The 68708-nt window shown below is 37.8% G+C and overlaps 9 protein-coding genes and 1 long non-coding RNA gene across 13 annotated transcripts in view; 4 read left to right on the top strand and 6 right to left on the bottom strand.

Moving 5' to 3' along the window:
• Positions 1–1182, bottom strand: part of LOC137715683 (heptahelical transmembrane protein 1-like) — a 2484-nt gene extending 1302 nt beyond the window's left edge. For all 3 annotated transcript variants that reach the window (XM_068455016.1, XM_068455022.1, XM_068455028.1), the window contains exons 1-2: positions 620–1182; positions 320–412 (exon numbers count right to left, since the gene is read on the bottom strand). In XM_068455016.1, the coding sequence (XP_068311117.1) occupies positions 320–412; positions 620–954 (428 nt within the window). In that variant the 5' untranslated portion in view covers positions 955–1182. The remainder of the gene's footprint in view (positions 1–319; positions 413–619) is intronic.
• Positions 1183–3280: 2098 nt separating this feature from the next.
• Positions 3281–9743, bottom strand: LOC137733256 (probable sucrose-phosphate synthase 1). The gene is made up of 13 exons (XM_068472407.1): positions 9390–9743; positions 9198–9287; positions 8330–8571; positions 8091–8154; positions 7259–7957; positions 6936–7052; positions 6652–6783; positions 6339–6515; positions 5640–5693; positions 5467–5529; positions 4421–5356; positions 4083–4210; positions 3281–3795 (listed from the first exon to the last, which is right to left on the bottom strand). The coding sequence occupies exons 1-13, from the start codon at positions 9573–9575 to the stop codon at positions 3516–3518; spliced, it is 3168 nt and encodes a 1055-aa protein (XP_068328508.1). The 5' UTR covers positions 9576–9743; the 3' UTR covers positions 3281–3515.
• A 6562-nt stretch (positions 9744–16305) lies between these two features.
• On the top strand, positions 16306–20186 carry LOC137739970 (calmodulin-binding receptor-like cytoplasmic kinase 3). The gene is made up of 7 exons (XM_068479739.1): positions 16306–17700; positions 17802–18029; positions 18172–18488; positions 18852–19017; positions 19107–19196; positions 19327–19625; positions 19787–20186. Exons 1-7 carry the CDS (start codon positions 17388–17390, stop codon positions 19997–19999), a joined length of 1626 nt encoding a protein of 541 aa, XP_068335840.1. The 5' UTR covers positions 16306–17387; the 3' UTR covers positions 20000–20186.
• A 137-nt stretch (positions 20187–20323) lies between these two features.
• On the bottom strand, positions 20324–24105 carry LOC137739964 (putative chloride channel-like protein CLC-g). The gene is made up of 6 exons (XM_068479725.1): positions 23532–24105; positions 23262–23439; positions 22732–22994; positions 22159–22428; positions 20925–22053; positions 20324–20797 (listed from the first exon to the last, which is right to left on the bottom strand). Exons 1-6 carry the CDS (start codon positions 23891–23893, stop codon positions 20663–20665), a joined length of 2337 nt encoding a protein of 778 aa, XP_068335826.1. The 5' UTR covers positions 23894–24105; the 3' UTR covers positions 20324–20662.
• Positions 24106–33450: 9345 nt separating this feature from the next.
• On the top strand, positions 33451–37666 carry LOC137736192 (synaptotagmin-5-like). The gene is made up of 12 exons (XM_068475517.1): positions 33451–33767; positions 33847–33894; positions 33996–34116; positions 34520–34641; positions 34745–34846; positions 35079–35153; positions 35686–35765; positions 35890–36040; positions 36139–36369; positions 36520–36816; positions 36965–37078; positions 37206–37666. Exons 1-12 carry the CDS (start codon positions 33555–33557, stop codon positions 37350–37352), a joined length of 1701 nt encoding a protein of 566 aa, XP_068331618.1. The 5' UTR covers positions 33451–33554; the 3' UTR covers positions 37353–37666.
• A 554-nt stretch (positions 37667–38220) lies between these two features.
• Positions 38221–42283, bottom strand: LOC137742470 (bifunctional purple acid phosphatase 26-like). Its single transcript, XM_068482350.1, has 10 exons — positions 42173–42283; positions 41448–41681; positions 41031–41231; positions 40646–40757; positions 40260–40486; positions 39789–39927; positions 39481–39701; positions 39068–39189; positions 38711–38872; positions 38221–38596 (listed from the first exon to the last, which is right to left on the bottom strand). The coding sequence occupies exons 2-10, from the start codon at positions 41643–41645 to the stop codon at positions 38521–38523; spliced, it is 1458 nt and encodes a 485-aa protein (XP_068338451.1). The 5' UTR covers positions 41646–41681; positions 42173–42283; the 3' UTR covers positions 38221–38520.
• Positions 42284–49773: 7490 nt separating this feature from the next.
• Positions 49774–53336, bottom strand: LOC137742216 (translocase of chloroplast 90, chloroplastic-like). 2 transcript variants are annotated; one of them, XR_011069367.1, is made up of 4 exons: positions 53095–53336; positions 52688–52819; positions 50172–52475; positions 49774–50064 (listed from the first exon to the last, which is right to left on the bottom strand). XR_011069367.1 is itself a non-coding variant. In XM_068482015.1 (3 exons), the coding sequence occupies exons 2-3, from the start codon at positions 52812–52814 to the stop codon at positions 50224–50226; spliced, it is 2379 nt and encodes a 792-aa protein (XP_068338116.1). In that variant the 5' UTR covers positions 52815–52819; positions 53095–53336; the 3' UTR covers positions 49774–50223. The 2 variants fall into 2 exon arrangements, 1 of the variants encoding a protein (XP_068338116.1); XM_068482015.1 differs by having other exon boundaries at positions 49774–52475.
• Positions 53337–54623: 1287 nt separating this feature from the next.
• On the top strand, positions 54624–55241 carry LOC137740781 (late embryogenesis abundant protein At1g64065-like). The gene has a single exon (XM_068480615.1). It carries the CDS (start codon positions 54624–54626, stop codon positions 55239–55241), a length of 618 nt encoding a protein of 205 aa, XP_068336716.1.
• Positions 55242–55959: 718 nt separating this feature from the next.
• Positions 55960–59907, bottom strand: LOC137735116 (pyrophosphate-energized vacuolar membrane proton pump). The gene is made up of 8 exons (XM_068474496.1): positions 59544–59907; positions 58404–58978; positions 57934–58313; positions 57719–57805; positions 57302–57632; positions 56784–57194; positions 56621–56680; positions 55960–56517 (listed from the first exon to the last, which is right to left on the bottom strand). The coding sequence occupies exons 1-8, from the start codon at positions 59797–59799 to the stop codon at positions 56314–56316; spliced, it is 2304 nt and encodes a 767-aa protein (XP_068330597.1). The 5' UTR covers positions 59800–59907; the 3' UTR covers positions 55960–56313.
• A 6693-nt stretch (positions 59908–66600) lies between these two features.
• On the top strand, positions 66601–67893 carry LOC137718725 (uncharacterized). Its single transcript, XR_011065921.1, has 2 exons — positions 66601–66802; positions 67346–67893. It is a non-coding gene; the product is annotated as an uncharacterized lncRNA (long non-coding RNA).
• The last annotated feature ends 815 nt before the right edge of the window (positions 67894–68708 follow it).

The raw sequence follows: 68708 nt of genomic DNA, 5'->3' as shown, positions 1-68708 counted from the left end.
TTAGCTGTTATTAAATTCCCTGAAATTTTTTAGAGCACACCCAACAATTAGATTAGCAATTTATATTAATGAATTGATGTACTCTAAAATCATAGGGTTTTGCAGTTTTGAGACTAATGTATGGAATAATGTTCAATCCTTATTTTCCCACTATTGCTTGTCTAAAAATAAATTTATCCACAAAAGATAGAAAATCCAAAAGCTAAGTTTCTAATTTTATGATCAGTCATTATCCATTCTAATTTTAAAATTAGTTTTAAAAATTCCAAGTTGCCAAAAACAGAATTAGAAAGATAAAGAAAAAAAATCCTCAACAAACCTGGAAAAAAAGGCAAGGAGATCCGCTACCTGAGGCACTTCCAACAGATTCGCCATAGTCAAACCCAGAAACAGAACAAACCCAATGAAATGCCTGCAAATAATTCCAAAACAAATGTCCAAAATTTTTATAAGAAAAAAAACATAATTTAAGTAACAATCAAATTCAACGAAATTGAACAAGAAAACCCATCAAACAAAATAAAATAAATCAAAGAATATGAAAATTAGCTTGATTAATGAACAGATGAATAAATTAACTTAGATTTTGAATTGATCATAACAAAATTAAAAAACATACGTCCAAACGTTGAGGGTTTCGTTATGCCACCGGAACACGCTGAAGAAGGCTTCCGCCAGAGGCCAATCAGCGCGGTAATAATTGAGTATGAACTCATTGTCCTTCATGTACTCCGGCAACTCCCAATACGACATCAACCCGTACCGTTTCGGTTTCGCCTTGTTTTGCTTCTTCTTCTTCCTCTTGTTCTTAATATTGTCTGCAGAAGAGATGTTACGGACTAGGTTTTGATGGTTCTTCATTTCTTCTTCTTGTTTGGCAGACGTGGGAGAAGAAGCTGTTTGTTTTGATGAATATCTCTTCCTGGCAAGAGCTCCTCCTTCCTTGGGACTCATTGTCGCCGGACAAAATAATCACAAGGAGGTTGTGGAGGGAGGAGGCTTTCGCTTCAGAGAGAGAACGATGGAGAGAGAGAAATTGGGCTTGTAGGGTGACAAAATTTATATGAAGAGGGACGGGGTTATGGTTTTGAAGAAGGGGAGATGATTGGATGGGATATCGGGGCTGCCTATTTAGTGCAGTTGGAGGTTGCACAACTGCACCTACCAACCGCCAAACATTCAATTAAATTTTTAGGGTTTCGATTACAAGAAATGAAAAAAAAAAATGGTTAGACATTGACAAAGACATTTTTATGGATATCAGAAACATAAGCCACGTGTGATAGTACCTTATGTGTTATGATGTGTGAATAACATAGTAAAATAAATTTACGTGTTATAATTTGAGTCGAATAACGTGTGTAGTATTATTAGTAGATGGAAGAATTTTTTGCATGGGGTGAGCAGCTAGCTAGGCATGGTTAGTTGGTTCAGCAATCCATACCTAAACCATTAAGAATGCATGACGTCTTTGCCTGGTCTTTCTAGGAAGAATCTTACAAATTGGTTAACCATATTTTCATTACGTTCACACCAAGCCTAACTGATCAACCAATTTACATAAAAATCCCCTTTTAATTTGGTTTAATTCTCAATTTCACATTACTCATCAGTATATTAATTAAAAAGACATTTTAGTCATCAAAATAGTGTCTAAAATTGGCATTAACTCTTGACTTTAGTATTTGATATTCGAAATCGATATAAGTGGTCCATGAGTTTTTCCACTGTCAATCATTTTAGTCTTCCATGAAAATTATCTATTAAATAAGGACCAAAATAATAAAAATACCTTACATTTTATAAACAATGGGTTAAAATGTTTTGACAAAAATTAAAGGTATAGTTGTTACTTTATTGCATCTCAGGGACTAAAGTAAAAGATATGTTAATCTCATTTATCATTTTAGCTTAAAAATGCCTTAAAAATAATAAATGTATATACGTAAATCTTATGGCTCGTGGATCGATCGATGCATGGTTTCAGTAACACATTTGTATGAAAAATAACCTCGTTGCTTCTAAAATTGTGGATGGTCAATGATAAGTTATTTCACCTTAAATTGACCTAACTACTTTTTTGTCCTTTTTTTTCATGTACAAACCTAACTACTTGTTTTTTAGTGAAAAAAATAAGAGTTTCGAACCTCGAATTTTTGTTTTATAATTCCTACGGTCCTACTCGTTATCTTACACACCATTGATACTGTCATTCTTACCAACCTAACTATTAACTTACAAGCATACTTTTATTTGTCTTTATTTCCTTACATCGAAAAGCACTTATGTTTTTTTGGTCAAGATAAAAAATGATATATTGGTTTTGATTTATGAAGTATTTTAAGTTTAGGCATGTCAATATTTTGAATATTTCATATTTACGAAGAAATAAAACACTTGTGAGTTAAAAATAATGCTAGGGAGACTAATTATTTAAACTAAATTTTATACGACGTAGTTTTTATGATTGGATTGTTATTTATTAGTGACACATAACATAATTTACAAATTTAATCTAAATAGTAAAAATTAAATCTACTTAGCATTATTCGTGAGATAACGTTGGTTAACAACTTCCAAGAAAATTTGGATTTTCAATTCATAATGCTTTTTGTTTAAACAAATTGGAGATGAATCTAGTACATTCAGATTCTGGTGTGGGAAGCTCAGCTGTTTCTATTATTTTTCTGTACTAATAATAAAATAAATTTGATTTTGACCAAACAAAAATAATAATTTGGTATTATTATTATTATTATTATTATTATTATTATTATTATTATTTTGCCACTCCAACACGTGTACCTACGGACGCATGCCCTTCCAGGGAAGTTTGGCAATGGCAATTCAACACGTGTACCTGTTGAGGGGGCCCACACTTTTGCAATCATCAACATGAAAGCAACTTATGCGAAATCAATTTACCAAACTACCAAGGAACGGGTTCAGCACAATTACCGTCTGGAACTAATAGTGCAATTTTCTTTCACATAGCAATGCATATTGTTGAATTGAACGCCACAAAACGATGAATTTAGTTCATGTAAATCTTCTCCACAGGACCACAAACAAATAGTGAGCCAGATCCACATATTTCATGATGTACTTTTAGAGAGAGGAATCCTATGATATGGATACACCAAAATTGTAACATCTCCTGTCTAAATATTATGTGTAACCACACGCCACTATAACGATGTACTCATCCCGTGGAAATTGCCCTCCTGGTTTTATGTCTTGACATGAACAGCTAAGTAAAAGCAAGCTCTGGATGAAAATATGAAATCGCAGGGACAGAGAGAGCATCCTCCTCGAAAACTCCACGCATGTTGCGTACTTTTATTTCTTAACTAAAATATAGCCAGAAAGTAACTAAAGGTTCAAACTTGATGAAAAGTATTGAGCCTTATGTCGAATCCCCCGGCAGACAATTTTTCGGGGGGCAGAACGCAAAGGGTTCAAGATATAGAACAAAAAACTGCTTATGGGGAAGGCTTTACAAATAATACACATTTCTAGTTCTTGAGAACTCCTAGTTTCTCCAAGGAAGCACGGATATCGTTGCTCCCGCAACCTTCACTGGTTTGAACTATGTTGGGGGTGTCAAGTGCCAGGACATCGGATAGAGGGTAGTTTCGGTTCGTGTGGAGTTGACTGATTGCATTGCTGGCAACTCCCTTCAGTACTACACTTTTGTGCAGTCCACCAAGCAACCCTTCGTAGTCTGTATCCCCGCATTCTCCAGCGACGACCACTACTTTCGATAAGTCTACCCCCCATCGGAGATATAAATACCTGAAACAAATGCTTGTTTCAGTGTTCAAAGATTCAAAAGCAATTTCAAAGCAGTTTTACAATTTTACTAAACCAATAATCATTTGGATTTGTCGACAACAGGACGTAAGCATTCACTTTATTACTTTTAAGTTATATATGTAATTAGATTCTACTAGACTTTTACCGTGGACGTGATGAGTTCATTCTTGTCAGATAAACCATAAAGCGAAAAGTCACTATAAATTAACTCAATAGTTTAGATAAGAATAGATGTGCTTGAAAGAAGTTATGCATAAATACTGTACCTGAGGGCTTGAGAACGAGATGCCAATACTGGAATAACGTTCACTCTGGTCCCGTTTTGGCAGTAAATTACATGGCACCGTAAAGCCTGAATCCTCAGCACCTTCCGGAGCTCCTTTACCGAGGGTAGCTGCAGAGATAAAATAAAAGAATTTCCAATGATATAAATCCAATGTAATACACTATAAGATATTACATGCTTCAATAAAAAATCGAGGGTCATTTTTATAATTAATTGAAGTTGCCCAGTGTACTAATGTACCAATGTACCAAGCATTTTTATCATTAATTTAAGAATTCATACCAAACTCATCCAGAATCAAAATTGATGAACACTTACCTTTCCTGGCGTCTGCACTTTGAAAGCATAACAATAGTCGGTTGAAAGTTGATCAGCTGCAGAAACAATCTCCTCACTCCCAGTCTTCTTATCATTAATTGAAGTTGCCCAGCGTACCAATGTCTTCCTCAATCCTTCTCCACCCCAACGGTATTCAATGTGTGAATGATAATAAAAGTCGACCACAAAGGGGCGCTCCTCAGAATTAATAGATGGATAGTAGAGATCACTGCCACTGTTGCAAATATATGCATCAAAATCATTAGGGTTCAAGCCCCCTGAAACCAGAAATGAACGTATCTCGATTATGGTCAAGGATGTTGACAATATGAATCCTACAGAGCCTTCAGCCTTCTCCTTTCCCATAGCCTCAAAAATATTTTTTGTAATTTCATTAAGTTCTGTGATGGTTTCACAATCCACAGAAATGACAATAAGATGTTTCCTCCTCCTCAAAACTGGGAACTTTCCAGCACTGTTATGGTCTGCTTTCTCTGAGAACCCAGCCTTCCGCGTGTCCCTCGAAATACCCTTTGACCATGCCAAAACAGCACTCTCTATTTTACTCCTTCTATCAGCAGTATTTCCTTCAGAATCTAAACTATCATTTACACTAGTTCCGCTTTTTTCTCCATCCATTGAAAACTTCAAGTTCAAAGATAAATCTTGTATATCTCTCAAGGAATCACTTGGGGAATCTGATTCTGAAGTGCCTCCTCCATCCTCACTTCTCTGCCAATGTGGTTGCCTCTGTTTGACACTGGCTATTCGGGATAGATAAGTTTTGCAGTGCTCAGGCCACGAAAATAGGTGAATGTTCTTCAACCCATTCTGCCGACATCTTGCCCAAAGCTGCTTATCAGCAACAAGCTTCAGGAGAGCATCAGCAATAGACTGCTGATCATGAGGATCAATAAGAAGACCATTGTCAAGTACCTGCAGAAACAGCTCCAATCAGTTTTTGAATTCCAATGACTAGTCTATGTAAATTGTAAAATACATGTAAAACCTTCTATTAATTCTTTACGACCAATGAGCAGGCATACCTGATGTATATCAACAGGGCCTCCATTTTTTGTGGCAACAATAGGTAAACCATGAGCAGCTGCCTGTACAATGAAAGAGCAGAAGTTAAACTCATTCGTGAAAAAAGAACAAGAAATCATAAATAGTCAAATAGCACACAACTCCTCATAAGTCATAAGTTTTAGACTCGCACCTCAATTAAAGTGAGTCCAAAGGGCTCAATGAAAGCTGGATTAATGAAAACACCCTGCAAAAAGGATTAAAATGAAATATTTAAACAACCATCAAGAACCTGGGACAGCACAACCAGCAAACCAAATGCCAAGAGCTAAGGCAATCTCCAGTCAGCAGTCAAAGCAAGTAGCATGGCAGAGGCAGGATTGAAAGAAACAGCCAAACCTACTTCTCACAGTGGTGATGATAGACTTAAGAAAAATGAGAGAAAGTTTCTACAGTACGTTTAAGTTAAAAAGCAGAAGAGCATTAATAGGACCAGTTGGTATGAAATAATAGCTAATAATATTAACCTAATTGCCACAATAAAGTAAGAATAATAGTAAAGTTTCTGTAGCTACAAATTAAAAATAATTCTACAAGAGCACTGCAGGTATACAATGTTGAACACTTGGGAAAAAATTGAATGGCAAAAGATATAAACAAGTACAGTAAAATAAACCCTTGCATGAGTTGTGTAGAAAAGAGTCAAAACAAAGGAAAAAAAAGTAAATCCAAATGCACACTGCACAAAACCATGTTAGTGGAAGATCTATAACAGTGTTTCACTTTTTCCTATATAGAGTGCACATATAATTAAGTTTCACTTTTTCCTATATAGAGTGCACATATAATTAAGTTTACTTCCCATTTCTAGATTCTAAACAACAATAGGTACCTTTGTCTTTGCTGCTAGGCGATATATCTCGGGAACATCAGACTGTTTGTGGTGTTTGGGGTATGCGACTTGCCCATACAAATCATATTTGTCAATAAGCTTGAGCACTGAGAGAAGAAGAGAAGCACTTGTGCTTGACATTTCATCAATTCCATCGCGGTTACCCATAATGAGTGTCTGCAGAGTAGAGAGTACAGAGGAAAAGAAAAAGGTTAACCAAATGTCATTGGCTCAGCAACAAAGCGAATCAGCTGGTCAGATAAAACACAAAGGTATCTACAGCAAGAAAATGCCATTAAGGATTCTAACATACAAGGTTAGCAAGCTCTCTTAGTGGACGACATTCCCCAAATGCTTTGACCAAAGTTGTGATGTTCTTTTTTGGATCTGGTCTAGCAAGGGCAAGAATCATAGGCTTGCGAGGATTGGTAAAGAAACGCATTATCTGCATCATGAAAAAATTCAGTTGGCACCAGTCAATGCATAATTCATGAAAACAAAAGGGTTGAAAATTACAAAGCAGGACACATCAAAACTGACTGATCAGCTATATCTCTGAAAAAAATCAGAGTAAAATGAATAAAGAATAACTAGCACCTCCGACCAAATAGGTGGGTCTGGAGAAGTAGGATGGTCTTCATTTGCTTCTGTTTCAGCATCCATATCACTATCATGCGGAACAATATGATGGAACTCCATTCCAGGAGGAATTATCTGCACAGAGATACTAATTTATAAGATATGTATATAAAACGAGCAAGCCACGAGTACATAGACCTTAAAACAGTGCTGCTAAGAGTAGCAAGAAAAAAAAAATGCTCAGAAGCATACCCCACTCATATTGGACCAATTTTTCAAGTGCTCCCCTAGAGTTTGGAAAAGCACTCAACAAGAATATGAAAGAAGATCTCAGTACTTACCACCATGCGGGGCATGGACCTTCCATAACAGCTCACATTGCGCCTGATCCTAGCTCGTAGTTTACGCTCCAGTATAGGATCAAAACCATCATACAACCGCCATTGCTCTTCTATCTCCTGTCTAGTGCTGGTAATAACTATTTCAGACGCATCAAGGGCTAACTCCTCAGCCTCTATCCGACGCATTATTTTATATGTTTTGTTGATCTCATCTCTTGAAAGTCGGCCTTGCTTTAAAAGTTGCTCCAACTTATCTCGGCCAAGTGAGTGGCCAGTAAAAAGCATCGGTACATTTAAAGCACCAGAGAGAAGAGCAGCTGAGTCACCAGCATCTGCATAATGCCCATGGATGGCAACAGGCCAGACTGGCTTCCCACCACCAACTTGTTCACCCAAAACTTTGGACATTTGCATTATGTGGTTCAATGCACCATCAACAAATTCAGGTATGTGTGGCCAGAGTTCTTCCTTGGGAATGTATTTATCTTTGGGACCGAATGGTATACGAATGATATAAGAACCACTGCTCTCCCCCATCTCTTCTTCAAAACCTTCTGTATTTATTGGAGTCAGCATCTCTGTGGGCTCACCATAACTCCAGTCTATATCCGGCGAAGACACTTGTCTTGTTAGTAGATCAACTCGGTACACTCCTGGTGTGGTACCCAAAGCCCTTGCAAGTTCTACTACATACTTAACCTACATGGAATATAAACCCAGCATTATGCAGGTAGCTATATAAGCTACTACAAAATGTATTTTTATATCAAACAACAAATGCACAGTGCAAACCGGGACTGGAAGTGAAACCACATTAACAACAAAATATTACCTGACCACCAGTGTCAGAGTCCCGACCGAGCTCCATTTGTTCACCTCGTATAAGACCATGAAGGCTGCACGAATACTTGTTGTCAAAAACATTATTATGAAAACAGAAAAATTCTGCAGCAGCTAGTTAAACAATCATCCCCATGCTTCCGTTAAATACTGAAAGCATGGTTGTATCAACTAATATTATCATTTAAGACGCCCCATGCAAAACTTACAAAACTAAAGTTCAGTTCATGCCTTATTAGTACAATATATAGCTTTTTCCCCTTCTGCTGACTAATCCATGTCTCCATTGCGTCAACGGAGTTAATTCTAGGCAGTTTGCTTCTGTGACTATCACCATGAGCTGATATGTCACTCACCAAATCTCCCTTCTCTCCCTCGGACAAGTCTTCAGACATATCAGCAGTAGCTTCTCTGCGACCTCTTTCACGTTCAAGGCGGCGTTTCGCCATCCGTTGAGCTTCTTCTCCCTCAAGCTGCAGAAGAATAGACAATGAGAAGGAAAAATAAATAAATATTCATAAGTTTTCTCTTCTCTTTCTTTCATTTTCCACCGAAAATTACCGTCTCATTTGTTAAATCGCATTAAACAAATTGGTCATAAGTTTTCTCTTCTCTTTCTTTCGTTTTCCACCAAAGGTTACCGTCTCATTCGTTAAATCACATTTAAACAAAATGGTCGTAAGTATTCTCTTCTCTTTCTTTTGTTTTCCACCAAAAATTACTGTCTCATTCGTTAATTAATACGTATTCATGTATCAGCAATTTCCAAATTCCAAAATTGACAAGACCCTACGAACAATTAGTACATAGTAACAATTAGAAATTAAAAGGAACAATTTTTATATCAAACATTGGATTTAGCACACTCAGAAAAATTATTATACAATAATGCAAGAACACACATCCAGCAATCTCAATTTTTATATCAAACATTGGATTTAGCACACTCAGAAAAATTATTATACACTAATGCAAGAACACACATCCAGCAATCTTAGCTTGCAAGCTATCAGCACACGAATCAAACAGGCACAAATCGCACGAAGAACAATCTATATTGAAAATTTTCAAGCCAAAACGTAAGCGAAAAGCAACAAACCTGCTTCTTCTGGCGGGCCAAGTTCCAAATCCGCCAGCACAGATTCTCCAATCTAGTGTTCCTCTCCTGTGGACTCCTCGTCGCCGCAGCCTGCCATTGATTCCCACCCATCATCATCAATCAAACAGAAAACAGAGCAGAAACAGAATTTAGAGAGAGAAATAAAGGAGAGAGAGAGAGAGTGAGACTTACGCGAACCCAGGAGCGATGGAGATCGGTCTCATCGAAGCCGGTGATGACCTCCTCGACGAAGTATCGGGTGGGACTGAAGTGTCCTCTCTCCCGGAGCAGCAGCGAGGACTTGGCGTCGTCGACTAGTCCCGGGCCCACGTCCAGAATCGCCTCCAGGTAACTGTTTATCCAATCGTTCCCCGCCATTAATCACCAAATCTGAGATTTTCAGTGCCTGCTGGTTCGGCAGCTAATTCCGATTGCAAATTCAAAGAGAGATAAAGAGAGAGGAGAGAGAGAGAGAGAGGAGAGAGCTGTGGACGGTGGAGGAGAGTGAGAAACGGAGGGAGGAGGGGGGGTGTTTATGCATGTGAATGCGGGGGAGGAGGGAGGGAGGAGGTGGTGTTGGCCTTGACAACGAGCTTCTCTCTTTTTGTTTTCGCCTTCAAATTTGGGATTCTCGCTTTTGTCTAAATAGTCCTTTGTCCACATTTGTTTGACTAATCCAGGACCTTCAATTACATAAAATTACTTTCTAGTCAAAAGGATGCCTTCAAGTTTAAAGTTTAGGACAACAAAATTTGAACCATTTTTTTTTGGTTAGATTTAAATACATTTTGTAAAATGGACACTAATGAAGGAGAAGTTAGAAGTGATCCCTTGCGGAAAAAAAAAAAAAAAAACGTTATATATATATATATATCAACTTCTCAGCGCGTTTTTGCGCGAGTAAGGATTGAATTTTTTTATGAATACAATGCTTTTTTTATTAAAGTAATTTCTTAGCGTGGGTATTAATTGAATTCTTTTATTACAAATACAATAATTTTAAATAAAAAAATTGCTTTTGTTATTGATATTTTTTTTATTCCATATATGCGTTTTCTTCTTTTTTAGGAATATTCTATATAGGAATTTATTTCCTTTTTTATCGTTTTTATCTATATGTCACTATGAAACAAAATAGTTGCGTGTTGAAACAATTTTGAATCTTTATAATTTAACCACAAGAATTTGTTTGTGTAATTTCTGTTCATTTTAGTTTTCTCTCTTTGTATTATGTTTAACAACTCTTTTCGTATCTATAATATGTACACGATTTCATTGTATTGTCGAATTTGTTTTAATAAATATCGTTGATTAGTAATACAAAAACATAATATTATATTGTATATATGAATAATTTATAATTTTGGAACATGAAAACCTTTACAAGGTAGGCTATTTAGCCAACTAATCAATTCAAATATTAAGCTTTTTTTTCTTTTCTTTTTTCGCAAATTACAATTACGTGTTAGTTGGAGATCACAAAAATTCTCTGAAAACAACAAAAGACAGTGTTTTATTTGTCGGAATAAGTAAGTTCATACTATTAAATAAATAAATAATAAACAAAGAGTAAGATATAAAGTAATTATTTTAAATAGTTAATTTATGTCCAAACTCACAATATTAATTAGTCTGGACAGGTGTCGGAGAGATGTGAAGAGTAGGAGGCCTTTACGCGTACAGTGCGAGTGTAAGAAATTCACGTCAACTTAATGATTGAGTGAGGATCATCGTCGGATTCTTAAATTATATTTGTTTATCGTACATTATACGATCAAAAATTATTGTAAATTGTTTTATTTAAAATTTAATATAATCAATATTTGAAAAAAATTAATCGTACGACACACAATAAAATGATGTAATTGGAAGATTTCCAAGATTCTCACGAAGAAAATCCATGATCCACTCTTCTCGAGTGAAAAAAGAGAAAATACTTTTAATTATTAGAATAATGGAGCTAGGAGAATCTACTGGTATATTCCCAAGGACTTGGAGACAAGTTTGATAAGTGCAAAGGAAAAAAGGGAAAAGTTCGGTAAGAAATTACGTGTGTGTGATGCGGCACGAGGTGGACGGAGGCCGGCGGGGGCGATGGAATCCTAGGTGGTGGACTAGATCTCGGCTTTACTAATTTCTTATTTTTTTTATTTTATTTTTATCTTACCCTGTTAAATGACACATTTGCCTTTAATTTTGAAGGCTATTAGGATGGAATTTGAAAAACTTAACGCTAGGGGGCAAATTGTTTGAGAAAATAGTTAAAAGGGGAAAATTGACACTTACACGATAATTCAAGGGGTTAAATGATAGTTTGCTAAAACAAAAAAACACCGACTAGTTTACTTTACGAACAATACCTAGCTTTACAAAAATAGATAGCATAAATGTTATGCAATTAGTTCCGTTTTTTAGCAGCAATGTTAGTTTTGTGTTGGATGCATTAATGGTAATAGAAACAATTGTAACCTGAAAAACAATAATACATTATACGCTTTATGCCCTTTATGGTTCGTTGTCAATGAATAAAATCATTGACAATGAATCATACAAAACTTCGTTAAGTCGACAAGTAGATTAACGTCACAAAAATATATGTAAAAGCCACTAATCAGTAGTAAAGTAAGCAATGCTTAGTGCTCATGGATAATAAATTCTTAAGATACTATATCCTTATATCTTCTATGATATTGTTGTTATTTAACATTGGCATCAATTAAAACACGTTAATTGCCAATTAGAACATATAATCTTATCATATATTTGGTACCTAATGCAGTATCATATAGCCATATATATATAGGGCTAAATACTTGAAGGTATAGAGTGGTTATGTTCCTTCACGTCCAACCGACAATACATGACTTCAGATAGGGAAAGGGATAATCCAAAAAATCAGAAAATCTGTGTCATTGAAATTTGATCAAACGGCTGAAATTATTATAACTTTTAAAGTGAACCCCAGTTTGTAGCCGTTTGATCAAATTTTAACAGCACAGATTCCCTGATTCGATGGATTAGGAGGAAGGGATTTCCTTCATATAGAACGTTGTTGCTTTTGCAAATTTGGCACACATGTAATCAAAAGGACCAGCAAGTAGGCCTTGCCTAATAACATGCTTACTTTGGTACTTTTATTTGTTTATGAATTTTTTTCACCTTCGCCCGGTGGAAGCGAATAACTGACCTAGTTTTTCTTTTAAAAATATCACTTGACGTTCCTTCACGACTTGAATTAATCAGAAAGGGTCGACCATGCAATGATCAATCGTTGTATATCATTCAAGAATTCATCACTGTTGGTATATATGATGGTGAAATTTTTGTAAAAACAAAAAACATGCTATCCACATCTCTTCTCACCTCACATCATGTGCCTTTCAACGCTTGAAATTGATGGAGGGTCACACGAATCCAAATAAGTTTAAGGGCTGCTGTCTTCTAAATTGTATCTTAGTGCTAGACTGCTAGGTTACAAAAAATTAGCCATACATCAAAGGGTTTTCTGCAATTTGATAAGAAAAGCCAATGAAAGAAACGTTCATAGGATATCGATCCTGACTTGCTACAAGAATTTCGTCTAAAATCGAAACCCCTTATTTCGAGTGGGCCAAAATCATTTTTACGGAGAAACACATTAAATCAGTTTTTCTATGAAATCACTTAACTGATATTGACCTCTTCAAAATCACTCTGAATCACCTTAATTCCTTGTGTTCACTTTTTTTTAATGACAAAACAATAGGATAATGTATATTAAATTTATCTAAAGCAAGCTCATATCTTCATATCCTTTCCTTCTATTGGGACAAATGTTTTGTAGCAATAGAGCATGGAGACTTTCCCCAATGCACAACAAAAGTGCACATTTAAATTGCACACTAGAACAAAGAGTCGTTTCATCATTTAATTTGACGAAATTAACGACTTTCATTTATTCTGTTGCGGAACTTATATATAAATTTTATTGTGCAATGGAGAAATTGTAATGGAGCAGGGCAAATCGAAAAGGCAAACCCTAAACCAATTTCAGCCCTCATTCAAATCTCAAATCCGACAAACTCATGCTTCTTGGCCATATTCCATTGTCATATATTAGGTTTGAGCCTTTAGGAGACAATTACATGTGAAACGTAGTCCTAGCAATTCAGGTTTAGCCTAGTGATGTTAGAACGTTGTTCCCATCTCCAACTTTCAGAAAATTATATATTCGTGGAATCGGATGAGATTTAAATACAGTGAAACTCGTTTCTTTACAATAACGCATGATTATCTATCCTACTAACAAGACGTGGTAGTAATATTCATCTAGATTTATAAGTGAAAAGTACTAAATTTGACTCATTTAGATAACGAGTTTAATACCTAATTATTCATTACATGTTCAATGAAGTAGTTTAAAAAAAAAAAAAAAAAAAAAAAAAAAAAAAAAAAAAAACAAAAACAGTTGAGTTGTATATGTATTGTAAGCAATAGAAGTCAGGGATGAAGCAAACCATTGTACACTAACTTTGTTACCTAATTTTAATCATCTTGTGTTGTGGGAGACTTGTGGTACTTTTCACTGGGAATATCATGGCTTAAAATTATTAATTAACCCGTGTTCGTCTAATTGTTATTCATCAACCCACTTAGAGCACCGTTCGAAAACACGAAATAAATTGAATGAAATCCAAAACTATTGCAAGTTTTGAATAGTTTTCCGTGAATTGGGTTTTAGGCTATAAACACTGGCTTGAAAACTGAAAGAAACATCATCTTTGTCAATAATCAAACCTAGTGGTGGCTTGGACTCAATCTCAACGGTTGGGAATGGAATCTTCTTGAAGTTTTGAATCGCCGGATTCCACAAAACAAATGTTCGAATGAATATCAAACCGTTTTGGAGTGGCCCCGTATGAAAGTAGAAGCCCATGCATGCTTGTTTCAAAGGCTCCTCTCCGCTGCTGCCAATGGTATCGTCGTCGTGAAAGGGCAATACCAAGAACTCATCGGGTATATTCAATGATCAATGTTCTTGACTAAAATACTGCGGAAAGATCGAGTTGTTCGGAAGGAGCGTTGTGTTCATGAACGGTAGCATTTCAAACTTTGCAAACACACGTAGAACTCCTCAGAAGGGAGCCGTACAAGGACTTCAACAAGTAAGTCCGGCGGTAAGTCTGACACTTGAGGTTTAGGGTTAGAGTTCAGTTATGCAGTTTTAGGGTTTAGGCCCTAGGACGCCTTTTCTGTTCTGGAAACAGCGAAGCACGACCTTAACGAAACACGAAGCGGACTGGCCGGGTCAAGTCCAAATGAACCCAACCATTGTCAGCCCACATTTAGCTTTCGGATCCGACGCTTCGTGTGTTTCTTTCTTGGCTGTTGTCAATTTCCGTTAGGAGACAATTACATGCGGACCCCTAGAAATTGAGGTTTAGCCTACCGACGTTAGAAAGCTGTCCCCATCATTATAACTTAAAAAAAAAATAAAAAAATATGAAGCTTGAGAAAAAATTCACTACGGAACTCTCATAAGGGGGAAGTCGTATGCATTAAAAGTCGAATTCGTATGCATTAAAAGTCGTATGCATTAAAATGGATTAAAATACTGTGGAATTCGTTCCTTTGTGAAAGTATTAACTATCTATCAAAATTCTCTTGTAATTATTAGAGTATAAAATGCAGGGCCACTAGCAATAAGTTGTAGTAGTTTATTTTTAGTTAGAACTTGTAATTGAGTGGGTTTAAGTTCAACTCGTCTCAATAGCGAGTTTGATATGGTGATTGATATGCGGCTTCGTTCACATCCCTTACTACTTAGTAGGATATCGTTGCATATAAAACCAAATATATGAAACACTTGCAGAGATTGTGTTCCCATGTTGATTTTCTTCAACTGGTTTAATATAATGGCCAGAAATTGAAATCATATGTGTGAGATAAAAACGGATATATGAATAGCATCACCCAACATCTTAATCATGGAATAACTATTGATATAAAACAAGAAAAGGATTATTTTTAAATTAAATCAATCATCACATAATAATAATAACATAGCTAGTTAGGTTGTTGTATTAGAGAAATTAAACTCAACACCACGTGAAACTAGATTTGCACTTGATTACTTAAACAAGAAGCTGATTAAAGTCTTTTTTTTCCTGTTTAGTGTAAATCAACCCGACATTACCAAAGACTGTTCAAAAGGAGGGAAGGAATTCTTGTCTGTATCCATCGAATGGGAAGGATTTCTTCTCCATATTTCAACAAACTAGAAACAGGTTCACAATTCCCAACCCACATTTTTTTTACGAGTCAATTATAATCAGATACTGAACTCACTATTTATATCAATCGAACCCCTCAATTACAAATAAAAAAAAATATCAAAAACTGTAATGCTCATGACATGATTAATTCAATTTTAAATTGTTGACTTTGGTGAAAGAGTAACAATTGACCCATAGTCTTTGACACTCCAAAACGTTTTACATTTCTACACACGCAATGGAAGGAGGTCAGATGTTAAATTAGTTGTGTGAATTATTTAGACGTTAATTATTTTATAAATGATAAATTTTTTAAAAATAAATTAAAAATGGAAAAAGGATTGTTCAATACTAGTGATATTGGTGGAGCGGGATTAAAATTTAAAACTCCAACTGCATAAGATACACGTAACTAATTGAGATACAAGCCTCTTGAGTCAAAATATGACCTTGAAAATATGATTAATTTGGAATTTTATTTGAACGCGTATGAAATAGAAAAATCATGAAGTGGACAGGATAAGAATGAGAAGGGATGGAATCTGTTCTAATTTATACAGCAGGGTAAAGATTATAGTATACATATAAAATGACCAAAAAGCCCTTATCCCGGCTGGATGGTAGATACATACAATGCAATGAGTGCATTTTTGCGCACCACTATTTAGTGTAATGTATGTTCACCATCCTATTTATCATTGTTAGATGAATTTGAATTTTGAAATTTGTGTTTATCCACTACATGAATCTCGAAATTCAAATTTACCTAACGATACGAATAGGGCGATAAATATACAATGCAGTTTCCGAGCGGTCAACAATCCACATTGTCCGCATACTGAGGTTATATTTATTAGACTAGTTTTGTATTAATGCATCGAGTGCGTACAAAGTACAATTTGTACAAGCATCACCAGACGGCCGTCGCGGATTACGTCACAGCCAGAATCCACCATCTTCTCCTCTGCAAATTCAATCAATAACAAAGCAGCAGTTTCGGTTTTTGACAATTCCAGCCTCCTCAGCCGCCTCTCACTGTAAATTCAGGTGCTTTTATTTTCTTTTTCTTTTTTTCTGTTCAGCTGAGCTGCTTATAGATTCAGAGTACTGGTTTGTGTAGAGAATTTTAGATGTTGGGTTTTGAAGTTTGACTGGATTTTTGTACAAGTTTCTGGTTTTTGTGAATTGGGTTTTAAGCAATTCGTGAAAGTTTGGAACTTTTGGTGGTTTTAGGTGTTCGGATTGGTTTTTGAGGTACTTTTTCAGCTGGGTTTTCTGTGGAGCTTCTGAATGTTGGGGTTTTGAGTTGACTGGATTTTCATATGAGTTTGTGGTTTTGTGAATTGGGTTTCAAGTAATTTAGTAAAAGATTGGAATTTTGGTGCTTTGAGGTGTTGGGATTGGTTTTTGGGATACTTTTACCAGCTGGGTTTTAGATAGTTTTCCTATTTCCAGTTGTGAATTGGCTATTGAAGGCTTCGGTTGAATTCGTGGGCACGTCAAGAAATCGAATTCTCTAGTGGGGAACTATGTGAAGATATGTAACTCAATTTTCATCCGTTTCGTTTGATGAGGATTTCAACCACTGTGTAACGAATCGCAGTTCGAATTGCTCATTTCAGTGGCTGTTACATAAGAATCTTGCTGGTTTGGAGCAATTTGAGGTCCTAATTATCGGTAACAGTACTGGCAGGAACGAAAATTGTCAGTAACTTTGATCAGCTCCTTTTTTGTTTTTGGGATTCTCTCATCTGTCAATCTGGTGACCTGGGTTTTGTATAGGCTTTGGTTGAATTCGAAAGTGATGGCCAAACACTAAATTAGTGGGCTTTGGAATTTCTATAGAGGTTGAACTACATAAGGTCTGTGTTTTTCGCATACTCTGATCTTTGGGCCTTTCTTCGAAACAACTTGACAAAGAATAGAATAAAGTGAGATGTTCCATCATTCTGTCAGTCCCAAAACGGGAGTTGAACAGATTATCCCCTTAAGAATGGCCATCGCAGTGGTAAGTCTATTGCTGTTTGTGCAGTTGCCAGCAATCTTTGCCTCTGAGTGTGTTATACAGTCAAGGGGTTGTAGCGATCACATTGCCTATTCAAGTTCTCATGGTCACAAATTGTTTTACATAAATGGGAATTCAGTGGAAAAAACTTTATTCTGCACGGCTCTTCGGACATACTATGCAAATGGTTGCATTTTGGAAGGCGACCTTGGCGTTTACCATTGTGCATTGGACCTTTCACGTGGTATGATTGAGATGATATATTACTTCGGTTGCTTGTTTTAAGTTGATTTATTACTTATGTAAAGCTTTTAGGACCTTCATTAAGTATTGCTTCTCTTGCAGTTGATTTTCCCTTGAGGACGGTGAGGAAACTTTTGCAGAAGGAGTCAAAGGATAAATCTACTTTTGACAACAAAGAAAAGAAAGATTTTGCATCTCTGTCTGCAACGACAAAAGTCGGAATAGCAGCAAGTGGAATGTTTCTTGCGTGTTGTGTTTTTCTTTGTCCTTGCTTTTTCAAAAAAAGGAGAGAAAGTGCTCACAAAGTTATTGCAAAGGAGCCAAATTCAAGTGAGTCTCTTGCATTGGCCCATCTATCTACAATTCAGAGAACAAATGCATTTTTGTTGCTTCTTATTAGTTTACCTTCTATTAGTTTCCTCACTGACTTCTTTATTTTGTTATTGATGCTAAATTGATTATCCTTTTGCAGTGGATTCAGTTTCTTCTCTTGAAGTGAGTTCTGGTAAGATCCCGGCCAGTCCGCATCGTGCGCCACCAAGTCCGCATCGTGTGCCACCAAGTCCACATCGTGTGCCACCAAGTCCACATCGTGTGCCACCTAGTCCTCGATTTTCAATGTCTCCAAAACTCAGTAGACTTGGATCAGTGCATCTCAGTTTGAATCAGATTGCAAAAGCAACTCGCAACTTCTCTCAATCACAAGAAGTTGGTGAAGGAGGTTTTGGAACTGTATACAAAGCCCGGCTAGATGATGGCCAAGTGGTTTCCATTAAACGAGCAAAGAAGGTATGGACAGTTCTATGTTAAAACTTTGTTGAGGGTTTTCAATGAAATATTGGTAATTCCCAGTTTGTTTATGAATGGATCCTTCGGGCCCTAACGGTGACTTGACTAGTTGCGTGTACTGGGTTCAGTTAGAAAACTAACATGCTGAAGTTGTATGTGTGTGACGTGGTTCAATATTTCAACATTGAAGTAGGCTTACATAGTCGGATTTCTGCATAGCATTATTTGTTGTGGAATTACTAGTGTTCATGGTGGCAATATTTCTATTGAACACTCAAGTGGATTTTTAAGGAAGTTTTTATTCTCATGTCAGTGATTCAATCAAATGATTGCTATTTTGTTAACATGGAAACTTTGTAACAGGAATACTTTGAGAATTTACAAACTGAATTCAGCAGTGAAGTTGAACTGCTTGCCAAAATTGATCATCGAAATCTGGTAAAGCTACTAGGTTATGTTGAAGAAGGAAATGAGCGCCTTATCATTACAGAGTATGTCGCAAACGGTACTCTTAGAGAACATCTGGATTGTAAGCTTACTCAAATCCTTTCATAACATTAGCTTGTTCTGATTTATAAAGTGATGAGATCGTAAATAATTATGCTGCTACACTGGCAGGTCAGCATGGGAAAATCCTAGAGTTCAACCAGCGACTTGAAATTGCTATCGATGTTGCTCATGCCCTTACCTATCTTCATTTATATGCTGGTAACAAACTCTTCATTTAATACATGCATCACAGTTTTTGCTTAAGTTTTATATTTCGGGATACAAATGAAGAATTGGTTTCAATTTGTAAACCTGATTGATGCCTAATCTGTTATCCATCTCGCAACAGAAAAGCAAATCATCCATCGAGACGTGAAGTCCTCCAACATTCTTCTGACAGAAAGCATGAGAGCCAAAGTGGCAGATTTTGGATTTGCAAGGCTTGGCCCAATGGACTCAGATCGAACACACATTTCAACCAAAGTGAAAGGAACTGTCGGTTATCTTGACCCTGAGTACATGAAAACCTATCAACTCACCCCAAAAAGTGATGTTTACTCGTTTGGGATCTTACTAATAGAAATTTTGACTGGCCGTCGTCCAGTGGAGTTGAAGAGATCTGTTGAAGAGCGGGTGACCCTCAGATGGGTAAGTTGCGCCACTAAGAAATATTGATGAAAAATAGTAGTCAACATTCAACGAGATAAAAATCACTAATTATATAGTGTGCTATTAAAATGTGATATGATTACGTGGTATTATAATGTCATGTTATTGTAACGATTATGTCTGGTTTCAACATTTCGCAGGCCTTCAAGAAGTTGAATGAAGGGCGCGTGGCGGAAATGGTTGATCCTTTGATGGAGGAAAATATAGATGCAGAGGTTCTGATGAAAATCATCGATTTGGCTATCCAATGTGCAGCCCCCGTCCGAGTTGATCGGCCAGAGATGAAATCGGTGGGAGAGCAGTTGTGGACAATAAGGGCAGACTACCTCAGAAGTGTCAAGAGAGGGCAGTAGAGAAATCTTTCTCCGTTCTTATTCCCTCACTTTTGTTTTCAACTTACCATGTAAAATTTGATTTGGTCAGACTCACAGACACAAGTTTGCTTTTCGTTTTGGCCATTTTCTCGACATCTTTTTCGCCTTGAACATACTTTGGATGTGTAATTCTTTGATTACCAAATCTAGCGTCTCTTTATAACAATCGAAGCAAGTTCCGACAGGGTTCCAAATTTTTTATTTTCGCCGAGATTTCGCATGTTTAACTTCCGGCAGCGGTTGTTTAGCTGTAATTTCTTCACTATCCTGTTTTTGATCAACCATTTAGTTGGGAAAATTAACAAGTTAAACTGTAAAGATCTATGAGACACTGGGACCGTCGTAAATAATAGAAGAAAAAAGTAACTAAATTATAGCTTTTTACAGTTGCACCCTGTCTTATTTTCCTTGTATTTGGCTGGGTACAAATAATTTCATCAGGGAGCAAAATTTCCACCTTTCCTGGTTTATCATGTTATCTAACGATATAAACTACTGCCCTTCCGGTCTTGAGCTCTCGAGGTCATGACAAACTTTGAAAAATAACGAGATACCGGACGTGTCATGATTTCATACCGTCAAATGAAGATTATTTACGAGACCGTCTTCGGGGGGAACTACAATGCTAGGCTGAAAATGCCCCTAAATGAGTTTCGGCGGAGATGGCAGCTGGAATCTTAATCTTTTCCACCTGCTACTCACCAGCATAGGGTGCAAGCTCAATATATGTTCTGGCATGAAGTCGTGCCTCGTCAATATACCCACCACGGGAGTTCTCTGCAATCAAGCAGTGTAGATATTGCAAGCAATTTGTAAGAAAACTGCTATACCTTAGAGGGATTGATAAATAATTAGCATAAGATCGTGCTGTTAGCTACAAAAGCTTCAAGGAATTTGCACTTACATTGGACAGCTTGGGTATCACAAGAAGGTGCCTTAAGCCAACTTCTCGGAAAAGTATAAGAGCCTTTGCCAGTGACATCGTTTCCACAACAGTATAAGGTGAAGTATTAGTAAAGGGATGCAAGTCGATGAACATTTCCATCTCTTCCTCGGTTAGTTCTATATCTTCTATCTTGTCCCCTTTGCCTGAACCCCTCTTGGCAAAATCCACTGATGAGAAGAGTTTAAAAGAATCGGTGCTCACGAGAACTGGGTTGGACACAAATGCTTTCTTCTTCAGCAATTCAATAAGATGGGCACGGAGGACTATACCAAACAAAACAGGCGTTTCAGAAAGCGGAGGCTCATCAATCACAGGGAACCCATTATGCCCTGTAGTACGGAGGATGTGTACTATGTTACCAACCTTCTCAATGCCTTGAAATAGTTGAAGTGGCCCTGTTACCACATCTGCTACTGTCAGCTGCCGCATATATGGTTCAACATGACTTTCCAGATAGGGAAGACCCTTTGCTTTCATAATAAGATCATATATATTGCTATTGAAAGCATCTGCCGTTGTCTTTGAAACAAGAAGAACCACCATTATTAATGGCAGCAATAACAGATTATTGGTCAATTCCAGAATAATTACACATAGAGAGACCGTCATCCTCATGGTTCCACCAAGAAGAGCAGCAGCACCCAGCACAGCATATAGACCGTGATTGAGATTCGAGTGTTTACCAACCAGCATTCCAAAAAAACGCCCATAAGATGCACCAGTCACAATAACAGGTACGAAAAGACCAGCTGGCACAACCACGCCGTAGCTAAAGATACTCAAGAAAAAACAGGTGACGAAAAATATGATCATCGAGGAATATTGAAACTCAGAATCAGTATTCTTGCTGAAAAGGTTTCTAATAGCATCATCATTCGTGTTAAATATGAGGCTGGCAAGGTCATTATAGTGACCAGCAGGACATTGAAACTTCTTGTAGTTACCAGACCGTCCAATGGTAGGGCAGGCTTCTACTGCATCACGTGGGCAAGGTCGACAAGTTGCAAGCCACGGTAATCCAAAAAGAAGACAAGATGTGAAAATGGAGACTGTACAAGCTATAAGAATTTTATAAACGACACCTCTCCTGGCCAAAGGAAAACATCAAGGGGATCTCAGTCAGCAAATATAGTGTTTTAGAACATTTTGAAAATACTAATCTGTGCATGCGTGACTAAGCTGAAGTGCTTACTCATGGATGATATTGTATATTCGGATAACTTTTGTTAATAGAGAATTGTATAGGCTGCCCAATATGCCGCCTACAAACCCAAGGAGAAGCACCGGAGGCACATCGGTAATGTGATATGATATATTTGCTGAATAGACATCAAACATTATCAGCCCCCCAGTACCAAAAAGCCCACATTTTCCGCTGTAGCAAACATCAATCAGAGCTCGAAGAACAATTGCGATTACAGCTGTTGTAAAGAAAGCTCTCCACAGAAGGGCACTTCTCCACCTACAAAACAAAAACTTGGTTGAATAAAATGTGCCAATCCGCTGGATCCCAATATGTATGGTTAAGTATTGAATATTGATACAAACGGAAACACTTAGTATATATATGCAATATATATATATATATATATATATATATATATATATATATAATTGGAAATCCATTTTACACCCGTATGTCACGAATGCAAAGTGACGACATGTAATTGTATAGGATGTTTAGTATAAGAGAATTCAACTTGTTAGTGCTATGAATGAAAAGCAACGACCAAACAAACGAGTTCAGATAGAAAGCTTGATGTACCAAGATGCCATTTCTTCAAAAACAAAGAGTACCCCACCGACAGGGGAACGAAAGGATGCACCAATTCCAGCAGCTGCTCCACACGTTACGAGATCCCTACGATCGCGATCATTCTTGAAATATCGCAGCCATTTCCATGTCAAGCCATGCTTCTTCGATCCTCCCTGACCCAACAATGATGCAACACACGCACCGGTATGCACCATGGGCCCTGCCTTTCCAATAAGAAGAGAGGACGACACTGCAGTAACACTGCCAACAATCTGAAACAAAAGAAAATTATGAAATTTTGCAATCCGAATTTCAGTTGAGATCATAAATTATCATATGCAGAATTCACATAATATTTCAATAAGTAGGTTCGGATTACATGAGTGTGTAATTGTAATACCAACTATCAAGTTGCTAACTTTCGAACATATTAAACAAAACTCAGTTCACAACGGAAATTGGCAAAAGCTGCTTTGCTGAAAAGCAATTTACACAATCCAACAGCACTTATAAAAACAAAAGCAGAGTCAATAGGTCACCTTAACAAGCAAAGTCTTTATTGAATATATTCCGGGCGCATCGACGCCGTTCAGGTACGCCTTCACCTCCGGTATACCGGACCCTGCGGCGGCGGGCGCCACGAAAGCGGTGACCACAACCGCGAATAAAGTCAAACCCAAATTTGAGAAGAAGAAGACGGCAAAAGCCAGCCAAAACCTGTAAAATCCCCAACAACAAAAAGCAAAATTGAAGACAAAAAATCCACAAAAAACAACCAAAATTCAATCCTGAAGTGAAAGTAGAGCAACCTGCGCTGCAACATCATGTTGGACGTGACAACAAACTTAATGCCGGCGATGTTTTCGACGGCGAGGTTGTTGCAGAATGCAATGAGTCCGACGACGATGCCAACAAGGAAACACGAGACCCACTTCATGAATATGTACTGTAACACGTGGGCTTTCCCGCAACTCCGCCAGTCCTGCTTGAAGAACTCGTTCTCGAGAATCTCGTAATCGAGGCTCTCGATTGGGCGGACATTGGCGCCGACCAGCGCCACCTGCGACGTGGAGTTCGGGGCGTACCGCTGGCGCGAGATTAACGGGGCGGTGATGGATTCCGGGTCCTCCGCCGCATTGAGGCTGGCGTTGGTGTTGCCGTTGATGAACATGGTTCTGTGTTTTAGGGGTCGCGGCGGCGGACGGGCGGAGCGTTTAACTATGTGTTATGAGTCAGAACTCGAACTCGGGTGGAGTGTTGAGAGTAAAGTGGCTGTTTGTGTTTGTATATGTTTTTGTGTTGGTGGGCGCTCCCTCTGTCCCTGTCGATTCTTATTTGCAGAGTTTGCTGGAATCGGTACTCTTCCGCTATTGAGCAACGATACGCTGCTCCCGCTTCCAATTTTGGTTCTATTAAATAGTTTTTTTTTTTTCCGTCTTTTATCGTGTTAAATACATGTAAGCATTTTAATTAAATTCGTGTTTAAAAACGAAATAATTTTTTAATTACAATTATTTCTTTAATTATTCAAGTTCTCGCATCCTAATTCGGATTACTTTATGGGTTGCGGTACTCTTGTTTTGTCGTTTTGAAAGTGTAATATGATGTACGTTTATTGTTTTGAAAGCTCTTAACTGTTTTTTAAACTAACAACGCTTCCTATTTTTGTCCGAAAATCGGTTCGATAAGCACGAATCAAAGGAAAAACCCAAAGGGAGAAACATTCTAATTCATATAAACAGAGGAGTATCAATCCATACGCGTAAGGAAGACCATCGTGAATAAACATAAGCTAAAAACTAACATGCAAGCAGACGATGATAACAAAGTTAAATTGTCATATCATACATATCAATAAGAGAATCGGATTCTTTTCGCACCCAAAGGAATTGACTCCAATGATCAAATGATCCGGACCATTGAAATTTGATCTAACGGTTACAATTATTATAATTTTCATAAGCTAAAAACTAACATGCAAGCAGACGATGATAACAAAGTTAAATTGTCATATCATACATATCAATAAGAGAATCGGATTCTTTTCGCACCCAAAGGAACTGACTCCAATGATCAAATGATCCGGACCATTGAAATTTGATCCGACGGTTACAATTATTATAATTTTTAAAGGATACCCTGTTTGTAGCTGTTGGATCAAATTTCAATTGCCCAGATCATTTGATAAGTGGGCTCAGTTTCTTTGAATCCGAAGAGAATCCAATTCCATCAATAATGTAAACCATTACAGAAGTATCAAGAAAAAGAATAAAGATTGGCACAACATAAACACTTTCCAAAATTAAAAACTTTAAATACTAAATTGCTTTATTGTATAACTGATTATTCTCGTGACACGATAAAAATGCATTTCATGGTCAACAATTAGTAATGAGTATTGTCACAGGTCAATTCTTAGTAAAGATTGGATACTCCGACCACTTTCCATCTTTTTCTTTTTGAAAGTATGAGTCGAAATCAAAGTGGGATTTTTTGAAAAAAAAAAAGTAATTGCTCAGGGAAAAAGGACATACCCAAAAATGAACAATAGCTAAAGTCTAAATTTGATGCAAAAAACTAAAACTGAAATATGTCTTTCCTAATTGTCACAAACCCAGGGTGTCCGTGAATAACGAATATTACTAAGTTAGTGACATCGCATCGTACATGACAAATTCTGCTATAATACTTTTTAATTTAATACAACGTTATATTTATATTAAGAGTATAGATCGACTAAAGCACACAAGTTATAATAATTTAGTATCGAATTCGTTATGTACAAGAGTCGAATATAAAATCTCTCACTTACACATAAAATATATATATTCGAATAGTAGTACTAAATGAATGTTCCTTTTCTCCTCGTTAATTAAACATCGATTGTCTTTCAAAAAAATCATTTTGTAACTGTCACATCTCAGACCGGCTCCGTCGTAGCACGATATTATCTACTTGGGGCCCCAGCCACGCCCTCGTGGTTTTGTTTCTGAGAACTCACACGAGAACTTCCCAGTGAGTCACCCATCCTGGGATTGCTCTCGCTCAAATTCACTTAACTTCGGAGTTCCGATGGAATCCGAAGCCAGTGAGTTCCCAAAATGCCTTGTGTTATATGGAGGTGGGCATGTACATATAAGGCATATCACCCCCTCTTCAGAGCCAGTAACTTTGGAGTGTCGATGTGGGATCTTACAATCCACCCCCCTTAGGGACCCGACGTCTTGATCAGCAAACTCGCACCACACGGCAGAGTGGCTTTGACACTATTCTGTCACATCCCAAACCGATTCCACCGTAGCACGATATGATCCGCCTTGGGGCCCAGCTACGCCTTTATGGTTTTGTTTCTGGGAACTCACACGAGAACTTCCCGGTGGGTCACCTATCATGGGATTGCTCTCGTCCAAACTCTCTTAACTTCGAAGTTCTGATGGAATCCGAAGTCAATGAGTTCCCAAAAGGGCTCGTGCTATATGAAGGTGGACATGTACATATAAGGCACATCAACCCATCTCCGTTGGTCGATGTGGGATCTTACCGTAACACAACTTGTTCCTTGTTTTTATTTAGCACCTAATATAAATTATAATCGTTCGAGGATTTAAAAAAAAAAAAAAAAAAACTATTTTATAACTAAATTGTTATTTTGCTACTTTAAGAATGTTAAGGAGACACTCTCAAAAGTGAGACTACTCATGTATTAAAAAAACTAAAACTGAAATATGTCTTTCCTAAATTAAAAAAAAAACTATTCATGTATTTTATAAGTGGTTGTCTAACAATAGCTAAAGTCTAAATTGAATGCAAAAAACTAAAACTGAAATATGTCTTTTCTATTTGTCACAAACCCAGGCCGTCCGTGAATAAGGAATATTACTAAGTTAGTGACATCGCATCATTCATGGCAAATTTTGCTATAATACTTTTTAATTTGCAAATTGTTATTTGCACTCCACAATTTTTATTTTGCACTTCAAAATGTCTATAATTAGAAAGAAAAATACACTTGTGAGGAATGTAAAATGAAATTTTTGAAGTGCTAATAACACTTCCCTTTAATTTAATACAACGTTATAATTATATTAAGAGTATAGATAGACTAAAGCACACAAGTTTTAATAATTTAATATCAAATTCATCATATACAAAAGTCAAAATTAAAATCTATCACTTACAATAAAATAAAATAAATAAAACTATTTTCAAATAGTAGTACTAAATGAATTTTCCTTTTCTCCTCATTAATTAAATATCGATTGTCTTTCGAAAAAATCATTTTGTAACACAACTTGTTCCTTGTTTTTATTGAGCACCTCATATAAATTATAATCATTCGAGGATTTAAAAAAATACTATTTTATAACTAAATTGTTATTTTTCTACTTTAGGAATGTTAAGGAGACTCTTTCAAAAGTAAGACTATTCATGTATTATATGTTACATCGTTGTTTAACATCAAATTTCACATGCCAACATTATAAACATTGTGCCAAAAACATGAAATGACATAGAGTCAATAAAGAGTCTCACTTTTGAAAGAGCCTCATTAATATTTCTTTGCTTATCACATAAATGTATTATATACAATCAATCATCATCTCAACAGTTGCATGATAATTGTATTAAATATATGTAATTATTACAATTAAATTCATAATTTCTAACTAAAAGTACAAATAAAATATTAGAAAATTAGTAATTTCTAACTAAAATAGATAAAAATAAAAAAAATAAAAAAGATGATAATAAACAAAACAAAAAAACATTTGACCCCTGAATTTTTTTTTTAAATGTCACGTGCACAACACGTGGTGTGGTTGAGTGTGCGAAGTGTTTATGTGATGAGAGGCCGCATGCGGTTGTCCTCATGCAGAAAACGTAGGCGCGAGCGTAGGACGTGGAAACTTCGCACGTGTGGGCCCCGTGGTGGTACGTGTGGCGGAGCGCCGAGGTGTTGGTTCATTTACGCGGCTGGCACATGTCTCGACGTGACCCCCGTACGGCGTCGTCTCTTCATTCGTTCTTCAGCCAAATCCCAACTTAACGAAAAGAAAGGAACATGTAGGGCCCCTCTAAGATCGCGTGCCCAAGGCAAAATATAAGTGGTTATCATTACCTAGTACTTGCCAAATTATTAGGCTAAACCTTAAGGACAAGGATTGTTTGCCCTCCGTGCTCTTTTATTTGTGTGGTCACAGTTAAATACGTCAACATTTTATATTACTATTTATTTTTGTCTTATTATTTTTATAAAAAAAATATATAAAATGTTAACGTGGTTTAACCGTGACCACACAAAACAAGAAAGCACGGGAGGGCAGACAATCCTTATCCCTTCAACCTTGACACCAGTTGGTTGCTGAATTTTAGGAATTTAGAGTCTTTTATTTATTTATTTTTTTTAAATTTTTTTGTCGAAAGACATAATTTAATAAAGATGAATAAAAATACTCACATCTTCTGCAGAGGTGTTAAACAAGAAATCTAACCAAGAACGTTCCAAATAGAAAAACCCCATGCAAAGCAGTAAATGCAGCAACCTTATAAGCTGTCATGTTTCCATAACATTTGACAAAAAGAAAGTTCACCACACCAATTTGAGCAACTAACAACCTGATATCATGAAGATAGCACTCAAGAGTCACATCTTCAGATTTCAGCCCGTGAAGCATTTGCACCAAGAAAAATAGTCAATAAAAAAGACCTCAAATTTCATTTACCGTATTTCCTTTTCAATCGTTAGAATGCGTAATGCGATTAAACATGTATTAATTGTTCATAAACGACGACATGTATATAGGATTTTAAACTCGACCAGAAGAACTAATGACGACAAAATAGCTCTCCATTGACTGAAAAGCAATTTGCTTAGTTTTGGGCCGTTTATTTAACACGAATTGGAAGAGTTGATATCCACGTAAAGTTACCGCTCCAATCTGCACTGTGTCAAGAAATGGCCCAATATAGATGGGACTTAATGGAACATAAAAAAATGGATCTAATGTATCCAACTGGATTCTCTCTGGATTCTTTTGGTGCGGATCCTAGAGAATAATAAATCATGTTTGTTCGTCGTATATCGTATTGTTAGTTTTTGTCAAGTACTTTTTGTATTTAATTTTAAATAAAAATTTCAGAATGAGGATCCGATGTAAGTTTTAATTTTACAAGTATACAATATTCTAAATTACTTTTATTTGCATAAAACAAAAATTAACCTTGAGTACAATATTATATGTACAGTACCTTGGCCAGGGGATTACAATATTTTGATTTTGATGTATTCGTGTTTTGTTGAAGTTATTGAGAGCAATCTCTTGTGTAGTATGATTTGGGAAAACTTGGTGGGGTTTTTTATTTTTTATTTTTTTATTTTTATGAAACTGATTTCATAAGTGGCCCAAAACATCTTTAGAGCCCATAAGGTACAAAAATGGGCTTCTAATTCAAATTGGGCTAAAAAGGAAAATGTGTTTGAGTTTTAGCATAATCAATTCCAAAAGATAGGTCTTTTTTCAACGTTTCTTTTAAGAGAAATGCTAAGGAAACTCTCTTAAAGTGAGAATTTTTATTGCTTTCTGCCACCTTACACTTTAACATTAATTTTTCTGTCAATATTAGTGCAAGTGGTGAAAGAGAGTCCATGTAGTGTTCCATTTTAGAGAAAATCTCCTTAGCATTTCTCTTCTTTTAAATTCCACTCAATAATGTCATGTCTTTTCCCAATTTCTTCTTTTTTCTTTACATTTAGTATTCTTTCCCTAAAATAGGCTTCATTAAGACTTAACCTCAAACAAATATACATAAGAGGTTTTTTTTTTTTTTCAACATAAAATGATATAAGATGGATTACTCAACCAAAAGTCCAAAACAATCTAAAAAATACAAAAATACAGATAAAAAGTTTCAAACGTTCAATGAAAGCATCAAATTTCAGTTTGGCCAACTATGGACTCGTTTAAGGATGATTTTAAAATGGGGTGTGCTATCTACACACCCCTTTTTACTTCTCACACACCCTTGTTAATTTCTATCCGTTGATCTTCTTCAATTCATCCGATCTAACGGTTAAAAACCAAAAAGATGTGGGAGAAGTAAAAAAGGGTGTGCGGATATCACACCCATTTTAAAATAACTGAAAGTCTTTCGATGAAAATGTATTTAAAACCAATCCTTAATAAAAAAATCCAAATAGATTATGAAAAAGCACTTTAAATGCTTCCGGCAATAAGCACATATATAGTGTTTCTTCCAAAATCAATTTCACCAAAAATAGCATTTAGTCACTTTAAAAACATTTTCAAACGAGCTTCAATGCAAGATTTTGTTTTTCTTTTCATTTGAAATTAAAGATTGAGTAAAATACAAACAAAAGGATCGATGTCATAAGATTGGGAAAAGGATTCTCTCCGGATCCTTTTCATCAAATTCACCCATCAATCAATCTGGGTCCTTGAAATTTGATCAAACGGCTAAAGTTATTATAAATTTTAAAAAGGGTCTCTATTTTTAACCGTTTGATCAAATTTAAAAAATCCGGATTAATTCATACGGTGGATTTAGTTTTTTTTTTTTTTTTGGAGGAAACCAGAAACTAGCATTCAAGGGCATAAAAGGCAGAGGGATACAAAGAGAGCCTAACGCGAGGCCAACAACTGAAGCAACACAAACAAAGCAGCAAAGGGGCTAAACAAGGACACTGGAACCAAATTCAAGTGTTACCCCAAGAACTGCTCATAAAGATGAAAGGGGACAAGGCAAACCATTTCTACTCAAAACATGAACCAACAAAGATGGAGGTCTGAGGACCTAAACATAATTGCATATCTTCGTAATATGACGCGACACCAAGAAATTCGCCGCATGGTTGGCTTACCTGGGAATCCAAAACCAACGACAGTCATGGAAAGCTTCCCCATACTGTTTAACTCGAGATAAGGTGGGAAAAACCTCCTATCTGCCAGCATCCGATGAATGGGATAAAAATGAAATCGTGTCCTTCGAGTCAAATTCAAGAATTACCTGTCGAAGCCCTAACACAATAGCAAGCTCACAACCATGCAGCGTAGCCACAACTTATGTGGTAGCACCATTAGGAGCAAAGAGACCGTGCTGCAACAACAAAGAGACCTCAGGGTCCATGAATCACAACTCCAACAAAACCCTTCAGCGTTAATGAAGACCAGCTGGCATCCACATTTACCTTGAGGAAGAGAGATGTGGGAGGTGACCAAACAACCGTTGGGGCCGCCACCCTAGAAAGAGCTGGGCTGGAAATAGACGGAGGAGCATTCACATGCAAAAAATGCAGAAGTCGAGGTATAAATGGTAAAAAGGACCTAAGAATGGTTGATTGAAGATTGATTATATAGAAATTGGCATCTAGCTTTCCAAATATGACAACAAGTAAAAGCCACATGGGAAAGAAAAAAGTAGTGCTCCTCATTCGATCCCAATCTTGTCGTCGCAATGGTTGAGAACTACTTAAGCCAAGAAGAAATGTGAGTGCGATTAATTCGATAGTTAAGAACATCACCAAACCAAATAAGCTCCACCCAAGGACATATAAAAAGGAGATGTTCCACAAATTCTGGTTAAGAATTACAGATTGGACATCGTGGTGATGGAGCACATTTCCTTCTAAATAAGTTATCCATTGTAGCCAGAGCTCAATGAGCTAGTCTCCACATAAAATGTCGAAGTTTTGGAGGGGTACACAATTTCCAAATAATGTGCCAAACCTGTCGTGAAGGGGTATGAGAAGAAGAGGGTCGAGGATCAAGCTGAGGGCCATGTAAAGACTATGCAAAGTAGTACTGTTGACCTTAAAAATTACAAAGCCTATGTGGCACGCAGGCCGAGTAACTAATAAGCTAACTACGTCATTCGGTTGAATGCGGGGTGTGCCAATTCGTCGGCCGAGCTCGACCGAGGAGTAAAATTTATTGATGTTGCGTTGAGCATGTTGCTGACTTCTTTATCCTACGACTGCGGCCGAGGAATGAACAAATCTCGGCCTTCTGGTTCTCGAGCCTGAAGACAAGACTACTAGTTCTGCGAAGTTCACGAATTGTCGGCGTCAGATTCGGTCATAGTGATTATATTCATGAGAGTATAAGCACGTCGAATCGACACCAGATTATATGGACACAAGTATTCAAAGGTAATGTGTGTCTTGATGGTTAATGTGGTTCGGCCCTCAGAATGCCGAACTCTAAAACTTACTTGGGAGTATCCAATCATAAAACCACTCGGCGTTTAATGCACCGAATGTTGTAACTCGTAACACCTTACTTCGCCAAAAAGGCTAATAAGATGACCTTTGCCAATAAGGATTCAGAAACCCTTCTTGATCGAGACTTGGATAGGTAACCAGTCGGCCTCGACGCAGTGCTGTTTATCCAAATTGAAGGTTCTCCTCGGTCGGCTGATTCTACGGCAACAATGCTGTTTATCCAAACTGAAGGTGTTCGCCGGTTGCCTTCACAGTGCTATTTATCCAGACTGAAGATGTGTCGGCGGGAAAAAGGAAATAAAAAATCTCAAGATGTTTGAGAGGTTTTGCGCAGGGCAGTTGTGTGTTGAATTGGAGGTCCCTGAATTGCAACCTCTTTTCTCTATTTATAGCAGCAAAACCCAATCCTAACCATACTCGAACTAGGACTCCTTACCCCAATCCAACTTATCTCGACCAATCCCACTTCTATTAGGATTTTGAATTCCACCTCTTACTAGGCCACATTCACCTCCACTTTCCGATATCCTTATCTAGCCGAGAATCTTTACTGCATCAGGACTTAACCACTTCATTCATCTGCTTCACAATAGGGCCCACCCACTTCCTATTCATTTGGAACATTCTTTTCCAAACAGGGCTTGGCTGACTTTTAGTTAGGCGGCCTATGAACCGGCTGGTTTGTAGAAATCCTCAAACAGAGCTTTTGGGCCGAGAACAATTTCATACTCGACCCAACCCAATAATTTTAGGTCCAAACAAGTACCCAGACTTTACCGCATATGACCTGTATTTGGTGGAAGGCCAAACCAGACGATCATTGCAACGAAGATCTCCAAGATGAGTAGCCAAAATAGCAGCCATTTCCTTAGACGACAAAAAAGGGTGAAGGAAGCTAAGGTCCCACGAACGGGAAGAAGGATTGATGAGAAATTGAACCCGAGTGGTCCGGGTGACCGACACATCTCCACAGGGCATAAGGTGACCCAACGGAAGAGAAGGAAGCCATTTATCCACCCATAAACGAACAGAATTCCCGTTCATGATTTGCCAATTTGCCTGTTTCATCAAGAGATCATGACCGACTAAAAGGATTTAGTTGAGTAAAATACAAACAAAAGGATCGATGTCATGGACAAATAGGTGGCGCATAGCAGCCACATGGCCAACGGTCGCTTGTCCTACGTTAACATTTTTAATCCCATCTCATGCATGAAAAATAAAAAATGAAAATAAAAAAAAGAGAGATCCGAAATTTTAAATTATTTATTTTGCTTTTTAATTGACTTGTAGTCTTGTCGGCAAGGCAAAGAATTTCGCTTTCACTTTCTCAGTCAGAGACAGCCAGTGCCCGCCCTCCACCTACCGATTCTTCCGCCCAAGTCCTCATTACACCAAAGAAAAATAAGAAAATTGAGATTAATTACCTTAATTAACACTCCATAATCTCAATTATATATATTAGCATTTACGACTCCATATCCCCGGTCCCCAGTCCCCAGTCCCTCTCTCTCTCTCTCTCTCTCTCTCTCTATCTCTGTCTCTGTGTCTGTCTTACCAACCGACTAAGCTTCCCCAAATCTCGACCAAACCGATGGCCTTCGTTTTCGGATTAGTGCTCGGAATACTTGTCGGGCTCGCAATCATCGTCCTCTTTGTTCGGTTCGAGAACCACCGGTCCAAGCTCCGGTCCGAGCTCGCCACCACTGTGGCTGCTTTTGCTCGAATGACCGTCGAGGATTCCAGAAAGCTCTTGCCTCCTCAGTATTACCCTTCCTGGGTCGTCTTCTCTCACCGCCAGAAGTTGAGCTCCCAACTCTCTCTCTCTCTCTCTCGCTCGCTAGAATCTCCCGGGACTAATGTGTTTTCTTTGAAATTTTCAGTTGGGATGGCTCAATTCTCACCTCGAAAAGATGTGGCCTTATATCAATGAGGTAAAAATCCATCTGGGTTTTCTGCATTTTTTTTCAAAATTTTGTGAGTTTGTTAAATTTTGATGATCTTTTGAGGTGGGTTTCTAAAATTGGTGGTGTAGGCAGCGTCTGAGCTGATAAAGACTTCAGCGGAGCCAATTCTGGAGCAGTATAGACCAGTCATATTGTCCTCGCTCAAATTTTCCAAGTTTACTCTTGGTACGGTGGCACCTCAGTTTACAGGTGAGTTCAATTCATTTAATGATTGAAAAAAAAAAAGTTCTCTCTTTTGAATTCTTTGTGCTTGTTTGGAAAGTGGGTTTTCCTTATTTGTCACAAAGATGTCACATTTCCTTATTTTTTACCACAACTTGATTGAGTGTGTAGGTAATCCCTAAATATATCTATAATTCATTAATCTAGACATACTGGCACAAAACCAAGCGCAATGGCGTTCTAATATTCATACAACCTGGGATAAGGCTTTGTTGTTTTTTGGTTGTATTCCATAGATGATAGCTGATTAAAATCTTCCATTTTGTTATGGCTTTAGTGTCATTAAAAACGGGAGCTTTAAATGAAGGGTTTGCAAAGCAATAAGCATTCATTAATGTTGGGGTTCTAATGAGATGGTTTCTTTCATTAGGGGTTTCTATAATTGAAGATGGAGGTGACAGTATCACTATGGAGTTGGAAATGCAGTGGGATGGAAATCCAAGTATAATACTTGCTATCAAAACTTTAGTTGGTGTAGCACTACCGGTGCAGGTAATCTGCAACTTAATGCCTACTTGCTTCAGTCAGTGTAGGTTTTTTCCAAAGCTCATGATGATAATACATACAATTTTGTGTCTGCATATGTCGATTTCAGGTGAAAGATATTGGATTCACGGGGGTATTCAGGCTGATTTTTAAGCCTCTGGTTGACGAGTTTCCGTGTTTTGGAGCTGTTTGCTATTCATTGAGAGAAAAGGTAGCATCCATTTCAAGTTCCAAGTGTAAAAGAATTTTAAAGGGAGAAGTTTTGTACAGATAATATAATTCATTTTACACATGAAAAGGGAGTTCCATGAGACGAAGGTTTGCACTAACATAGCATATTTGTAGGATTATTTATATTCTGTTAGTGAATAGCTAGCTATGCAATTAGATTACCAGAGACACTCAACAACACTAATGTAGCAACTGTGTTGTTTTATTTGCAGAAAAAGTTAGATTTTAAGCTTAAGGTTGTGGGTGGCGACATATCTACATTACCTGGGATATCCGATGCAATTGAGGTTTGAACTATTCCATTAATTTTTCTTTCATTAATTGAGTCTTGCACTTATGTATGATTTTATAATGTCTTGTGACATGATCTTTATTTGAGTACTTGCATGAGTTGGAAACGTAAATGTCATACTTAATGTTCTGTCTTGTAGTGAAAATTTCAAGTATCAGTTGGGAAAACAGTATTTAGGATTGACCTGGTCAATGGAGCTAGGATTTAGAATTACAGAGTGCTGATACTCCCGTAAAAGTGTGCCTTCAGTTCAAGATGAGGTTGTAGTGTTTCCATTATTGTCTGGAATATGCAGACATCGGGTTCCATAGATCCTTGCTTGTGAATTACATTAAACCAATACCAATTGTGAAACGGCTGCACTGGATGAGTTTGCAAGAAATGTATAGTAGTCCACTAGTCTTTCAGCAATATAAGACTTAATTGGTCTTATTTCATGCATGATTATCGTGCATGTTTTGCATAATATGCAGGATTTGTTTTATCATACATACTTGGTTTAATTGAGATGCAAAATTTTTATACAGGGGACCATACGGGATGCTGTTGAGGATTCAATTACATGGCCTGTTCGGAAGATTTTTCCCATTTTGCCCGGGGATTACAGGTAAAGCAGAACGCACAGGATTGTCCCTATGTCACCTATCAATATTGTTAATCGTTTATTCTATGGTTTATGTTTTCAGTTTATGGTTATTTTCTTCATATTTTGATTAACTTCATTTGGTTAGTGATCTGGAGTTAAAGCCAGTCGGAGTGCTAGAGGTGAAACTTGTGCAGGCAAAGGAGTTAACGAATAAAGACATGGTGGGAAAATCAGATCCCTTTGCAAGACTATATATACGACCTTTACCAGACAGAATGAAAAGAAGCAAAACAATTGTAAATTTTGGATCCTCTTATATATCCATTCATTTTACTTATTTGTTTTTCTTTTAATTAGTTTTGAAGAAATTCTATGTTTTTGTCTTCCTCTACAGAACAACGATTTGAATCCCATCTGGAATGAGCACTTTGAATTTATAGTTGAAGATGAAACGACTCAACATTTGGTGGTTAAAGTTTATGATGATGAGGGACTTCAGGCGTCTGAGCTCATTGGATGTGCTCAAGTACAACTGACTGAACTTCAGCCTGGTAAAGTGAAGGATGTATGGTTGAAGCTGGTTAAAAGCTTGGATATCCAAAGAGATAATAAAAACCGCGGGCAGGTTAGAAGACTAATATTCATCCCATAATAAATTGGATTTTGAAATTAGAAGATCATTTTATATGCTCCCACCCACTATAGCTGTTTTTTCTTTCTGATGTATTCTGAAAGAAAATTTCACCTTTTTAAAATGTTTTTCTTTCTGTTTTAGGTGCATTTGGAGCTGTTATATTGTCCATTTGGCATGGAGAATGGCTTTGCTAATCCTTTTACTTCCAACTCCGCAATGACCTCTTTGGAAAAGGCACTTAAAAGTGGAATGAACGGAGCAGATGCTACTGAAAGTGAAAAGGAAGCCACACAGAAGAGAAGGGAGGTCATAATTAGAGGTGTACTAACTATTACTATAATATCTGCTGAAGACTTGCCCCCTGTTGATCTGATGGGGAAGGCTGATCCTTATGTGGTGCTCACCTTGAAGAAATCAGGAACGAAAAACAAAACTAGGGTAAGATTCTGAGTGCCAGAAGACTGTAGATACCTATTTTTCTTCTTTCGACAAAATTATTCCTGTAGTTTTGATTCCTCGTAGAGCTTGCTGCCTTGTTTGATCTGTAGGTTTTGTTGATCCTTAATTTTTTTTCTTCTTTTCTCAGGTTGTTAATGATAACTTGAATCCTGTTTGGAATCAAACTTTCGACTTTGTTGTCGAGGATGGATTGCATGACATGCTCATACTTGAAGTCTGGGACCACGACACTTTTGGCAAGGTAATAATGTTTTCAGTTCTCCATTTGGTTTTTCGAGCGTAGTGGCAATGTTTCTAAAGTGTCTCATGGTAGCTTGGACCTTTACTTTTGAACTTGTGCTAACCTAGGTCCTTTCCATATCGTGCAGGACTATATGGGCAGATGCATCTTGACCCTCACTAGGGTCATCTTAGAAGGGGAATACCAAGACTCGATACCGCTAGATGGAGCCAAATCTGGGAAATTGAACGTGCATCTTAAGTGGAATGCACAACCAATTTACCGCGAGTCTTGATTGATCTCTGTCAACTGTTGTATGGATAACAGTATATGGACGATGTACTACCCACCCGGAGATGTATACAAAGAGCACCAAAGACACCTTCATTTCACACATGCTTGTTGATTCACAAACACGGAAAGTACTCAGATGGTGTACATAGTTGTTTCATAGTACCTGTCATAAATGTAGTGAAGCTGTAGCATGTATACCAATCAAATTCACGGCCTCAGCCGGGAATTACTCGGTTACTGTTTGCTTGGATTGTCGGATTATCGATCTGTGTGTTTTGAAGCGGGATTCTGCTTCTTCACCTTTGGTTACCCTTTATTATTCCATGTTTTTCAGCTACGTTGTGGTTTTTATGGAGGGGTTCTTATGCCTCAATACGACTGAACTGCCCGCCTGACTGCCGCGGAAAATGCAAGTTAATAGGATCGAATGCCACATCGTGAGCTTTGGTGACACTTACACATCTCGGCCGAGTTACTTTTAGGCTGAATTTTCTCACTTGATTGAGTGGTCTCCAACGACTTGGTTCCCTTATTTGCTTGCATTTTTTCCCCCAATTACAGTTATGTGGGACTTAGTTCTAGTAATATAAAATGTTAAAGCATGTTTGAGTTCATAAGATCGCATCTTTTTTTATGGGTGGAAAATACTAACAACCTTCTTAGCTCTTATACAGCAATGTTGCACGATAATTTGAACAATATTTTTCAAGTCGCCTTTCAAAGATTATAAAAAAATTAAATTAAAATCATGTAGGCATCCAACGGCTATTCAGCGTATTGACAAAACATGTTTCTACCAAAAACACTTAAATTTGGGAGGTTTTAATCATCAAACAACGTTTGTCATGTAAAAAGAAAAGCAGAAATGGTAATCCGAGCGAACATCACCCTTTTGTATTTAAATTTAACTCCTTAAAAGGGTCGAAACAGTCGCAAAGCAAAATAAAAATCCAATGCTATAACATATTTTTCATTTCAAAACTTTGTTGCCACGGTTAGTGGCAGCTCCAATACCATGAACAAGTAGCCAACCAACAAGGGATCGTATTGCTTATTTATGCACGTCTCTATACAAGCTAATCCGATGTTTCAACTTCCACGCATCTCTGCATCCTTCAATCAGATATTCATCTAGCAAAAGACCCCTTAAGACGCGATCGATCTTTTTTTCAATACATAGCAATTTCGTCCATTGTCTTCCTAACATTATGCTTCTTCAGTTTTCGCCTCCTGTGATTCGTACTCCTGCATTACCAAAACTCAAATCATATCAAACACATTTACTAATTTGCATTACCGAAAAGTGAATTGCTCGCTGTTTTGGCACCAAAAACATGAATACCGTATGGCTATACTCACCAGTACTGGTTGTCTAATACAAACGCGTCCATTGCGGTTTTCTTCCCATCGTCATTGCGGTTCCAATGATAGAGTGCGTATGTCCTGTTTATAAGCTCAAGCGTGGAATGCCCGTAGCTGGCTTCTCGGAACGCAGAATAATCTGGTTGTGGATTCCTAAACCTACAGAAACCATTGGAGAAATTGTTAGTCATGACTGTCTGCACAAAAAGAACTTGATTTCCCTACAGATTGTGAGTCGTCTTATCTGCATAATGAAATTATGTTTCTTAATTATGCTATCATGTATTTCGACTGATCTTTAACTTATTAACGGAACAAAAAGTGTAATCGAAAAAACTAGAATAAAGTTCTTACCTTCCAGCAAGTCCTTCTTGGTTCCCTCCATCTCCAACAGTTATGTACACAGGAGCCGATTTGTCTGGTATCGGGTACTGGTAACCACTTGTTACGTTGTATCGTATATTGGAGATACGATACTGAAAATAAAGGCGAAAGGAAAACATAAATCTCAATCTAGCGATGAAAATTGTAATTGATATAAGATGAACTAGCACAATATGTATGAACGAAACAAAAAGCCCGTTAAGTATTACAAACTTCAATGGACCTCCATGCCAGAATAACAGACTGTTTGTGTACACAAGAAGATGAACGGAATTGTAAGACTGTACTCCAATGTTGAATGCCGTAGTCATGACTATAGTATCAACTACACCATATCATATGATAGGATGCGATACAAAAACATAAAAGGTAAAGAATCATACCGATCTCTCATAAGCATGGACATGGCCAGCAAACACCACATCAACTTTGTATTGAATGAACCATCTCTCAAACACTGCTCGCATGCTTTCACCTTCCATGTAATGAACGTCGTTACTATTGTATAATGGAACATGCATAAGGACTATGAGCCAAGGTGTCTTTTCCCTGTCAACCCTTTTCAATTCTTCTGCAAGCCACCTCCATTGAGGCGTGTACTTCACTGGTGGGAAAGTTAATAGTTGATGTAAGGTATACTGGCACAAAAAGGTCTGTTCACATATTTGCAAGTGTAGGAATGTACAATTACCAAATGGAGAGTAACTGGACAACACGATTATATGAGCTGATGCACATCTGATGGCATACCAAAGAGGATTGCTACTATTAGAGGCCAAATGAGGAGTAGCATACCGATGAAGATAGTTCTTGAACGGAGTAACTTCTCCCTAGAATATGTACAAAAGTAATGGTTAGATAAAGCAACAATTTTTTGGTTGCCCTGTTAACATGATAGGAGTTTCGGAACACAACAAATCATGTACATAAACTTATTTGGATATCAGTAGAATTTTACAACTTTTTGATGTTGTGGTTCTATATTTTCATCCAATACAGTTCTAGGCGTTCTAGGATTCACACAGCCGACCCACTTAGTGGGATGTGGTTTTGTTGTTGTTGTTGTTGTTTGTACGGTTCTAGGGTCACAGAATAGTAAAAAGAGACTTATAGCGACAAAAGTAACTCAGACAGTTCTGTAAAGCTATGCTTGATACTTTACCATATAAGGCATGTAATCAATTTCATGATTGCCAGCAGACCACATCCATGGCTGATACGCAGTACTTTGCTCGATGAATCGACCCCATGTGTCCCACCGTAAACCCACTTCATTATACTGATATCTATCAGCATAGGAAAGATCTCCAACGAATAAAACAGCCTGTCCTGAACTCTTCATGTAGTGCTCAAGAGTTGACAGAGAGTTAAATGTCTGACCCAAATCACCTGCAACATACAGATAACGATTTATCGGGAGAAACTACAATATTCAACATTATTTTACACACAATGATAAGAATCCTAGGATACAAGTATATCGGGCCGTGGTCACGGCATAGAGAAACTAACTGTTATCGGACCCTTTCCAGAGAGAAAACAACTCACCTATGATCCCAAATGTGTAATGAGAATTTGGATCGATCTTTGGAGGTGTTGTAAACCAAAATTCTCGAGATGATTTGCCATTTCCAATTTTGTAATAGTACTTTGTGTCATACTGAAAACAAGACATAATTGAAGGTTTAGTGAAACTATAAGCAAGAGAATGAACAAGTTTGTATATTGCGTCTAAAACATTGAACAAGGTGGGAACATAAGTTGGGAAACTTGGAGACACCAATTCACAGAGTCGATTAAAACTTTAAATTTACGTTGTTAACTGAGAAGAAATCGCTGTCACAAGATTTTCATAATAGGCAAACCCAGAGAGTGAACATTTCACCACATATGCTTCTACTAGTATACTTCACAAAGTATTAATCATGGTTACCTCTAGGCCATCGACAAGACAGTGATGGATGTAGCCAGACTTATACTGGTAGAAGGTGTAGTTTGTCGCGACACCCTTAGCAGAAAACTCGTATTTTTTCTCTGATGTACCATACTGCACTTTACTATCCCCTGGTTCGTTGGCCGTAACCCATGAGATGATTACAGCCTTTCCATCATAGTCACCTTGGGTGATATGCACCTGCAATGAATGTATAAAGTGTATAAGAACATTACAGCTCAAAACATCAATATTGGTAAAGGATTTTCATCCTATTCGTATTAAATATAGCACTTTTGATTTAATCAAAATTGTTGGAAGAAATCAGGAACCGTAACTTTCCACATCCCGAATTCTGAAAACCTGTAAAATGTGCCTATTTTTCTACAGCAATATCAAACAGCTATGAATTCTCACTTGCTGTGGAGCATTGTAACCCTTTGGCACCGCAAATACTTTATTGTTCAGAGGGATGTCAACCGATGGATAATCAGATCGAATGAAAGTACTCGTGATTCCTGCAGCATTCCCACTCCTCACAACGCTCAACAAGACGAAGGAGGTAAGAATAATTTGAAGCAGCGTGGACTCCGTCCTAGTAACAGCTGCCGTCATTGTTCATTCAGCAAATTACACTAAAACTAACTCCACCTACAAGAAGAATAAGAAATAAGCAATCAGCCATATCAGCCATATCAGCGACCCGAAAAACCAACTGAAGAAGAAACATTTGACGAAAGGGGATAAAAGACAATTTCTGTGATCCTCCTCTCAATCGAGGCCACATCAAATTTTCAAATTTTCACAAACCCTTCCAATTTTTACTTGAAAAGCTTTGCAATTGCAAATTCCAACAATCCAACAAGATCAAAGCACCAAAATTTATTAAAAAAAATCACTTGTTAGAGTTAGAGATGGATATAAACAGATGATTTGAGTAAATCAAACACAACCAAACCCATTGAAATTCCAATTGAATTTCTGCTGAATACAAACATTTCCAATCCACATTAACACACAGGAACATAACTAAACAACTAAAAATTCATTATAATTGAATAATTAGAACTAATATTCTGCCGAATTAAATAGATCAAACAGAAAAAAAGAAACTTTCAAAGTTAGAGAGAGAGAGAGAGTACCAGAAATTTATAGCTTGAAGAGGTTGAGGAGAGAGAGAGAAAACGCAGGGGGGGAGAGAGAGATAGTGTGAACTAATTATTAGTTGGAGAGGGAAGGCGTAGATTAGTGGGCATCCGATGAGTTGACGTGGTGTGGCGTAGGTTAGAGGAAACTATAACCTCGGACCATTCGGGTACAGGCGACGAGATTGGATTGGTCTGTTCAGGCTTTTATGAAGGGATGTGTTATCACACGTCTTATTTTAGTTCTCACATATTTCATGATAATTTTTGTTCATTGATTTTCTTCAATTCATTCTATCCGACGGCCGAAAATTAAAAATGTGTGTGAGAAGTTCACACACCCTTATGAAAGGGACCCACACACGGTCCCAGCATGTCTGTCAAAATTCAAACAAGGTGGTACCTTTTTGTCTTTTTATAAAATAAGGAAGTGTTATCTGCACTTCAAAAATCTCATTCTACACTCCTCACAAGTGCATTTTTCTTTCCTAATATAGAAAGTTTGGAGTGTAAAATAAAAATTTTGGAGTGCTAACAAATCCCATAAAATACTGATGGTAATTTGGTAAATTACTAATTATCTAATTAAACATGTTCCATCGTCGTTGGATTCGCTCATCCAAAGGACATGAGATTTTTTTGGGTAAATTACACAGAACTACCTCAACTAACAGTTTCATACCTCGTCTTTAAAAAGTTTCAATGTCATATCTTATCTTTGAATTTGTTACAATGTCATACCTTTCGTCAGTTGTCTGTCAATTCCTCTGTTAAATGCTGACGTGGCTTGAGGCGGGGCCCACTTTCTAATAAAAAATTAATAAAAACTAAAAAAAATCATTTAATATTTTTTAAATATTTATAAATAAATAAATAAAACCTTCAGTTCGTCTACCCCCGTCCCCCATCTTCATCTTCTTCCCCCGACTCCCTTACCTGCAACCCATAAAAAGAAAGAAAGAATAAAAAGTAGAAAAAAACCTAGTTCATCTCCCCCCCCCCCCCCCGCACCCGCCCTCTTCCCTCCTCTACACACCCCACTCCTTAAATCCACATCCATTCCTCCCATTTTCTCCGCACCCAGATTCTCCACCCGCGGAATCGACCTGGCAAATAGGGTTTCCCAATTCCAACTCATGAACCCAGCGATGGTTGCGTAGATAGGATATGGGTTTTTTTTTTTTTTTTTTTTTTTTTCTTCTTCTGGGTTGTAGGTAGGGGGTCAGGGGAAGAAGATGAAGATGGGGAAGAAGAAAGGAGGAGGAGGAGGGTTGGGGGAAGACGAACTGAGGGGTTTTTTTTTTTTTTTTTTTGGGTTGCAGGATGCGACGTCGGGGGAAGAAAACGAAGATGGGGGGGGGGAAGAGAGGAGGAGGAGGAGGAGGGAGGATGAACTGAAGAGTTTTTATTTTTTATTTTTTATATAATAATAATAATAATTTATTATTTTAATATTTAAAAAATATTAACTGATTTTTTTTTAGTTTTTAATAATTTTTTAATAGAAAGTAGGCCTCATCTCAAGCCACGTCAGCATTTAACAGAGGAATTGACAAACAACTGACGGAAGGTATGACATTGCAACAAATTCGAAAATAAGGTATGACATTGAAACTTTTTAAAGACAAGGTATGAAACTGTTAATGACCCAATAATTGAGGTAACTCTGTGTAATTTACCCTTTTTTTTTTTTGTCAAGGGGAAGATTTTATTCCAACCAAAACACAAACTTACAAACAGATAAAGGTCCAACAACACCTATAAACAACCAAAAAGGGTCTAAACAGAAAAAAAAACAAAAAAAACAGTGAATGAGCCCAAAAGCCCAAAACCAATGAACATTCAAGAAGCACCCACTGCTTTCTCCACCGACGGTGCAAGGAATTGCCAGCCAGCCAATTCTCCAACCATCGCCGATCATCTCCTTCATTGACGTCTCATGCGCACAGCCATAAGTTAGCGGTAATCGGCATCCAAGCGAAAGAGGCCAATCGTCAGGTGGAAGCTCAGAACAAGTCCCGAGCATTACTGGCGCAAGCGGCAGACACAAAAGAGAACGTGGTGGTGTGAAAAACACCCGAGCCGGTGCAAGCGCTAGAACTCTACACATGAACTTGACAGAGGACATGGCTAAAAAACGAAGCAAGGAAGAACCAGGAAAAAGAAAACCCACAGAGTTAGAGGAATTGGATAGGTCGAATTGAAAACTGGGGAGAACCAACAGTAGATGCAGGGAGAAAAGAAGTAGAAAAGGGAGACGAGGACACAACACTTGACCCTAGCCGAAGCTAGGGTCAGTTGTCACATCCCGGCCCGAGGCGGACCACTTCTCGGGCCCGCTCCACCACCGTAGCACGATATTGTCCGCTTTGGGCTTACCATTCCCTCACGGTTTTGTTTTTGGGAACTCACGAGCAACTTCCCAGTGGGTCACCCATCATGGGATTGCTCTAGCCCCCTTCTCGCTTAACTTCGGAGTTCCTACGGAACCCGAAGCCAGTGAGCTCCCAAAAGGTCTTGTGCTAGGTAAGGATGAGAATATACATATAAGGATCACTTCCCTGGGCGATGTGGGATGTCACAATCCACCCCCCCTTAAGGGCCCGACATCCTCGTCGGCACACTACGACCAGGGTTAGGCTCTGATACCAAATTGTCACATCCCGGCCCAGGGCGGACCACTTCCCGGGCCTGCTCCACCACCGTAGCACGATATTGTCCACTTTGGGCTTACCATTCCCTCACGGTTTTGTTTTTGGGAACTCACGAGCAACTTCCCAATGGGTCACCCATCATGGGATTGCTCTAGCCCCCTTCTCGCTTAACTTCGGAGTTCCTACGGAACCCGAAGCCAGTGAGCTCCCAAAAGGTCTTGTGCTAGGTAAGGATGAGAATATACATATAAGGATCACTTCCCTGGGCGATGTGGATTGCTCTAGCCCCCTTCTCGCTTAACTTCGGAGTTCCTACGGAACCCGAAGCCAGTGAGCTCCCAAAAGGTCTTGTGCTAGGTAAGGATGAGAATATACATATAAGGATCACTTCCCTGGGCGATGTGGGATGTCACAATCCACCCCCCTTAAGGGTCCGACATCCTCGTCGGCACACCACGACCAGGGTTAAGCTCTGATACCAAATTGTCACATCCCGGCCCAGGGCGGACCACTTCCCGGGCCCGCTCCACCACCGTAGCACGATATTGTCTGCTTTGGGCTTACCATTCCCTCACGGTTTTGTTTTTGGGAACTCACGAGCAACTTCCCAGTGGGTCACCCATCATGGGATTGCTCTAGCCCCCTTCTCGCTTAACTTCGGAGTTCCTACGGAACCCGAAGCCAGTGAGCTCCCAAAAGGCCTCGTGCTAGGTAAGGATGAGAATATACATATAAGGATCACTTCCCTGGGCGATGTGGGATGTCACAATCCACCCCCCTTAGGAGCCCGACGTCCTCGTCGGCACACCACGACCAGGGTTAGGCTCTGATACCAAATTGTCACATCCCAGCCCGAGGCGAACCACTTCCCGGGCCCGCTCCACCACCGTAGCACGATATTGTCCGCTTTGGGCTTACCATTCCCTCACGGTTTTGTTTTTGGGAACTCACGAGCAACTTCCCAGTGGGTCACCCATCATAGGATTGCTCTAGCCCCCTTCTTGCTTAACTTCGGAGTTCTTACGGAACCCGAAGTCAGTGAGCTCCCAAAAGGCCTTGTGCTAGGTAAGGATGAGAATATACATATAAGGATCACTTCCCTGGGCGATGTGGGATGTCACACCGGTGCCATCGAAGAGTCTGGAAGAAGGTCTCACAGAAGCATTCTCACAGCGGAGAGAAAAAAAACTCTCACAGAGGAGAAAAGCTTATTAGTTTTGTAATTTTTATTTTTTTTAGATTAAGGACATGAGATTTTTGTTTGAAGAATACCAGCAATCTTTTCTTTTTTTTTATTTTTTTATCGGAAGCAATCTTTTCATTTGAATATTTATAATCTACATTTTTATTTTGTAGTGTTGATGGTGATTCAAAGCATTCATTTTATATGTTACTCTTTACTGATCAGATTTGTTAAAAATGATGTTATTTGGTCGTCTGATGATTATTTAATAAATACATCAATTATGTTGTTCAATTAAACACTAAAATTTTGCAAAGTCATCTTTGGGAACTTTGACATTATAAAACATTGCAAGATGATTAAATGAGTTTAAAAAAAAAAAATGAAAGTACATTGATTTAACATATCCCAACTCGAGGAATGACAAGGCATATAAGTTCATTGATTTAACAAAAGCATTGGATTGTCTTAATGATTACGGCATTCTTCTTAAAGTCACTGTATTCGAGGTTCAAACCTTTGTTTCTTATTAGTGTAAAGTAGTGTAGAACATCCCTTGTTATGAATATATAATAAAAAGGAAAACGTTCGATTGTTTTTAGGTTTTGGAACATAAGGTCATCTCCAACCGAAATGGCTAAATATAGTCACATCTAGAATTATAGCTTTACAAAAAAATTATTTTTAAATGAACAATGTTAGATTATACTCCGTAGGCTTTTCGTTAAAGCTCATTTTATTTTTTTCTTTTTCAAATAGGCAGAATTGTTGGGGGGCATCGACTCATCATAGGCAAAAACATGATAAACTCATGGCTCACATCTCATTCTTAAATCCCCAAAAATCATAACCTCGTGCCCAGGCGTGGGCCAAACACAACGCCCACACCACACATTCAAAAATAATGATGCATCCCCATGGATCTTAATAACTTATTGCTAACTATTAACATCGATTCTAACTGTATTTGGTAGAAAAATATTAAACGTGATGTTTTGATCTCTAAAACCAGATTGGGGATAGAGAACAGGGGACGTAAAAGGAGTAAAATTGTTGACTTAAGTAGAAAATAAGAAAACTTAAATTACTACCTGCACTGCATAATTAAACTGTGACATAAAGTAGTACGTTATATAGTTGATAAGTGTAGCATTACTAATTAATAATGTCATGCATAATTTAAAAGTGTGAGAAATATTGCTCACAGTTATTCTAAAGATACCAAAAAACTTGTGTAGAAAAATGGGTGTTGGCGAGTACTCATTGGTGGCATATTATAGTCCATTGCCTGAGGCTTTGCTAGCCTCCAAATAGTAATCATAGAACTCAATTCGAACTTTGGCTTGGATTCTCTATTTTTATTTATTTCTATTCTACCACGACATTAGAAGTGAGGTTGTGATACACCGTACAACAGAGAACAACTTACATAACATGAAGATGCTATCATACAACGTTATGCGTCTATGATCTAATAATATTTGGACAAAAAATTATATATGTCTTTATTTCATTGATATCGAACTCCACGGTGACGACGGTGTATCTATAAACTAAAATGTTTCATTGAAACTGACATACACAACAACCCGAATTATCAAATTATGAAATAATTTTTGCACTCTCGTTATTTCTTTAGTTAGTTCTTTCTTGCATAACTCTGTTTCAGAACTAAAACTCTAAACTCCCTTTCTAACCACTCTTGCATCAATTAATTAATACTCTAAACTCCGTTTCTAGAGACCAAGAATGGTCGTTGAGTTGAGTTGAAACAAGAAAATCCCTTTTTATTTGTTTATTTTTATTTATTTATTTCATTTCAATAATTTAATCTCCGTCTTCTAAAAAGCAAAATATTTTTCTTCAGAAAATCACTACAGCTTCTGATCGCCATATCCATGGAGGTGAAGCTCCATCAGAAGGAAGACGGCCCACGAGTTCTCAAGGTCCTAGAAGCTCTAAAACAAGCCTCCCACGAGCTACAGACCCACCCGATTCCCCACTCAAACTCATCCTCCGCCATTAACGCCCTCCTCGAGCTCGAGACCGAGTCCGACAACATCCTCTCCCGGGACCCACAACTCTCCGCCCTCTCCCAACACCTCGCCACCCTCAAAACCCTCGTCGAATCCCTCCGCCAGTCCAGCGGCCACCTCAGCATCCGCTCCTTGCTTACTCGCTGCTGCTCGACTCACTGCCTCTCCAAACTCGCCCGGTCTATCGAGTCCGAAATTCAAGCGTGGATCGACCGCGAGTGCTTACATAGCTTGACGCGAGCTCTGGAAGAAGACCCAATTCGCGACGAGGACGAGTTGATCGAACTACTGACTCAGTTCGAGGACCGAGTTGCGCAGGGGTTCAACCATGAGTTGCAAGATTTGATCTTGAAGTCCAAAGTTGTCACCTCGCTCGAGTCAGTTCTGTGCGAGTCGACTCGGTCATCGAAGCGAGTCAAAGAACACACTGCTTTCGCCATTGCAGCTCTGATCAAGTTCAATAAAGATGTTTTCGTGGGTCAAGTTTTGATCGGTCGGCCGACGATCAGCTCTCTGATAAAAATCGCGTCTCCGAACGCGATCAGAGTACTCTGCGCGCTCGTCAGGCTGATCAAATCGCCGCTCGTCGACGAGATCGAGTTCAACGGAGAAATACCCCAGATCATAAGCTTCCTGAATTCCGAAGATTTGGAAATGCGAGTGATGGCGATGGTCTGCGTGTTCGAAATCGGGTATTTCGGGCGGAAGGAGGCTATTGACGCGATGCTACAGGAGGGGTTGATTGAGAAGCTTGTGGAGTTGCAGAGGTCGGAACACGGCGGCGATTTGATGAGGGAGAGCAGGGAGAAGGGGTTCTTGGAGAGCCACCCGTTTTCGAGCTGCGTGGCGAGGTTCGCAGTGCAGTTAGAGGTGGGGGAGGGGCTGAGGCAGCGGGAGAGGAGGGCGTTTAAGCAGCAGATATTGGTGAGAGTAAGGGAGGCGTCTATTTCCGACGCGGAGGCCGCCACCATTTTTGCGGAGGTTTTGTGGGGAGCTTCGCCTTAATAAAGGGGTGAAAGAGAGAAAGTGATATGATTGGCTTTGGTGTACTTCAAAAGGATGCACAAAAATTCAATTTATTTGTTTCATGTGACTAATTAGTATTTAGTGGTTCAAAACATTGACCCTATAAAAAAATTAGTACCTTTATGAAAAATTGGTTCTACTACATATCGTGCCCTAAATTGGTTGACATGCAATCGATCATATTTCAAGTTAATCACGTATTATTATTGATAATTCGATTGGTTTCATGATACTTCTCACCTATACTCCCAACAGTTCACAACCTCACCCCATCCTGATTCCTGATGAATATTTTGTTCGAACACACGTGTAAATGTGTCACCTGTTTGCGTCAAAAACTTGCCTACATCTCCTTAAGACACCACCGTCACATGACAGACTAATAATACAATGTTGCACAATTTAAATTTCACACAAACACGAGGTTTTAAGACACCGTTACGTTGGCCTCTTCCTACTTGTTTCCGACTAGCAGAGGAGAGCATAGCATAGTTTGGTGGTTTTGGAGCCTTTTGTAAGGTTTTAGGAATCAGAATATATTTGTACGAGGGGATATTCTTAGCTTTAGGCATATATGAATGATTGATGACAAATCTCTGAAATCTTTTACGAAGTTTGCTGAAAAGTCATTAGACAAGTTATCTGAAAGTTAATTAGATAAATTCAAAATCATTAATTTGTAGTTAAAAAATGATCGGTTCTTCCAAGAAATACAAATTTCATCCAACAACGATAAGATTTTGGATTTGATAACAATATAAATAACATAGACCATAAACATCATATTGATTTCCACCTAATTGCTAATCCTATTTCAAATTATTTTGTGAATATCATAAACATAAGACAGACCATCTCTACGATTTAACTGTACACTTATTGCCTCAATTTACTTCACTACAAAAACCTCTTCAGCGAGCTTACCGCTTCACCGCTGCTAGGAAGCTGGCCGCTTCACTCAATAACACGTCGGATAAACGCAAAAGAATGCTGCTAACAATGGCCAAAAACAGATGCAGCTCGTTAGGATTCTCCCGTGTTGCCATCTTAAGCGAGAGCGAACATTTGGAAGTTTGGAACAAAGCTTCTGAAATTACCTTGTGTCCTCTTCATACAAAAAACAGCAACCAAAACTCATCCAATCTCCCTTTATTCATGAACTGTACTTTGAACATCCTTCTTCCGTAAAAGAGCCCAGAAAATTGTGAAAGCCGCAACCATATTGAACTGCAAATGATCAGTGCTACTTGTTTTGATGCTTATCTTACCCATCCTGTGGGTATTCAGATTAGCATTAACCGACACTCTCATATCTCGCCCCAGCCGGGACTCAGACTGTAAATTTCCACCCAACACCATCTCTTTATTGAAAGACAGGATAGTCATCATCAGGCTCACATTTCTCACAGGGTAGTCTCTACCCCTCAACGTAGCTTCAACACTGCCACCATACGCCACTTGCTCAGGACCCATCATTTGGCCAACATTCATCACAAGTTTCAATCTCTTCCCAACTGAAATGGTGTCTTCAAGCTTTCCACCAATGTAATACTTGTTCCCAAAGGACGTCAATGAGAATCCACTTTCAGCAACATTGTGCCACAACTTCCTCAGCTTCGTGTTGCTGTGAAGTGTATAGATGGTATCTTTACCAGCAGACTGAACATCAAGACCTACAGAATATGTGGTCCCACTGTGGTGTAAGTAAGCTGCAGCACACTCAGATTGAATGCTAAAATCCTGCTTGTCCTTGCTCATCTGCCCTGCGACAGAGGTAAACACATTCCTGTTTACCTGCATCGCAGTTTCCAAGCTAATCCCATCCAAGCCCACATCATTATCCCATCCATGGGAATCAAGAACAGGTCGCATAATCCACTGATCACTTGTAACAAGGCAACGATACCTGTGTGCGGGGCAATTAGAGCCAAAACTTGGAGGGACCTCCATATCTGGTAATAAAACAGCCTCTTCTTGGGAAGCCTGCTGACTGTCAGAATTATCACCGCTCGCCATATTTTTCTCTTTGGAAAGCTTAACCTCCATCTGCCTACGATACTCTTCTTTCAACTGTTTCTTTAGATAAAGGGTCTCTCGATAATCCAATTCATCAAGATAGTCTTTTTTCTGTGATTTTGTTAATCTCTCAAACTGAGATTTTGTTAGAATTCGGATTGGAGGTAATTGATCATACTCATCTTCCTCCTGCGTATATGAAACCAAGCTCTCATCAACTTCAACATCCCCTCCACTTGAACTAATAGTAGAGCGATGACGCAGAAGAGAAGAGAGAAGATGCGGCAGAGAAGGCACGTGAGTGGCATTTGAGGGCCCCAGATGAATGCTGTCTTGAAATTTCATGAGGATATTGACATCACTCAGAACTTTAGTACAAATGCATAATAACAAAAACTGGGATTTCCAAACCTGTCCGTTTGGAAGTATCTTTTCACCGGCGATATTTTTCCTACACTGAGGATGATTCTCAACTAACAACACTGGGTTTTCAATTCTGGAGTCAGACACTGCCTGGTGTATATAGTGCTGCACCATATCTGTGTTTTGCCTCACATATGCTTCATAATTGACGGGATGCCCATCTGGTCCTTCTGGAAGTGCTAGGGAAGAATGTGTCATGACAAGAATGGTGTTAAACCAAACTGCAGGACCGAATACTTCCGTTATTTGCTTCAAGAGGGAGAAGTCATTGTAGCTAGTACTCATGAGGTCGAGGCGTTCGAAGAACAAAACGATGTCAGGTGGACTTTTTCTAATAAATTTCTTCACAGAGAGCATAATCTTCTTATTTCTGCGGAAATTACCAGTACATGATGGCAAAAAACCAGGGGTATCGATGATAGTTACTTGAATCCCATTCACAGTTCCCACAACCTCTCGAATACGATTTGTGCCAGGTCGAAATGCATTGGTTTCAGTCTTCGTTTGGTCAAATATAGAGTTTATTGTAGCACTCTTGCCAACTCCTGTTTTCCCAAGGACAAGGATTCTGAGAGAGAAATCCATTTCAGGCAGGCCAGATGCCTCTTGTTCTGCTGCCACTGCTCTAGCTCTATCACTCCTGAGATTAACTCTTTTCAAATCTGATTCTTCTGCTCGTATCAAAGTAGCCAGGTGAATACGATAAAGAACCTTAGCCACCAGAACATTGTTTTGTGACAGACCAAGCCGTAAGAGGAGGCGCAAAAATTTAACTTGAAGATCGTCAATTCTTACCAAAGGATCCATCTTTTTCTTACCAAAGCGATTATGAGAGTGATCAGAATTTTCAACTACAGCATGCTGCAGGGAAGGACCAGACTGATTTTCCTGATCACTATTAAATGAGGTTGATGCGGCAGGATGGATGCGTGGTGTTACCAAAGTGTTCGAGTGAGCAGCACCTGAAAATTAGAAAACATTGAACTCTCTTCACATATTCAAACAATGTACAACCCGTACATTGATATTGGTTTCCACTTTTTAGCATCAACTAAGGATTTAGTATCTTTTACACTAAACAAAATTCTTAAACTAAAGAAGTGCACATCTTACAGTCAATCTTAGGAATCACTCATTAAGTACAATGGATGAAGTATCGGAAGGGCGGCATTACCTTGGTCATTAATCTCTTCATTGGAGGATTCCTCTCTAAAGAAATTGTCCCTGCCCGACAATGGCCGAGGCAAAACCAAAGGCATGGAAACTAACTGAGAAGAAATCCAATCCTTAAGACTCTTCATCCTTCCTGCAAAAACATTCCCAGCTGAAAGTTACATATGTGCCTAACAATATTCCATCTTTCTGTAAATCTAATTCAAATCATAATACAAGAAAATACAGAGAAAATTAAAAAATCCCTTTTCATATTTTAGTTTATGCTTCTAATAATTGCAGCAAGTTTGCTTCTTTACTAAAGTAATTATAATTTAAAAAATGAAAATTCTACAGCTAGAAATGAGAATTCAATTGAAATTCATGAATTTCCTGGCTAATTTGAAAGAAAAGGAAGTAGAATTTTACCTGGAAAATACGAATTTTGCGATGAATATGCTTTTACTCTACGATTTGGAGGAGACGAGTATCGAAGCCATGGGAAACGAAATTGAGAATTGGGGCAGCTCAGAAACCCTAATTCAGAGAGCCGAGGAATCGGAAGGTGCGACGAAAGAAAGGGTGTGAGAGGCTGAGGAGGAACGAGATGAAGACGATGACTACGAGCTTAGCCAGATAAGACACAGACCAGAACCAGACACTTCCAAAACCAAAATATTAAAATATTTGGGAGACTTTTGCGCTCTGGAGACTCGGAGAGAGGAGGCGATTCACAATTTCAATTGGAAACTAATTTTCATACATTAATTTCTGTCCGTTGATTTTCTTTAATTCATCCAATTCGACGGTCGAAAATTAAAAAGATGTGTGAAAAATAAAATGGGATGTGTGGAATCACACCCCTTTCAAATTTCACAAGAAAAATGAGAATTGTGCCTTTTATTTTTATTTTATTTTATTTTAAAGAAAATCATAAAAATAAATTCTCTTACTTTATTTTAATTTTTGGGTTTTTTTTTTATTTTGAAAAGTGATTTCTGCATTTCCTTTTTCTCCTCTTACATTGGTTCTTAGATTGAATGGATGGACAGTAGATAGACAAAAATGAGGCGAGAAATGCATAAATAAAAAGAACGGCATAATTACTATTTGTTTTTCATGCTCACTTTTGTTCTATTAGAAAGAGTTTCAGTTTTCTACATGACGAAAAGCACTTTGGCTGAAAGAGCTTTTGGGATCAATTTTTAGTGAAATGTAAGTAAATCGCGGAAATTACTTAAGTGTTTCCTACAATTTTTCTCTTTTTAATAAAAGAGCTTCTAAAATGTGCTTATGAGCCAATTGTTCTTTTTTTCATGTACGAGAGTCTCAAACAGATCTTAATCTTAGCAAATTCAACTCAACATTGGTTATTTTTCCTATGCAAGCAATATCCTGCTTTAATGAAATCTAAACTACCAAGAGTAGCATTTCAAATTCGAACACATAGTGAGAAGGAGCACATTCGTTCAAACCAATGTCATTACATCGACGTCTGCACCTTGGCACATGTTCACGATACCATTAGGGGCACACGGCCCAAACATAAAACAACGTGCCCAATCCTGAGCAACCCATATCAAAGGCCAATCCATATGAGACATGACATGAGGCAACTTGTAGAAAGAAAGTCTCAAGGTCCAAGTTGGATGTCATGGAAGCTTCTATGGGAAAGTTCTCCCACATTGGACCAAAGCGAGGTCCATGCGACCGTTCTAATTGGAGTCGAGAAAGTCAAACTGATGAAACGCGTTCCAAATTCAATTCAACAAGGAACAGAAATTAATACGTACAAATCCACTTGTGGCTTTTCTTGCAGGAACAAGCCACCTCTTCTTCCTCCTCCCTAAGTCCTCAGTCACAACTTCCCTATAAATACACAACAAACTCTCTCCATCTCCCAATTCATCTCCCGACTCATAAAAACTCCGAGGCATTTTCCAGGAAAAGAAAAGAAAATGGCGGTGGAAAGCAATCAGACAAGTGACCAAGAGAGGGCGAATTCGCAACCGGAGCAGCAGGAGCTCAAACGGAAGAAGAGAATCAGATTGGCAATCTACATTGCTGTGTTTGTTGTGTTTCAGATCATAGTGATCACCGCACTAAGCCTCACCGTGCTGAAAGTAAAGTCGCCGAAGGTGCGACTTGGTGCCGTCGACGTGCAAAATCTCACGGCCGCCCCTGCAACGCCCTCGTTCGACATGACATTCGCAACCCAAATCAGGATCAAGAACACAAATTTCGGTCGGTACAAGTTTGACGCAAGCACTATTAAGTTTGACTACGATGGCGCGACTGTCGGGCAAGTTAGCATTCCCAAGGGCAAGGCCGGAATGTTGTCGACCAAGAAGATTGATGTCACGGTGAATTTGAGTACCAAGGGGCTGCCGAGCTCCAAAAACTCCAGTCTTCGTACTGAACTGAGCACCGGGGTTTTGCGGCTGATGAGCGAAGCGAGGGTGAAAGGAAAGGTGGAGTTGATGATGGTGATGAAGAAGAACAAGTCTGCGAAAATGGACTGCACTTTGGAAGTTAACCTGTCAACCAAGAAAATTAAATATTTGAAATGCGAGTGAACAAAAGGGATAACTTCTGGTGATATCATATGTATAGCTCCTTTATTAAGATTTAGTTAATGTTTCTATAATATTACCATCTTTATCTTTATTTTTATTTTTATTTTCGAAGAAGGCTAAAATTCATTTATTTGAGCGAAGTGAATTTCGCAATCTCATTTTCTGCCTATGCACTCCTCTTGTATTCTTTAGATTGAATAAATGAAACGAGAATCCAATGACATAACTAAAAGAAGTGCATAAGAAAAAATGAGAGGGAAAATCACCACCTCTATTCAGCCACATTTTTTCGGACCTTGGATTACATAAGTTATGTTGCTACCAAAGATTAGGGTATAGTAACAACATAACTTGATATGTGGACGATTCGAATTCAGGGTAAGACGATTGTTGTTACTTATATTTAACTTAATATGACAAACTCTTTTCACATTTTAAGACGATTCAAACTCAAAGATACAATGATGGATTGTCCTAACTTTGACTCTTATTTACAGCGTTTATCTAATTCAAAATCAGACGCTAAAACATTCCTGTTGAGTGAAAAAAGGAAAAAAATTGCACAATGACTTCAAAAACCACCACATTTGCATCCTGTTGCATGAAACTTCTTTTTCTCCAAAAGTTCTAAGTTACTTTAGGCTTGGCATTTGCCATTTGCCAAAGCAAAACCTGACTCTAAGACTCTACTGGCTGGAAAGAGAAAACACAAAACTGCAGAAGACCGAAAGGCGATGTGCATTAATCTCTTACAATGTAAGAAAAATGGACAATGACCGGTTCTGATGAATGAAAGTTACAGAAGAAATCCAAACTCTCTTTTACTAAGGTCGACCGTGATCGTCATCATCATCGTCGTGTCGTCGTCGTTATCATCATCATAAACAGTCCTCTAGAAAGGGAAAACTTCGTTCAATTCTACCTCTGGCTACTAATTCAAATGCCAAAAGCATGCTCTAATTAAAGGCTAACATTACGCTGAGGAGATTGGCAGGAAGGATCAACAGATGAAAACGAAGAATCGAACAACAGAGAGGAACAACTTCCGGCTTTCTGTTGCACCGTTTTTAACTTAAATCTTGAATAGCAGCCCACCGTGTGTGGCAAAGAACGGAGCAAACACAAGAGACTCAACGGCCATAAGCTTGATAAGAATGTTGAGCGATGGTCCAGACGTATCCTTGAGAGGGTCTCCAATGGTGTCGCCAATGACTGCAGCTTTGTGGCATTCTGATCCTTTTGGACCAAGGGTCCTTGCATGCTCCGAAGCACCAGCCTATTACACCAGCCAAAATCCAGACGATAAGACAAAGCTAAAAAGCTGATACAGCTTAAGCATAGCCACAAAAAAGCATTTGTAAAACCCATCAAATGCTTACCTCAATGTATTTCTTGGCATTATCCCAGGCACCGCCCGTGTTGGATGCAGAAATGGCAATCTGCAAATGCAAACAGGTTTTATTCAGATTTAGCATAGTTGACCCAAACAGAGAGACGAGTCAACGGAAAGAACGATCAATCAAGCAACTGTATCAGCATTACCTGTACACCGGAGACAAGGGATCCAGCAAGCACGCCAGCGAGAGTTTCCACACCAAAAAAGATCCCAACAATGAGGGGTGTAAGCATGACAAGGGCACCAGGTGGGATCATTTCTTTGATGGAAGCATCAGTCGAAATCTTAACACATGTAGCATAGTCCGGCTTGGCAGTGCCCTCCATGAGACCTGGAATGGTATTGAATTGCCTGCGCACTTCCTCAACCATCTTTAAAGCTGCACTTCCCACACTCTTCATTGTCATGGCAGAGAACCAATACGGAAGCATTGCGCCCACTAACAAACCAATAATCACTTTTGGGGTCAACACATCAACCGTTTCGATACCAGCACGGCTGACAAAGGCACCAAATAGAGCAAGGGACACAAGAGCAGCAGAGCCAATTGCAAATCCCTACAAACAGAAGCACACGTGACTCGGTGACGTTTAAAATTTTAGGATTGATAACTAGAGGTCAATTCCTCGGACCATCAATGAATACTTAAGAGGAAATTCCAAACCTTTCCAATAGCGGCAGTGGTGTTTCCTGCAGCATCAAGAGCATCAGTTCTCTCTCTGATTCTGTGGCTCATGCCTGCCATCTCAGCAATGCCTCCAGCATTGTCACTGATGGGACCATATGCATCAATGGCTAATCCAGTTGCAATGGTGCTCAGCATTCCAAGGGCAGCTACGGCAATCCCGTACATAGCTGCAAAGCTAAAACTAACAAAAATGCTGACTGCAATGGCAAATATAGGAATAATGACGGATTTGTATCCCAATGCAAGGCCAAAAATGACATTGGTCGCAGCTCCAGTCCGGCAAGAATCAGCAACATCTTGCACAGGGCTACAGCATAATACAGAGCAACCATTAGATTCAAAGACAATTAAACTAGATATGGTAGAGTGGTAAACCCCAAGAAAACTAGTTACCTGTACGCATTGCTTGTATAGTACTCTGTTACGAACCCAATGATAAGCCCAGCCCACAAACCAACACCGACGCATAAGAATAGCTGCCTGCAAATTCAATTCAGCGTTCAGATACAATAAACAGATAGAGCAACATACAAGTAGAAATATAACCGCAGAAATCTCCTTAATCACAGCACTGATGACAATAAATTTTCAAAAGAAGCAAAGCTTACCAGCTCTTCACAACTTTCTGTGTTCCAAAATTGAAGATTGTGAAGGAAGATGGAACAGAAATCCATGTAGCAATCGCAACTCCAACAGTCATGAGTACAGTAGAGATGATGAGCTGCTTCTTCAATGCTGGCTCAATTTCCTTTACAGCCTTGATCTCAAAGAAATCGGTTGCAAATAGGGTGGTGAGCAGACAAACAAGGATGCCGATGGAACTGACAATGAGAGGATATAGCATTGCAGTTAACTCGTGATTGATCCCAAATGAGGAAATGGAAGCAACCACAAGGGCAGCACACGATGACTCAGCATAGGATCCAAAAAGATCAGATCCCATGCCAGCTATATCTCCAACATTGTCTCCGACATTATCAGCTATCACCTGTGCAAATGGAAAACATCAGTTCTAGAGACACGGAGAAATAAAATTAATAGGTTCAAACAAATTTCCAAATGGTGGTGTATCTCTTACAGCCGGGTTCCTTGGGTCATCCTCGGGAATATTTCTTTCAACCTTGCCGACAAGATCAGCACCGACATCAGCAGCTTTGGTGTAGATGCCTCCACCAACTCTGCCAAATAAAGCCATGGAAGATCCACCAAGACCATAGCCAGTTATAGCCTCGAAAAGACCACCCCAATCATCACCGTAGTACAACTTGAAGAGATTGATAGCAATGTAAAGAACCAACAGACCACTTGAAGCGAGGAGAAATCCCATCACAGCTCCTGATCTAAATGCAGTAATAAAAGCCTTCCCAACACCTTTTCTTGCCTCCAACGTTGTTCTGGCATTTGCGTAAGTAGCAATCTTCATCCCGAGGAATCCCGAAACCACTGAAGTTATGGCACCAAGCAAGAAGGAAACGGTGCTGAAGATGGCGGTGGCGAGAGCCGGTTTGCATATCTTGGTTTGGTCATACGTACACGCACGGCCACTTGTGCTAAATCCCTCCACGGACCCAAGGAAAAGGAAGATCAAGATTGCAAAAGCGACCATGAAAGCACCCACATACTTGTACTCCGTGAAAAGGAACGAGGTTGCTCCTGTATCACACAAGCATCAACAAGTTACTGAAACATAAACTTGACCAACAATTTACCAATTCCACCATAACTGGCGTTGAACCGAACAAGTCCGAAAACTATCATTTGGACATGAACATACGTAGTTAAAAAAAAAAAAAAAGAAGATTTTATCACAGTTTTAAAAATAATAGGTGGGTCCTTCCCATTCCTACCAAATAATATAAAATAATAAAGGGTAAATAATTGATGCACCAAAATTCACGAACAATCGACCATAATCCTACTAAAACATATTAATAATGTAATCACACAAGTCGTTAATCTGTTGAAAACATAATTAGAACCAGTAAACACAGCGGATAAAACGACGTCGGATCCACAAAAAGAAGACAACTTTATTTTTTTCTCTGTTTGCTCTGCAAACTGAAGAACTCAAAGCTCAAACAAAAATGACATAACACAACAATTAACCATACAAACCGAACCCAGAAAACCAAATGAGCAAATCCGACGCCGTTTTATCAATCAGAATTTCAAAAGACGTGAAATTTAGAGAGAGAGAGAGAGAGATGTGGAAATGGACCTTCAGAAATGGCGGTTTGGATTTCGGCGCATCTGAGGACGACGTTGTGATCGTTACCGCCTTCTTCTTCCTCGATGAGGTAATCGTTGTACCCATTTTTTCCAGCGCCGCCGGAATTGGAGTCCCGGCCACCGCCTGGGGAGAGCTTAACCTGCGAAACGTACATCCACTGGACCAAGGAGAAGGCGATGCCGATCACCGCGCACAGCGGAATCAAAATCTCCGCCCCGAGATCTGGGAGTATCGTCGCCCCCATAGCTCCTTTGCCCAAAAGAGGAAACACAGAGAAACAGAGGAGGCTTGGAGTTCAAGAGAGAGAAAGAGAGGAGAGAGAGTGTGAACGAGAGTGTGTCTGTGGATGGTTAGAGTGGGTTTATATAAGTGAGTGAGAGAGAGAGAGAGAGAGAGAGAGAGAGAGAGATGGAGATTGGGATCATGAGTGTGGCTATTTAATTATATTTATTTAAAATGTTGGAACAAATTTTTAAAAAAAATAATTAAGGATAAAATTAAGAAAATTAGCAGATGTTTAGGTCTATCCATGGAAAATGTCCGAGTCTGAGGTAAAAACCCTAACCTTTTTCTCACGGTCAAAATCTATGCTTTCTCTTTTTTCCTTTTTTAGATGATCCTTCCCTATTGGATCCTAAATTTGCGCAATTAATATCTTTAATTTAAAAAAAAAAAATATTTGGTTGAGTAACAGCTTTTATAATTAAAAATTATTTTTTGGTGAGCAAAAACAATCAACAGGGTAATATTTCGTTAGTAATAAATTAAATCTCGAATGTTTTAAGTTAAAATTTTATTATTTTAATGGCTAACCTCACAAAGCAGTTATGCAAGTTCGATATAAGCATTAGTAGTGTAGCCACTAAGTTTAAACTTTTGTAACTAATCGTCGTCAATACAAGTATTCAAACTACGTGTATAATATTTATCGATGACTTTTAACATGTATTTGCTATTATACTGCAACACATCTTAAAGTGGTTAAAATTTATAAGCCAGTAAATTCGGCTAAATTAACATGTTAAACATGAGTAATTACAATTTCATAAGTTAAAAGCCAAGAATTCCAAAACGACAACTGAAACCGATGGAACGACACACTGTCTCAATAGCTCTAGCAAATAACAACACTATCACCGACGCCGTTTGTTAATGTACGAGAACTAATAACATGTCGTTGTGTTTCCGGATTTGATTTTACTTTTTCTTAATAAATATTTTTAATTCCGACAATTCTCACTAATTAAATTCCTCAACAAAAAGAAAAAAGGAAAGCAGGTGAAAGATGACGTGGAGCTTATTCGGATAACTATTGACCGAAAGTTTATTCCGTGCCCCCGACGATATTTTCCTTTTTACTAGGGTTTTATCCTCTTTGCACTTTTTATGTTTTTTGTTGTGCATTTGAAAAATATAGCTCTTTTACCAAGATCACCAAATTAAGTGATCTGAATCTTTGAATTTCATCAAACGGCTCGCCTTTTTTGATCCCTTAAAAACTATAATAATTTTTGACCGTATGAAATTTCAAAGGTCGGATCACTTGATGAAAGAGATCTGGAGAGGATCTCTATCCGTGGATTTGTATTCTATTTTTTATCAGCTGACACGTGTGATTACTGTTCCATGTTATTCACATCTTCTTAAATTTCTTTGTTGCGTAATCAGTGAACAAAAAATATAGCCTGAAAAAAGAGAATATTATATTTTGATAAAAAATGAATTTAAATAAAATAATATCATTTGTTAAAAAAATATTAAAAATAAAAAACGAATGTGGGCCAGAATTAGTTAATATTTGTGGTCGTCTGGTATTAATTAATTTTGTTGAAAATTGAAACTGTAATTTAGGAAATTGTGGTTTTGTCCTCGTAGTCTTGAATAGATATGGCGGGAACAACCATGCATGTGATTGGTTTGGGACGTGCGACATGATCCTACCACCTATATTTTAATAGAAAATATATTTGATCTGCATGCACATAGAGATCGATCGTCGAATAAAATAATTTTTAAAATATTATAATTTATAAATAAGAAGGGAAACCATGCATGGTTGGCTGGTCGGTTTTTGGTTGGGTGATCAGTGAAGGTGGGACTGTGTTATCGTGTCCGGCCAGTAGTCGTCCATGCCAGCCTGCTTTCTTCTCAAGGACCACCTTGCAGTTGCACCATTTCCGATAGATTTGGCTCACCATAATTCATCATAATTTACATCCATCTGAAAGGCTCTCGTTGCTAACCTTTTGGAGTTCTGCTACAGAAGTCCAAAACAAAATTGGTGAACGTTAGATTTCCAATAGTTAATTATTTGGATTGTAAGTCAAAAAATTAGCAATGACAGTAAAATAATTCAAATTCACAATATTATACTGTAAACTACTTGAGTTGATTGTTAGAGAAGAAAAAAAAAGACCAAAACCCCACTTAAATCTTCTTGTTGATTGTTGCAATACCAATAAAAGTACTATCACTTTATATATACAAAATTGACGCACTCATATATGTATAGATGAGTTTTATACAATAATAGCGTATCTCTTTTATGTCAATACTGTATAAGTTATGTGTGTTTTAATATAATTATTTGAGACATAAATTATTGTTTGTAATAAGCTCTATGACAATTGAAAATATGAATATGGAAATGAAGATTGGATTCCGATAAGAAGATGAACATGATTATGGAAGAAGCTTTGACAAAAGGGGCATCAACTTTTTCGTACACAACAAACATTTTGAGTTCTAAGAACTAAAAAGGAGAATAATATAAAGCCAGGAATGTTATTCCTAGTTTCCAAAAAAAAATGAAAAATAAAAAGTGCTTTCCGGACACGTGGACGAGTAAGTGAGGTGGTCGTGTCAAGGGAATTTTTAAAAGTGCTTATGTGGAAAGTCGTGAAAGTTCCTCTTTGATCTTCTTTCATACGCCACAAGGAGCCCATAAACAAGTTTTGCGTGAAAAATGTCATCCACAAACAAGTGCTTTTATCAAGATTTGACTTGATAGTGCATGCATGGGAACATAACAATCTACTGGTAGTAGAGCCCCACGAAGGAAATACTTTTGTTATTAGCAATTCAAAAAATGTCGTATTTGATTATTATGCATCAGCCATAAAGAAATTGGCTATATCTTTTTTTCTTGAACTATTTTCAAGCTTGACAATAACAATGGAATAAAAATAACTATCAAATTCAAAGACTAAACCTTCTTTCAAGACGTGTGTCGTCCAACTCAACTCCAGACTCTATTCTGATGTCGGGTACCACATTTTTGTGGATCTTCATTCAACCAACGAAGTCCGCTTGGGCCGATGATTGGGGCTTCAGTTTTGAGGCTTAGATCTCAACCACCATCATAATTTAGATATGGGTAAGGTGAGAGAGATTAAATTTGTAACCTAAATAACATAGAAGTTGATCATTGAATTATTATTTAAGTGTTGATAAACATACACATTATTTGGTTTCCAAATTTTGTCTATAAATTTAATCTCCTTAACATTACTCTTTAGATATAGAGTTTTGAACCTATAATTTTCCATTGACCTCTTTTACACCAAAAAAAAAATGTAAATATTATTGTGAGTTAGCATCTCAATTTCTTATAAAAAGCAATCAAGAATTATTTTTGTCAAGTTCTATTAAACGCTACAAAGTGAGATTTATGGTTATATTCTTATCTCGCCTAACAATGTGGATAGTAACTTCAAGCCCAAACCCCAGCCCAAGCATAAAGGCCTTGTGTATGCAAGCCCTTGCACTTTACCGACTGCCTTGTTATGCATGTTGAAACGGGCATGGCAAAGAATTAGGGTGTCAACGACTAAATACACTCGTGCGTTACTCTCCCATCACGTACATGATCACGTTGTAACATGGCAAGATCATCTCGTATTGTAGCAACCATGCCCTCAAGCACAGATTTAGGATTTTAAAGTAGGATGGGCTGAGATTCGAAGGGAATTGCCAAAGCATGAAATTTTAACTGCTTTATAGGGGAATTTGGAAAGGGATATTTTGATATATGAGCCCCAGTTTTGAATTTTTTAGATCAAACATCCATGCTTTTTAGTGATTCGACTAAACTTTTTTTGTCATTATTTTGGTGCTATATGCACATTATATTGTAAAAAATTTCCTATAATCTAGCTTTTTTATTACACTCTCCTCCGTTAGAGATAATTGTAAAAAAAAAAAAAAAAGGTGTTGGTTAGATTCAAAATTATTTTCACAATAATGCTACAATTTAGCAATAATTATCTACAATTTAAGATATTTTCTTTCCAAAATAGTTTAAAATTTTTTTAAATCCCCCAAAATCAAACGTCCCAAAATAAGTTTTTTCCTTTAGTACGTTAAGAGAAAATAGGATTGAGAATAATATAAACATACCAATACACAATGTGTACAAAATAAAATGTACCGAAATAAAAATAATGTACCGATATTAACAATATGTATCAAATCAAACGTATTAAAATTGCAAATAAACGTACCAATTAATGATTTTTGTAAATTCAAACGTATCCGCAGATAATATATTTGTACCTAATAATAATTCGTCAACAACTATACTTAAAAAAACAGCAAAAAAAATATAATTTCACAAAAAAAATACACGGAGCTTTTATGTTGATCACCAACTATTTGAAAAAAGAAAAAACCAATTGGAAAAAGAAATAATATTAAATGTTTGCATAAAAAAAAAAGAAAAAAAAAAAAAAAACTGTGATCGAAAAAACATATTTGGAAGAAGAGAAAATATAGTTTAATTACTAATATCTCCACTAAATAAGGAAAAATATATCATGCAGATAAAACGATAAATTCATAAATTATTTTAATTTTAAAAAATATAGATGACTATAGGTCAAAATACTTTAATCAAATTTTAAAAAGGCACAAATGTTTAATCTAAATAATATAGAAAAACTGTAAGGGATTCTAATTTTTCACATTTGGAAAATCAACAATTTTAACCTACTTCATGACTTTATATGTTAAGGAGTAGAGTTTATATACATATATTACATTCACGTGTTCTGTTGTTCCTTACAAAGATATATGAAATATAAATATTATTTATATTAATCGTGAGATTGCATATTCCATGTTTTCTCATCCCAAAGGCAAAACCTCTACTTGATCTGTCGTAACCACGTCACACATCCAGTAGTGGCAGTGCCATGCCTGAGAGAAAAACCGATAACGAATAGCATAAAAAGCCATATAGATTAAACGTGGTATAATTTGAGAGAAACAAAAGAAACTCACCTAGCCCAACTACTCCACACCCTGCTCCAAGTTCAATCACCGGTTTTCAGTTCACTTTTTTTTTTTTTTTTTTTTTGGAGTACATCGATATTTTTAACATTAAGAGAATGGGGAGTTCGGTAAAGCCACATAATTGGTAGCCTAATTTGGTATCAAATTCGCTATTCATGAGATTCGAACATAAAACCTCTTACTTCCAAGTGTAGAGTAGTACAAACAGACCGTAATGCTAGTGACATTTCACTTTTAGATGGGGGGAACATTCTCTTTATGCATTTCTTTTCCTGAAAAAAAAAAAAAAAAAAACCACATGCATATTTATAAACATAAAAGCTAAATTAGATATTATGTTTGTACATTAAAAAACCACCAATTATAAGGTTAAATGAAAAAAAAAAAAATCTCTTTCATAAGTGGGGTGCTTATTCTAGTGTTTGAGTTCGAGAGAGAGACTAGTGAAACGGAGACGAGACTAGAGAGAGTTAACGGTGGAGATCTAATATCAGGTCTCAAAACAAAATGCGCGTTGAGAAAAAAATGATTTTTGGCAAAACTTGTTTGATTTCCTTCTATATGAGATGAACTAACCGCGAGAATGCACCTTTCCTTTCATGTACTACTTTCCATTTGGAATTACTAGGAAATTTAGAGTTTTAACATGTAAAACGGCGTCGTCGAAATCACTCAAAGAATAAAAAAAGGACTTAATTGGATTAATAGTTCGTATGATGATAGAGTAGTTAGAAGATAGCTCATGTGATAAAAAAATCAAAATTTAAGCCTATATAATAAAATCTATTAGAATTTATACTTAAAATTAAAATTTCGTCAATTTTCTATTAATTATTAGCACGTGGGTCTTGGTGCTTCTTCCCCCGCTCTCTTCAAACAATGGGACGCGTGGGTCTCGCTGCTTCTTCCCTCTCTTCGACTCGGTGTTCATCCTTTCCACCGCTTCAATCTTGCTCTCACGGCTTCATTCCCTTTTAATTTTCTTCTCTCACGGGTTCGTTGCCTTCTTTCCACCGCTTCAATCGTCCTTCAACTGGCTGCAGGCTCCATCAAACCCTAGAATCGTTTTGCTTTTTTGGGCACCCTCCTTTTTCTCCCTGCTCCTTGCTTTCTCCAACCTAGAATCCTCCTCCTTTCCCCGAAAGACAAATCTTAAATCCACAACCCAAAACTCAATCATAGTTGCCCAACGAAGGTAGATTAATTGAAGAAAGATAACTCCATGAGAGCGGGCAAGATGGCTGGATGAGTATAATCCATTTAACTTGGTAGAGGTAAATTGTAGTAAAGCAGGTTACCCTCTTCATCTCTTCAAATAAATTTGATTATCTATCAATTTCCCTGAAATTATTTTTGGTTTCATGTGTGTGTGTGTGTGTATGTGTGTGTGTTTTATTTATTTATTTATTTCTTTTTTAGTTTACAGGGTGATCTGTATGATCACGCGAGCTTGGTGAAGGCGATCGAGCAAGTCGACGGTAATCCGCAATATTCCTTACCATTTTTACCATTTTAGATTCTGGGTTCTGTTTGGGAATCAAATGTATGGTTTGCGTTGGTTTGTAAGATTTTTATGTTTTGAATCAATTAGTTTCTTTATTGAAGTTGTTCGTAATTCATCTTTTCGATATCGTGTTATTTTGACCATATTATTTGCTTTAGTCTTGGTGCATCAATCTCACTGATTACAGTCAGTTGCAGATGAAGCAGTGAGATTAAGCAGTGAGATTGATGCACCAAACAAAACAAGGTAGCGTTCACGTTCATCTCCATCTTTCCAAGCTAATTAGTTATACTATAGATTACAGAGTAAAAGTCCTCAATTTATAATTTCTGGTTTCATATAATAGTTATATATACAACTCTTAACAAATGGATGATATCTGATCAGCAGGATTTGAAGTCCTCGGATAGTCAAGTCCAACTGGATCGATCTGCGCTCATATGTTAATTGAGTATGTGCTCCTAAATGATGATGGATTAATTATTGTCAATTAGTTGGTTTGATCCTGCCCTCAGTCTATATGTTTTGGACGTTTTACGCGAACAAATACTTTAAACATTCTCAAACACTTGATTATTGTGAAACTACACACACCAAAACCAGATCATATATGTAATGAATAGGGCAAAATATTAAGAAAACAAATTGAGTATGTTGTGAATAGTATTTTTTTTATTCAATAAAGGCACAAGTCCTATAGGACAGTGACTATTTGCTTTTAGTAGTCCTTGAAGTTATAGCTTGCTGATTCGTTCCGCTATTTTGTTTATTGTGCAAGTATTAGCATTTTAGAACTTTGTTGTGTCATTCTTTCCGCTTATTTCATGCTCAATTTCATCCTCAATTTCTCTGTTTCATTCTTTCTGCGTATTATCATTTTAGATGTCTACATTTATAAATAATGTATACCACACACTTATTTTAAAGGTGATCAAGAAAATAAAACAAACGCCCCGGGCGACTGACATGTAATGCCATGTAAATTTACTTGCAGTTTTGTAGCGGAATGAAGATAGATCCTATCCGAAGTTTATTACCTTTTGAGTTTAATAAGAAGATCAGAGTCCGTGTATGCAGAATTTGGAGACCTAAGGTTATAGGAAAAGATAATATGTTTGGCGGTCTTCAATGTATATTGGTTGACGAAATGGTAAGAATTTGCTACAAATAATTTGCTAGGAAAAGATAATACGTTTGGCGGTCTTCAAATAATTTGCTACAACTACATAAAATTGTACATTACAAAGTAGCAGACCTTTTTTGTAATATTGTGAACTTATGCAAGCTCTGTGCAAACTTGGAAAGGTTTGTCAAGTTGATTAGAATTGTTTAAAAAGGGGTGGTTGCTGCTGTGCAGTAGATGAGGTGGAATTTGTTTCCCTGTAAGGTCAAAATATTTGATTTTATAAACACAGGCCATGTTTGTATATGCATTACATAGTGATGCAATAAATCTATAGAAGTATGAAAATTATTCTTTCAAATTTCTGATGGTATAATATTTTAAATTTTCTTCTTCAATTGATAAACGCTTAATGAATATGTTAGTATCCGTTCATGGTTTGGATTCTTATACTATTTTATTTGAATACAAAAATATATGCAGCTTTGTTGGTCTGGCTTATTCTGTAAAAATGTTGTCAACATCAGCAAGGCAACTAATAGGATCAAAACAATTAGAAAACGCTGACAAAATGTCTGTTCATGACCTGAATATTTTGGATCCAGATTTGTACAAGGTAAACAAGCTTTTCTCAATGTTTTAGAAATCAGATATGTGCACCTGCTGTGATACTAATACGCATCGTTTATTGTTAAATAAATTATATTCCTCATATGATATATGACAAATTGGTTAAGTACATATCATTCTTAGATGTCCATATATTAATTACTGTCCGTAAATATATTTCAAGGCGCTTCAGTCTTGTGTAAAGTAGTTGTTAGACGTTTTGACACGCATGCTGGATGGTGGTACGAAGCATGTCCATGCTACTACAAACAACTTAGAAAGGATGAAAATAATGACATGCTAATTTGTGTAAAGCACAATGTTCAAACTCCCCTTCCCTGGTAAGCTAAATGTTTATAACGAATTTCATAATATTTAAGTAGCATTTCCTGGTAAACCAAATGTTTATAATTAATTTCATAAGCTTTATACTTAAATATTGTTCTTCAGATACTTAGGTTCAAAGTAAATTTAATCCTCAAAGACGCCAGCGATGAGACCAGTGCTATCATCATTGGTAAACCGGCTGAACGTTTATTTGGAACTTCATGTTATGATTTAGTTTTCAAAAAAGGGTTTACTGATCAACAAGAGCTACCATATGCAATTCTCCAATGATAAGGGC

This window comes from Pyrus communis, chromosome 1 (genome assembly GCF_963583255.1).
Source record: "Pyrus communis chromosome 1, drPyrComm1.1, whole genome shotgun sequence".
Classification (NCBI taxonomy): domain Eukaryota; kingdom Viridiplantae; phylum Streptophyta; class Magnoliopsida; order Rosales; family Rosaceae; genus Pyrus; species Pyrus communis.
This window is presented reverse-complemented; position numbering and strand designations above follow the sequence as displayed.

What these genes read in the sequence shown, in the direction of transcription:
- LOC137739970 (XM_068479739.1), top strand. Translation starts at nt 17,388, where the DNA reads ATGTTCCATCATTCTGTCAGTCCCAAAACGGGAGTTGAACAGATTATC. An exon ending in TGCAAAGGAGCCAAATTCAA is followed by an intron (nt 18,030 to 18,171) that starts GTGAGTCTCTTG and finishes ATCCTTTTGCAG; the next exon opens with TGGATTCAGTTTCTTCTCTT. An exon ending in CCATTAAACGAGCAAAGAAG is followed by an intron (nt 18,489 to 18,851) that starts GTATGGACAGTT and finishes ACTTTGTAACAG; the next exon opens with GAATACTTTGAGAATTTACA.
- LOC137735116 (XM_068474496.1), bottom strand. Translation starts at nt 59,799, where the DNA reads ATGGGGGCGACGATACTCCCAGATCTCGGGGCGGAGATTTTGATTCCG. An exon ending in ATGACCCAAGGAACCCGGCT is followed by an intron (nt 58,314 to 58,403) that starts GTAAGAGATACA and finishes CCATTTGCACAG; the next exon opens with GTGATAGCTGATAATGTCGG. An exon ending in CCCTTGTCTCCGGTGTACAG is followed by an intron (nt 56,681 to 56,783) that starts GTAATGCTGATA and finishes TTGCATTTGCAG; the next exon opens with ATTGCCATTTCTGCATCCAA.
- LOC137733256 (XM_068472407.1), bottom strand. Translation starts at nt 9,575, where the DNA reads ATGGCGGGGAACGATTGGATAAACAGTTACCTGGAGGCGATTCTGGAC. An exon ending in CTATATATTGTACTAATAAG is followed by an intron (nt 8,155 to 8,329) that starts GCATGAACTGAA and finishes GTATTCGTGCAG; the next exon opens with CCTTCATGGTCTTATACGAG. An exon ending in GCCTAGCAGCAAAGACAAAG is followed by an intron (nt 5,694 to 6,338) that starts GTACCTATTGTT and finishes TCCTTTTTGCAG; the next exon opens with GGTGTTTTCATTAATCCAGC.
- LOC137736192 (XM_068475517.1), top strand. Translation starts at nt 33,555, where the DNA reads ATGGCCTTCGTTTTCGGATTAGTGCTCGGAATACTTGTCGGGCTCGCA. An exon ending in ATAATAAAAACCGCGGGCAG is followed by an intron (nt 36,370 to 36,519) that starts GTTAGAAGACTA and finishes TTTCTGTTTTAG; the next exon opens with GTGCATTTGGAGCTGTTATA. An exon ending in GAACGAAAAACAAAACTAGG is followed by an intron (nt 36,817 to 36,964) that starts GTAAGATTCTGA and finishes TTCTTTTCTCAG; the next exon opens with GTTGTTAATGATAACTTGAA.
- LOC137742216 (XM_068482015.1), bottom strand. Translation starts at nt 52,814, where the DNA reads ATGAAGAGTCTTAAGGATTGGATTTCTTCTCAGTTAGTTTCCATGCCT. An exon ending in TGAAGAGATTAATGACCAAG is followed by an intron (nt 52,476 to 52,687) that starts GTAATGCCGCCC and finishes TCTAATTTTCAG; the next exon opens with GTGCTGCTCACTCGAACACT.
- LOC137740781 (XM_068480615.1), top strand. Translation starts at nt 54,624, where the DNA reads ATGGCGGTGGAAAGCAATCAGACAAGTGACCAAGAGAGGGCGAATTCG.
- LOC137742470 (XM_068482350.1), bottom strand. Translation starts at nt 41,645, where the DNA reads ATGACGGCAGCTGTTACTAGGACGGAGTCCACGCTGCTTCAAATTATT. An exon ending in CAAGAAGGACTTGCTGGAAG is followed by an intron (nt 38,873 to 39,067) that starts GTAAGAACTTTA and finishes TGGTTTCTGTAG; the next exon opens with GTTTAGGAATCCACAACCAG. An exon ending in GTATTAGACAACCAGTACTG is followed by an intron (nt 38,597 to 38,710) that starts GTGAGTATAGCC and finishes TTGGTAATGCAG; the next exon opens with GAGTACGAATCACAGGAGGC.
- LOC137739964 (XM_068479725.1), bottom strand. Translation starts at nt 23,893, where the DNA reads ATGTTCATCAACGGCAACACCAACGCCAGCCTCAATGCGGCGGAGGAC. An exon ending in TAAAGACTTTGCTTGTTAAG is followed by an intron (nt 22,995 to 23,261) that starts GTGACCTATTGA and finishes CTTTTGTTTCAG; the next exon opens with ATTGTTGGCAGTGTTACTGC. An exon ending in TGATACCCAAGCTGTCCAAT is followed by an intron (nt 20,798 to 20,924) that starts GTAAGTGCAAAT and finishes GCTTGATTGCAG; the next exon opens with AGAACTCCCGTGGTGGGTAT.